General features: G+C 37.1%; 1 protein-coding gene across 4 annotated transcripts; it reads left to right on the top strand.

Moving 5' to 3' along the window:
- The first annotated feature begins 13,937 nt into the window (after positions 1-13,937).
- SLC36A4 (solute carrier family 36 member 4) lies at positions 13,938-65,508 on the top strand. 4 transcript variants are annotated; one of them, XM_058663721.1, is made up of 11 exons: positions 13,938-14,118; positions 29,137-29,260; positions 30,343-30,433; positions 31,561-31,649; positions 32,941-33,036; positions 38,815-38,899; positions 45,410-45,637; positions 47,516-47,614; positions 52,212-52,381; positions 59,121-59,290; positions 65,024-65,508. In XM_058663721.1, the coding sequence occupies exons 2-11, from the start codon at positions 29,139-29,141 to the stop codon at positions 65,329-65,331; spliced, it is 1,458 nt and encodes a 485-aa protein (XP_058519704.1). In that variant the 5' UTR covers positions 13,938-14,118; positions 29,137-29,138; the 3' UTR covers positions 65,332-65,508. The 4 variants fall into 4 exon arrangements, with proteins under 4 accessions (XP_058519704.1, XP_004585235.2, XP_058519705.1 ...); XM_004585178.4 differs by lacking the exon at positions 13,938-14,118 and adding an exon at positions 18,005-18,142; XM_058663722.1 differs by lacking the exon at positions 13,938-14,118 and adding an exon at positions 18,012-18,142 and having other exon boundaries at positions 59,121-59,277; positions 65,024-65,199.
- Positions 65,509-72,089: the final 6,581 nt, after the last annotated feature.

The following is a 72,089-nucleotide window of genomic DNA, read 5'->3' as shown; positions in this document are numbered from 1 at the left end:
TGTGGCAGAAGCATCCCATTAAGTTTACAAAAGTAATTATCTTGCTTGTAATTTGTGGAATAAATGGTTAGTACCTCAACCTTTTTTCCCCCGTTAAACAGCATTGAAATGAGGCGTCTGCATTACTCATTTAATTCTTTCGTCTTTTTTTATACCTACCACAAAATATTAAGTATTTAAATCATTAAAAGGATGGGCTTTTGGATTAGACATTTTAGAGTTTAAGTTTGAATGAGGGATCTTAATGAACTCTTCTGAGTTTCACTTTTTTTTTCTCTGAAAATGAGCTCACTAATAGCACTGATTTCACAGTGGTTGCATGGAGTGCAGCAATCACTCAAAGCATGTTATTGTTTGTTACTATTGCTGTTATTGAAAACATATGTGCACATATACCTCCAGCAGTATCAGGAGAAAATCTTTAGAGACGTTTGTACTAACAGACACGTCCATTCTAAGGCTATCTGAAGTTCACTGCGGTCTTTTCTTTATTAATAACTGCTGTTTATTTCCATTGTTCTAAGAGAGTGAGAAAGAAAGAGAGGATACTCCAACTACTGGCTCCCAAATGGTAGCACAGGCAAAGCAAGACCAGTTTGAAACTGGAAGGCAGAATGTTTGCAACCCAGGGCCCAGAGAACCAGAGGCAGCATCTGCTGTTTTTCAGGACGCTCCTTAGCAGGAAGCTGGCATTGGAGGCAGAGTTAGGACTCAAAGCTTTGTGGTCTTTCCTTCTGGGAGATAGGGTTACCAGTTGTCCCACTTTTCCCAGGCTTGAGAAGTTTCCTTGGATGAGGCGACTTTCAGTGCTAAACACCAAGATAATCAAATCAGGTAGAAATAGGTCACACATTTCAATGGTATTTGGTTCCAATCCTCCTTTTGTTTGTTCAGGCAGACTTTTCCTGAAAACAAAAATAGCACTCAAAGAAAATAGCAGTTCTGTTGTTGGATCAACAGTGTTACTATTAATAAGAATGGTGAGTCACATCTTTTATCTGTAGCTTTCAGATTTCATTGTTACTATTTTTATTGATTGATGGTATAATAAAATGAATAAAGAAAAGAGGGTGTTGCATGAACCCAAACAAGAATAGTTGGTGTGTCTACAAGGATACTTTGTGTTACTAAATAGGGATATTAGATAGGCAGTTAGCAGTGGCCGCCACAACCAGGACATCATTTTACTAATTTTCATTGAGAAATGATTTTCAGAGTTTTTGAGTGCTTATGATCAGTGCCACATCTTTGAAATCTGATCATCGGACTTGCAGAAGCCGGGCTCTTTCATTCAGCCATTCAGAGGAAACTACTGCACAGGCATGTGACTCAAGAGATCCATTCAGCAAACACGTGTTCTTCCTTAAAAGGAACGCTTAACCTTATTAAGAAAGAACGTTGCTGTGAGCACAGAGCACGCACACTAAGAGAAAACTGACTGCTGATTTTGGATTGAGAACGCATTTGATCCACAGGACCTGAAGGATAGGTCAGGTCACTGGCACTCCTGGGAGATGCTGTTCCTCAATTTTGCTTCAGTGACTTCTGTTTAAGCTATACTTATCCAACTCACAGAATCAGTTACTTACCTATGCATTCTTTGGCCAAGAGAATACATCAATTCTTGTTAGACAGGTGTGGCAGGGCTCGTGTCTGGCTTTTCCTCCCAAGTGCTTTCATATATCTCTGCTTGGAATCTTAACCTGTTGGTTTCCTTTCTCCCCCTTTTAACTTTGATCATATTTGGGATAAAATTCCATGAGGCCCCTAAGATGCTATCTGTCCAATAGCTTTGCCCATCACCCAAGCCTATACACCATCAGTTATCTGCTTTATTTCTTGTATCTTAATTTGTTAGTTCACTGGATCTGTTCTCATTCTACAAAGGTAAGTAGGCCTCCTGGCCCTTAAAGGCCTGCCCTCAAACCTGTTATCCTTAGGCCACTGCATCATTTCTCCGTTTCCTTTCATAACCACAGGGCTGGAAGCAGCGTAGTTTTTTTCCTGCTTTTCAGCAGCGTGCAATATGGCTCCCGCAAGTTTCAAAACGCAACAGAACTTGCTTGTTGGAGTAGTGCTAACCTTCAGTGACCTCTTGTGACACCTAGTGCTAGGCCCCAATTGGGATGGCTGCTTGGCTTTTCTGGTGTTGTTCCCCTGCTCTTAGTGATTTTTCCAGGCAGAGAGACACAGGCTCAAGCTGAGACAAATTCCTCTCTCCTGAGAGGTGGAGCTTGGATTAGAGGCTTGGTATAATGTGTAATGTGAGTGGGACTACATCACCCAGAGACAGGACTTGGGGAGGCCTAGGAGGCCCCCCGGCTGCCCTGCCTCTTACTCTTTCTGGACTTTGCTTGTTAATCCTTCTCAGTAACTCTGTGAATTGTCGTAGGTCTCTCCCACAAGTACTGGCCTTAACTTCCTTCACTGAAGCTAGCTGAAGTTAACTTCAATCCTTCACAATGAACAGACAGAGGCAATTCACATTGCACTCCTTGTAACAACAGACACCGAAGAAGCTCTTCCCTGCCGCTCCTGCATCTCTGCTGTCTTTGATTTCTTGAACTCCTTCTCTTGGACCTTGTTTCAATCTCCACTGTTAGTTTTCTTATTTCCCCCACTGCAGAATGGGAAGTGTTCCAAGACTGTATTTATGCAATCTTTTATTTTTTTAACGTGCTCAACTAGTCAACTCAACAAAACACAATTGGAAGGAGCTAACCTCCATAGCGTAAATTCGGGAGACTCTAAATAAACATAGCTAAGCCGAAACACCCAGATATCACATGTGGATTCTGACCCATCCTTATCTGAGATCACTTATCGCTGTCTCAGCTTTGGTATGTTTACAACCTTGCTCACAATTTTTAGCATTCAGATATGACCCCTTTTCTATCTTCCCTATTTTGACCAAGAACAGTAACATCCTCCCAGCATGGGCTTAAATATCAGTCATCTTCCACTCCGTCAGCCTGTGTGATCACAGCACGGGACTCATTAATTCTGATGTGTCACTTACCTCAGCAGAGCATGCCTAGGGTCATCTCCCGTCATGCCTTCTCACAGTTCATTACTGTTTCCGAGTTTTGTTAATTCAGCAGTCAGCCATCTGGCTATACCCTATTCAATCATCTGAAATTCATCTTTCTAAAATTCAGATCTAAGCATAACAGTTTCCAGAGGAGAAACGTTTAATTCACTGGTTCTCAACTGGGATGCTCATTTCAGTTGCCCAGAAATTTTGAAAAAGTGTCATAACCTGGATTGCAATTAAAATTTCTTAAATCAGTTTCTAGGAGTGAGGCATGGGTGGGTGTACTTTGAGTAAGTCGTACCCTCCCTGATCAAGAGATTTTCCTGTGGACATGTGGTTAAGAACCCTGGCTTTATTGGAATCGTAATACGTGCTGAACACTTCTCAGATTCTCCACTCTGATGTTTAAGGCACTGACCTTTGCCTCAGGATTTATCTCCCCTCATTCCTTCCAGACCCCAAGATGTGAGGGAAAATGAATATAGTAGTTACTCTTTCTCAAATGTCTCCTAACATAATGCCTTTCAGTTGTCTGTTCTTATCACTCAAAACAGTCTTTCCTCTGTATTTCTATTTTCTTCAACTTCTACCTGTTCTGCAAGGTCAAACTTATATGAGACTACTTTAGATAAAAATTCTTTTGAAGTACTTATAATACATCTTGAATCATAGGTATTAGTTAATGTTATTAACATGATGATGATAAATAATGCTTTCAACCTCCAGGAAGTCCCTACTCCCTAAGCTAGACTCGTGCTGTTTTTCCTCTGTGTTCCACTGCAAGGTTTCTGTTCCTTCTAGAACAGTTCTCAGAGTCTTTGTGTTACAATTAGTTTTGCACCTGTGTTATCTCTCCTGGTAAAGAGGAATCTTGTTGGTGAATTATATCTTGGTCAGGGACTGCATCAATTTCAAAGCATAGCAGATATTCAACTTAATTTCTACTAGTTTAAGTTGTAAATGTTCTATGCAAACTATCACCCTAGCCACGAACCAGATGTCTGAGGATGTTCCCTGCCTTTTTGCCCGCCTCTTTGGTCTCAGAGCTGAGCAGAGAACTGACTCAGAGCCCTTTAAATGAAGAGTGGATTTACGTGACAAGGCAATTTCCTGTTGGGCAAAGGAGACATTAACGTTTGTTGAGTACATACTGTCTCTGGCACGATGTGGTCTGTTTGCCCTTGGAATAGCTGTGTGTCATGAGGTGGCTTCTGACCTATCTTCTATTCTTTGCTCCTGTTGTTTGCTTAATGTCACATTTATGTCAGCTATTTGCTTAGCACCAGACTTCACGTATTTCCGAGTATTGCAAAGAGGAAGCAGCGTGCTGGGTGACAGCCTCAGACACTGAAATTTTCCTCTGAGTATTCAGGACCAGAGAAGTCATGCAGAGTAGGATTGTGAGTAATGTGATAGCAATTCTAATGGAAAAGAATCAGAATGTCTGGATTATGTGCTGTTACGGTCTACCTGGCGGTTTCTGAAGAAAGATGAAATTCAAAGCATCTATAGCCTTTGCCAAATCTAAACTTCCGGGAAAGGTGAGAATTTTGGCCCATGGAGCTATGTCTGTTTGAACAGCACCAGAAATGTAGCCATACCTTGCTGATGTGAGGGACACACGTGGTTCTTTGGATACTGCTCCCTTGTTGGATGGCAGTTAGGGCTCTGAGAAGGGTGACTGTACACTTTACTATTCACCCTGGGACACTGCAACAGGAGAGGAGATTCAGCCCTTCCCAGTTAAACTGGGACACTAGCTCTCAGAGTGTAAACGCCCCAGTGGAAGGAAGTCAGTACAGTCCCTTATTTCAACTCAATCTGGAGTGTAAAAAGAGAGGCTGTGAATCCTGAAAGTACAAAGATACTCTCAGTGTGCCACATGCATTCTGAGGTAACTCAACAAAATTCAGGAATTGATTAGAAAAATTCCCACACTGTAATGTAATATAAGAAACCTCTCAGTTAAGAGAGCAAAACATGCACTCGGTCTATTGAATAAACTTATCTCGCTCTCTTGCTCTCTCTCATTGTCTTAAAGGCTGCACCGTTCTCATTGTGATTGGTGGGAATGAATCACCCAAACTTAGGGATCATATTGTTTCTTGTGTTTTCTGCACAGGGCAGTCATGCTGTCACACCAGGTTCTCTTCGAATCTCCCACCTCATCTTCAAAGCTCACCAAAAATGAATCCTCTGCTACAGAATTTGAGATTTAAGTTCATCACCAGCAGCTCAAAGGGAAGAATCCCTGTATCATGAAGTTGTTTCGTCCCTCTGATCCTTGGTAAACATAACCTTACATTGTTAGTTATTCTTCCACATGATTTTTCTTGTTTTTCCAAATTGGGAATTCCTGTCATATATTGTTGTCCGTCCTCCACTCATATCTTTTGTCAATGAATACTTACTGGTTTTGAAAATCTACATTTGTGTCTTAAATCATCCTGATTTTTTTCTCAATGGAAGTGTTATTTATTTTAGCAAAATGAACCTGGACTTTACCTTTATTTCTGAAATACTCCCAAAGAAGAAAAAGTAATCATTTGACATTCTTGTCAGATTTCTTGGTGAAATGGGAGGATGAGAGCTAGTACTTTAGCTCAGGAGATGATAGTAGAAGCCTAGAGCATGCACTGGAAATGATAGACTGACTGGAAGCACCAGAGCAGGGTCGGCATTGTAGTTCAGCTTCTCGTTGATGTTGGGCTTTGGAATTCGTGCCTCTAAGTCTTTATTTGTTCATTTGTAAACAACTGATAACCATACCTGTTTTCACGAGGCTGTGGTGAAGAGAAATGAAATAACATATACAAAAGTACTTAACATAATGTCAAAACAATAAGTTTTTTTTTTCTTGATAATTCTCAACCTAAATGGGCAACTAATGTTTTAGGGGATGTCAGTTCCTATAACTTCCAATATTTGGTTTCTTTCAAGATCCACATTTAGATAACCACCATAGAAGATAAGGTCAGCCTTGTCAAACATAAGAGTCTCTCAACATAAGTAATGGATAGCCAAAGAACTGAGCCATTCCTTGGTCAATTTATCCTTTGTTTGACTTAATGTGGCGTATTATTTTTGAGTAATTGACCAATGACCCATTTTATTATAAAATTGATGTTATGTATTGAGAGATCTGGTCAAAGAGCTTAGACATTTTCTTTTTCTTAAGATTTAATTTTTTTTTTATTGGAAAATCAGATTTGCAGAAAGAAGGAAAGACAGAGAGGAAGATCTTCCATCCACTGGTTCATTCCCCAAATAGCTGCAATGGCCGGAGCCAAGCTGATTGGAAGCCAGGAGCCAGTCGCCAGCAGCTTCTTTCAGGTCTCCCACACAGGTGCAGGGTCCCAAGGCTTGGGGTCATCCTCAACTGCCTTCCCAGGCCAGGGAGGTGGAAAGCAAGTGGAGCAGTTTGGACATGAACCAGCGCCCATATGGGGTCCTGGAATATGTCAGGTGAGGACTTCAGCCACTGAGCCATCACACCGGGCCCAGACATTTTTATGAGAGGAAAAAAATTAGACAAAGACCAATTATGTGGTATGATTACAAAACCAGATTGGCAGGAAGAATAGTATGCAAAGAGGGCATCATGTGATTGGCTACCAGCCTGGCCTTAATGCAAGCAGATTGGTGTCATTTTGTTTTGAGGACCTCTTTCCAAGTCTTGAAAGTTTCTGATGGCTTGGACTGGGATGCAACCTTCTAGATGGACCTTATTCCTCCCTAACTTCTTTTTATTATGAAAAAAAGATTGTGAGCTGATATATGTGGTTTTTTTTTTTTTAATCAGGTGCACAGGAGTTCTGTGTCCCTTAGACAGGTTTCTCTAATAAGGTATGGTTCTGTTATTGAGGTGTGTGAGATCTCTTTCAGTCACCCGCCAGTGTTCTAAATAGCAGGAATTCAAGGATTCGTCATGCGTATCCTGCGTCTTGACTGACCTACTTACTGTAAGCCCGTCTTTCACACGCTCCCTTTGAACTGTGATGAAAGTAGGCTATACAATATCTGACAGGTACAGCCTGTCAAATTAAATCCCAAACCAGACCTTGATGTTGAAATCCTGAAAGGGAGAGAACTTATTAAGTTAAATTTACATGCAAGGATCACGAGTTTCTCAGCATCCAAAGAAAAGCTGCACTTTGGCACTCAGCACGACAAAAGTATCATTTGAAGACAATACAGTAAAATAATATATGTGGGCTAATGTTTAGCCAAGACATAATGCTTAAGTGGAAGTGGAAAAGTTTTGAAAGCATTCTTTGTCTCTTAAGCCTTTGGAAACACATTTGAGATTTACTAAAATATGTCCATTTATGTGAAGTATTAAAAGGAATAAATATGTGGGAAAATAGGTATATGCTTTCTAGTATTTGGCATAAATCCCTCTTCAATTGCACTTCAAAGAGTGGTATTTAGAGGACAGTGTTTAATGTGTTCCTGGAATACTGATGTCAGAATTCAGCTGCAACAGTGAACCTCAGTTACCTGATTTTAGTGAACTCCCTAACTTTGAATTAGCTGTAGAATTAAAGGGTAGACAGAATGACTGAATCACGCATCCAACAGTGGCCAGCAGTGTATATCACCCTCATGCCAGCTCATAGCCTTGGGACCTGACGTAGAGTGCTTAAGAACTCATGTCCCAGAATTCCAGTTGGACGTGGCTTTCAGTTGTGGGACCTTCAGGTAGGTTGCTGGTCTATATAAACTTTACTTTTTCCCCTTTTTTCCCCTCAAGCTTTCTTGAAGTATAATTGAAAAGTAAAAGTTGAATCTATTTATAGGATGTTTTGATACATGTGTTCCTTGTGAAATGACTACCATAATCATACAAATTACTATGTATGTGTGCAAAACATCTGAGGTCTACTCTCTTAGCGAATTTGAAGTATACAATATTTTTAATTATAACCACCACACTGTATGTTACATTCCCTGAAGCTTATTCATCTTGCATGAGTGAAACTATGCCTTTTGACCAACCTTTCTTTATGTCCTGTGCCCCTCAACCTCTGCAAACCATCATTCTACTCTGCATGTGTGGATCCAACATTTTAAGATTCCACATTTAGTGCCATGTTTATTTTTTCTGTTTCTGATTTATTTTGTTTAGCATAATAAGCTGATGTCATTTAGTTGTCTGCATTCTCTAGTAGGTCACTGAGATTCTTGAAACTGATTATTTTAACTCACTTGTCAGACACTTCATATAGCTCCATTTTTTAAAAGTTAGTTACTAGTAATTTATTCTTTCTCTGACCATTCATAATCCTAGTATCCTGTGTTAGTGTCTGCACATTTGAAGAAATAGGCACCTTTTTCCAGATTAACATGGGCAAAGAATACTCTTTCCTGGTAGTTTAGCCAGAGATACTGCCTGGCAAGGTCTTTAGGCAGACCTGCTGCTGGAGTACTGGGCCGGTGGATGGGTGTTGTAACACAGCACGGTGAGCTTCCATTGGGATACCAGAAACCATATGGCAGTGCTATTTTGAGTCCTGGCTGCTTTGCTCTGGTTCAGCTATTGTTAATATCCCTGGGAAGCAATGTGCAATAGCTTTAGTACCTGAGCTCTTTCTCTCATGCAGGGAACCCTAATGAATTTCCTACTCTTAGCCTGAGTCTGGTCCATCCTTAGTTGTTGTATCTGTTTGGGACAGTGGATGGAAGATCTTTCCCTCTTTCTTTGCTCTTTGAAATAAATAAATCATAGGAAAACAAAATAAAAGGTACCTTTAGTGATTTCAACCTAGTGTCTGAGTCCATGAAAATAAGGGGCTTTGAGTCTGTTTGCAAGTAGTAGCCTAAAGTCTGGGTCCACAGAGGTTGCTTTGGCATTAAAGTGGGCCTTGACCTTGAGTTTGCAGGGGCAAGCATGACACTGGGACAGGACTATAACCTCTAAGCATGAGGGACAACTGGGTAATGGCATTCACCAGGCAGGCCTAGTGCTGGTGTTCATGGCTGCATTTTGTTCCTCTCTGCTATGCCAACAGTTTTGGGGGTGAGGTGTGGAACATGGAAGGGTCTTCCTACCCTTTCCAATGCATTTGTTCTTCTTTCTGTGCTTTTGTCAGTTGTTATAATCTCTCACCTGCATTCGTTAGCTCTTAAGAAGACATGTTTGTGCATAGTCTTTCTAACTGAGGTTTCTGGGAAAGGTTGTGTGCTGGAAAGTTTTGTTCCCCCACCTTGCTGATATCATGCCAATAAATGTAAGCCTCAGTGTTTTCAACTAAAAATCCTTACAGGATTGTTTTACTAGGTAGAACAAATAGATGCTGAAAAGCACCTAACATGAGGTCTAGCATAATGAAAACCAGATTTTCTTATGGTGTTTATCACTATTGGAGATGAACTAGTAACTATGAGGGGAAGACTCTCCCATCACAATATTTTACATAATATTTACATATTATATTGCAATATATACTTATATATTTATGTTTATCTATAAAAGGTAATAAAGGTGAAGAGAACCAGAGTTCATCCATTCATTTGCTCACTCCTTAAATGTCCATAATAGCCTTAGATGGGCCAGGCTGACCAGGACCCAGGAATTCCCTGGGCAGCAGGGACCAAAATTGTTCATCATCTCCTACCACCAGGGTGTAAAACAGCAGGCACCTGGATTTGTGGCAGAGATGAGGTGTCATTCTAGGTGTTCTGGTGTGTGATACTGAGGTGTTTGATTGGCTTAACATCTGTGCCACAGTGTAAAACTCTTCTTATCTTTTAGATATGGTGATCAGAAGAAAAGTTAGAACAAAACTGGTTAAAGGGACCAAGCTGAACCAAATTGATCTTGCTTTCAAAGCTTTTCCCCGTTGTTAAAACTCAGTACCAAGATGCAGAAAAAATAGAGACTGCAGGGTAAATCCTCCAGGATAAGTTAAAATCAGATATCCCAGACCCAGAAGAGTATGTGCTCAGTAGGATTCACTTCAAACCAACTGGAGGGAAGGGAAAAGGAAAAGAGGGGATTTCAGAAAATTCTGGTTCAAATTGAACAGCATGAACAAAGAGAGAGGGGATGGAGAGTATAGGTGGGGGTACAGAGTGCACATCCTATGTGAAGCAACCTGCGTGTGGCACATACATGCCACATTACTCAGAATACCCTTTTTAGGGGGGAGATGAGTGATCAGAGGTCTGTGTGCTTGACCAAAATGAAGACAAATGTTGCTTCATTAATTGCTATTCTCTTACCTAACTATTATTGGCCTGTAGAGATCAGCATAGCCAACAAAGTCAGTGAGGTGATACTGAAAGCCCATTGCATTCTAAATTTTGTGAACTTTCTGGTACAAGGATACAATTTCCTATTTCTTGAGTAAATTTTCCAGAAATAGTGGAGTAGACAACAACTATTTAGACCTGGTTTAGAATCTTTACTATTTGATTTGAGGCCAATCTTTAGATTTCTATTAGTCTCATTTTCTGTACTTGTGGAACAAACACAGTATTTCAAGATTTTTTTTCAGAGGAGAAAACAGAATTTTGAAATTATGTGTGCTCATAAAGATCTTTCTGGAAAACAGATAATAAGCACACTCATGCAAACTGCCAAGTTAAGGAAATTAAGTAAAGGAAGCATTTACAGATAAGGGTGGGTACAGAAGACTTAATATTCGTGTTCTTCTTAGATTTGTTCGATGAAATCCTGTCCTCTAGTATCACAAAGTTAGAAGGTAGAACCTTTGGGAAGTAATTAATTAACGAGGAAAAAGGCCTGTGAGTGAGATCAGTTCTCTTATGAAAGAGACCCCAGCGGGCCTGGTATAGTAGCCCAGTGGCTAAAGTCCTTGCCCCGCATGCTTCAGGATCCCATATCAGTGCTGGTTCTACTCCCAGCTCCTCCACTTCTGTCCAGCTCCCTGCTTGTGGCCTGGGAAAGCAGCAGAGGATGGCCCAAAACCTTTGGACCCTGTGCCCATGTGGGTAACCTGGAAGAAGCTCCTGGCTCCTGACTTCAAATTGGTTCAGCTCTGGCCATTGCCACCACTTGGGGAGTGAATCAGTGGATGGAGGATTCTCTCTATATTTCCTTCTCTCTGTATATCTGCTTTTCCAATAACAATAAATAAATAAATCTTAAAAAAACAAGAGATACCTCAGAGAGTTTTCTTACCCTCCTTCAACCATGTGAGGACACGGTGTGTTGGCAGACTGTCAAGGACAACAGTACTCTCTCCAGAACCTGACCCTGATGGCACTCCAATCTCAGGCTTCCAGTCTTCATCTTTGTTAAGAAATAAAGACGCTGCTATAAGCATCTAGTTTGGTGCTTTGCTATAGCAAACCAAACTAACGGCAGGTTTTCAGGAAAGCCAGCAAAGGATGCTAGAATACTCTAAGTATAGGCAATGGGGAATGAGAACATTTCTGTCTCTAGTCCTGGACAGGCAACAGGAAGAAGAGGGTTGCCTGATCAAAGCCGTGGTCTTCATTGAAAGATGCAGCCAACCCTAAATGACTCAGTAAGGAGACTTCAGGGGATTTAATTCCTAACCTATTTCCTCTTTTATTCCCAATAACCAAGCCTTAATTGAAACCAGAACTCAAAAGAGAGCCCATTAAAGCATTCTATATATGGTCTTACAGTGCATAGAGTAGGACTGTAATATGGAAGATAACCGGAGAAAGGTATGAGGTACCCAGTATGCTCCCTGACACACAGATAATCTGTCATTATGCTGATAAAGAAAAGAATACACAGACAAGGCTTAAAACTCAAGCTGTGTTTTTAGGGACTGCCAGTGGTGAACTCAAGAACTTTCCTGAGCTGTTCAAAGCTTTATAAACATCCAAATATGTTTTGGTCTACTTCTTGTTAAGAGATCTTTCCGATAACGTTATCTCTTGTGCTCAGTTGTGCATGCTGCGATGACAAGTTTAACAGCATTGCTACCGATTTCTGTGAAGAGCGGCAAAGTGTGCTGGTTGGGGAGATAATGTGAAATCCTAGTGCTCACCAGTTTTTCTGGCTGGACTCCCTTCCTCTCTAGATTGTCACTGTTTTTCTTGGAATCTCTCCTTAGGTTAGCCAGTGAAACAATCACTGCTTCAATTCAGTGCTTTCAGAGAGTTTCACATTGTGTGGAAAAATTTTCCTTTTGCCAATAAACTGGAAAAAAAAACAACACTTGTGGTTTATGATTGATGATACAACTTTATGAATAAGTAATCTTAAAAAGGGAAGCACTTGTTGTTGGATAAATTGCTAATGTTTTAAACCTATATCTTAGATGGCAGTAGTCTTTAAGAAGTTCCCTTTCATTTGAACTATACAATTTCAAAAGGCTTTTCAGAATATCCACACTTTTTCCACCATCTTTATTAGTCTCTAGAATCTGAAAATGCTATGTCCCCAGAGAGATATTTGGCATTAAGTATAAAAATCTGGAAAGAATTATGCAATAAGATCTGTGACTTTAAAAAAGAAAACACTTTATGGTATAAATGACTTTCTTGGATACTTAATAAAAATTACCAGTTGGCAAGAACTTATTTTTTTTTTTTATGTAAACAAGAATGAGAAAAAGAGAGAGACAGAGAGAAAAATGCTCCCATCTGCTCATTTACCCCCCAGATGCTGCAGCATGGGCTGGATAGGCCAGAGGCAGGACTCAGTATGGCTCTCCTGAGGAAGCAGGTCCTCCACTGTGTAAGTCCTCAACTGCCAACCCCGGGGTGTGCATTCACAGGAAGCTGGAATTGGGAGCGAAGCTGGGACGTGAGTCCAGGCACTCTCGCGTGGAAGGCTGGAATTGTGACCAGTGTCTTAACCGGTGACTGCCTCTAAATTTCTTTCTTAAGAAACATCCACTTTGAACTCTTGATAGTTTTGTCTTTACCTTCGTATTTCTAAACTACATGCTTGTCACACCGTTAATTATTCAACTTTAGATATCACTCTTCTTATAACTATGAGAAATGGTACTTTTATGGCTCTCTTCATAAATATATTTTTGCTCAGACTACCCACATTCGCTATTATAGTATGTGTTATCATGACTTTACATGTATGATCCATTGCCAAAGCAAATGGTCTTCTATACTTTCTTTCATCAATATTGTTTATGGAAGTTAGTTTCCCCTCCCTCCTTTTTTCATCTGCTTTGCTTTGTTCACATTTGTGGTTAAATCTCATATTCTCTACAAAGTATTAAAAAAAGTCTGTTTACTTTTGCATACTGTCAAGACTATCAATCATTTTTTACCATTTCCTGGGCCTTCTCTTTTCCTGCCTCAGTTTAGACTGGCTGATCTCTGGCTTCTGTTGGCTTACTGCCATCTTCTGAAGCTTTCTATTAGGATTTTCTCCTGTGATGAATTCCTGGATCTCATGGGATGTACACAATTCAGTTACCATATTTGTCAAAATGTTGCCTAGTCTAGCCTTTCATTAGCTTGAAATCTGGTTAGGTATAAAATTCTAAGTTGGATGATGTGTTTCCTTCAGAAAATGTAGTGCAATGCAATGCTGCATTTGCCTTTTAGTCCTTTTTGTTTTGCTGCTTAGTATTTGCATGTAATTCACATTAAATGTAAATTTAATGTAAATTTCCTCTCTGTTTCCCAGGAGTTAATTTTTTTTTTAATGTGGGAAAGATTTTAAACTCTTCTTATCATTCTCAATGTTCTAAAATTTTTACAGTGGTGTATCTTGGCCTAGCTATGCTTTCATTTGTTTTATTGGGCATTTAGTGAGTGGGTCCTGAAAATTTGAGAACAATTACCCTGACTTATTCGATGGATCCTTTGATTTTATTATTTTTTAAAAATATTTATTTGCTTCTATTTGAAAGGCAGATTTACAGACAGAAGGAAAGACACAGAGAAAGATCTTCCATCCTCTGGTTTACTCCCCAAATGGTTACAACAACTGGAGCCAAGCAAATCTGAAGCAGGAACAAAGAACCTCTTCCGAATTTCCCACGTGGGTGCAGGGACTGAAGGACTTCAGCCATCCTCTGCTGCTTCGCCAGGCCATGATCAAGGAGCTGGATGGGAAGTAGAGCAGCTGGAACACAAACCAACACCCATTTGGGATACTGGCACTGCAGGTGGAGGATTAACCTGATATACCACTGTGTTGACTAATTTTATTATTTTTTACATTCATATCTTTTGGATCTTTTTGTTCTATTTTCTATTCGCTCGCTATTCCTTTTTCATGTTTTATGGATTTTTCTTTAAAAATTTAAACTTCAGTCGCCTATTTCAACTCTTTCAGACACTAAATTTCCAGTGTTTTTTGTTTCTGGTCTGCTAAATCAGTCATTAAGAGTTATATAAAGTAAAGCTACTGATAATAAAGGTAAGCTGCCACTAACAACCCATCAAAAAGGCTTTCAGGACAACAGTGCTAGTCAGCATGTTTCCCAGGTTCATTAACTGAATAATCATTAGGCAGTTATCAGTTGGAAGTGAGTGAGAAGCATACCTCTGCTTGCGCTGAAAGTAGAAGGGCAGAAACAAGCCTTCAGATAGGAAATGAGTACATTGTTGTTTATCAAGAGACCAAGATAGAGTGGACACTTGGGTCTCAGTCTGCTAAGCACTTGGAAACACCTCCCTTTTCCACACACAGAGTCATTTTTAAGGTTCCTGCAGGTCCTACCAGTTTGTGACTTTACCACTCATTTAGGTTATCCAATAGTGAAAATCATATCTGAGATGATTAAATATTAATTTACCCCTGGGAAATTTTACATTTGGAACTGAGGAAAAAAGACCAATATTCTTCTGGTCACTGGAATTTCACGACACAGAACCTGAATTTTTTTTTTTTTTTTGAACCTGAATGTTTTTCGAAAATATTTATCTTGCCAGACAAATGGATAATTCTAATGAAATATTTCATAGTGCTTAAAACCAACATGTCTCAGAACTATTTATCCATTTGTGAAATAAAAAAGTTGTTCATGTTGTTTGAAATGCTCCTTCACCTACAGATGCCCAACCAATTTTTTCTTGAAGTGTCAGTCTAACCATCCGCCGACAGGCCCACTCCCCAGTCTATAGTAGGTGCCTGTTAGCACTGCTGTTTTTCTCTTCAACATTTATAAGTATACAATATTTTATTTACTTCTTTTGCATCTTCCTGCACGATACAATGAACTTTATTCATTCATTGTACAATGGCTTTGCTTTTCTAGCCCCTGCATATAGCACAGGGCCTGAAACACGGAAGGGCTCCTGCAGGAGGTTGTGCTCAGTAACTTTTCCACACCTGTTTACTGAGTGTCTGCAGTGTGCAGAGCCCTGTGTTAGGTCCTGTTGAAATCAAGACAATGAAGATACAGCTTCCTATCGTGCTTCACAGTGTGGCAAAGGTCCAGAGATGGAAATGATAATATCAGGAGAAAAGTGTTAAGGAGTGATAAGGAAGTGTTGTTAACAAAGAAGGAAGCAAATAAGACAGTCTAGACAGTTAAAGACAGGAAATGAAGGAATCACCAGTGCTAAAATAGATTTTTTATAATATCTGTTCTGATACAGCTTTATATAATATTCCTTCTGAATGTAAGAGACTTTTTTATAAAGTTTATCACAAGAAAAAACATAGTTCTTACATATGGCATGGTGGTTACATATATAAAACTATCTATCTCTCTATCTATCCATCCATCTAGTTCCGTTCCACTCAGTTTTTGTCATCCAGTGGAGAGCTTGCAGCACATCCTCTAGGGATGAGGGGAGTCTATGTACATCCTTGTCATTTATAAAATCAGTAGCAATGTCACAGTAAATATGTTCTTAAATAGCAATGCCTAAAACCCACAATTCTCTTGAACAGTGTAATCATCTCTGTGTTACTTGGCTTATCCCACTGTCACACCATAAACACAATGAGCCTGGCTGCTTGCCGAAACTCAGGCCTCTCCCAAGAAACCCAGGCTTGAATTCAAGTCAGGCCCTTTTCCCTTCCATGGTGCCAGACTGGCTTTCTTGGATACTGAGATTAGAGGACAATGGCATTTGATTCCATGTAACACTCAGAAGAATGGTCTTCAGAAATACAGTCCCAAGTGTTCTCCTTGCAAAGGGTGGTTTTAAGAATGGCTTGAGTGAGGGCTTTCACTGTTGTGTGGTTCTGCTTTCCTGCTGGCCAGCACCCCAACTCCCCGTAGGGACCGACTGCAGTGGTTCCAGGGCAGATCTCTCCTCTGTGTCTTTTTTTTTTTTTTTTAAGATTTATTTATTTATTTTTTTATTACAAAGTCAGGCATACAGAGAGGAGGAGAGACAGAGAGGAAGATCTTCTGTCTGATGATTCACTCCCCAAGTGAGCACAACAACTGGAGCTGAGCCGATCCGAAGCCGGGAACCAGGAACCTCTTCCGGGTCTCCCACTCGGGTGCAGGGTCCCAAATCTTTGGGCCGTCCTTGACTGCTTTCCCAGGACACAAGCAGGGAGCTGGATGGGAAGTGGAGCTGCTGGGATTAGAACCGGTGACCATATGGGATCCCGGCGTGTTGAAGGCGAGGACTTTAGCTGCTAGGCCACTGAGCCGGGCCCTCCTCTGTGTCTTGTATTGTCTTCTGCCTCGATTACACTTCAGATATTCACCAGCAACACTTCAAGTAAGACCTCTTTTGGGGACTTGGACGTGTGTGTGAGTGAGGGTTTGTTGTAGTTTTAACATAAAAACAATTTTGGCAAACCATTGTTATCAGTTCATTATCTAGTGAAAGCCTTCAAAGAATTCAAGAGGATGAAAGGTGCAAATACATTCAATATATAATCCTGTGCCCCGCCCACTTTAAAAAAAGATTTATTTTTCTTGGAAAGGCAGATTTACAGAGAGGAGAGACGGAGAAAGATTCTGCTTCTGCTGGTTCACTCCCCAAGTGGCCGCCACAACCGGGGCTGAGCTGATATGAAGCCACGGAGCAGGAGCTTCTTCTGGGTCTCCCACGCGGGTATAGGGTCCCAAGGCTTTGGGCTGTCCTCTATTGCTTTCCCAGGTCATGGGCGGGGAGCTGGACGGGAAGTGGAACAGCCAGGACACGAACCAGTTCCCATATACGCTCCTGGCGAGTGCAAGTGAGGATTTAGATACTGGGCCATCACACTGGGCCCATCCTGTACCCTTTCAAATATTTAAGGCCATACGATGCAGTTAACACCAGTGGTCCTAGGTCTAGCGCCCATCAAAAAAATATAAAAAAAAAAAGCTCTCTTAAGATGATCCCATTGGATGAAACAGACAAATGCAAAAAATATTTGGAGTGAAAGCGACTGCAAAATCACATGTTGCTTTCAATCAGAAGCAGTTTTCATCCAGGGATTCATCAAACTGATTGGCACCCATCTGAGGGCCAGTTTGCATGCTGGTTGAAGTCCTCGCTTGGGCAGCGGACAGTTCTCTGCCCTTCCCTAGTTCGCTGTCTTCGGGAAGAGGGTTTCCTTCAGGTAAACAAGTAGAAACAGGCGTCAGTTACCTCAGAGGGCAGTCACTGAACTGCTTTACAGTGGTGGACAGCTATCCGTGTCTTCGAACCCCAATTTTCATTCAGCTCCCCGGGGTCAGCGTCAACCATCTTGAAAGACCTCTGTGCTGAGTGGGTTCAAGTCTTACTTGAGTGCTTTCTCCAGAAAGGATTACAGGAGAAGGAAGCCTGAGGGTACTCGGTAGTGTCTGCCCTGTGATTCTTCCAGGTTCACTCGCGCTGCATTGCTGTATCTCTCCCCCAGCTGAAGTTCACAAGCATCCCTAAGGCCTGGCTCCCCGCCGGCTCGAGTCTCCTGGTCCCTGGTCGTCTCAGGGGGCGCCCCGGCTCCATCATCCCGCCCCTCCGCGCTCGGTCCTCGCTCGCTCTCCACAGGCCGCGCCCGCGGGGACTCGGGGAGGGAGGCCGTCGCTCGGCCGCGGCCCGTGGGGCCAGGCGGCGCCAGCGCGCATGCTCGGGGCGGCGGGGCCCGGGAGGCGGGCGGCGAGGCTCGGGGCCGGCGGGGCGGAGGCGGCCTGGGCCGGACGCCGGCCACGCAGCGGCGGGAGAGCGCTCGGCGGCGTCCTGGAGACCCCGGAGAGATGGAAGCGGCGGCGGCGCCGGCCGAGGCGGCGGGGCACGAGGAGCTAGGTCGGTGTCGCCTGTGGCCCAGGCCTGAGAGAGAAGCGGGTGCGTGGGGTAGGCGGCGGGACGCTGGCCCTCACCGGGGGTCAGCCCGCGTCGGGGCGGGTGTGTGTGCCGGAGAGAGAGACGGCGACGCGTGAGGTGGTGGGGACGGCGTGCGGGTCCTGCACGGGTGCCGCTGGGAAGCCTTGGAACGCGCACCTCCCCGGGACGCTTGCAGGACGGCGGGGTCCGCGGGCCGGCCCAGGGCTCGGGCGGGGGCAGGGCTGTGTGCCGGGACGTCCGCCGCCGAAGCCCGCGGGCTGGTCCAGGGATGCTGAGCTGCGGCCGCCCGTGGCCCCGGAGGCCGGAGCGGGAGGGACCTGTAGCTCCAGCGCTGGGCCGAGTTGGTCTTCCTGCTTTGCGCTGTGCTGTCTGTCCCTGGGCGACAGGGAATGTTTGTTTTTTCACTGTCTGGAAGAAAACAAATAAAGGTCAGGCTGGGAGAATAATGTCCTCCTGGGTAGGAATTTCACCCCCAAGTGAGTCAAACTGAGCTGTGGAAAGGCACTTTAAAAAGCAGGATGATGCTCCTGTAACCATATGTATTGTATATTGCAGTTGGTTTCTGTTAAATCATAAACAGCCCTTTGTTGAGTGTTTACTGTGTTCAAGCAGTGTGCTTCGTCCTGCGCGTAAGCCCCGTGTCCTTTAATCCTCACAAGGATTTGGTGAGGTAAGGCTAGGGCTGTTGTTTTATGGATGTGGTCATTTGAATTTTATTAGTGTCAGACTCAAGATGTGAATGGAGGTGTAACACTTTTAAGTTAACCAGCAACCTGTGCCAGGATGTGGGAGGTGAGTGTTCTGTTGCTGGCAGGAACAGAATAATGTACTGTTTTACCTTAATTGTACACATCACTTGACACAGCAAACATCGCATTTCTTGAGTACTTCTCAGAAAAAGTCAGGGAACAAGTATGTATATCCAGAGATTGCCGCTACAGTATTTGTATCAGAGAAAAGCTGTTAACTCTCGTTGTCTGATTAAAGGAAATTGGTTAGGCACATGTGATCTACAAGCTAGCCGTTAAAAGGAGTATGCAAAGAGTATATACATTTTGATTAACTGAAAAAAGTTTCGTATCCTTTCATTACTTTAAAAAGTTTCATGGGTGCATTAACTTAATGCATACTCACTGAGCTTCTTGAATACACTTGAGACACATTGTGAACAAAGCAAATAAAAATCCTTGTTGTCTGGAAAGCAGACCTAAACATTAGAGGCAGTAATCATTTAATTATTTGCCTGGAGAAAATTGTTGCAGAAAACAAGAGCAAGCCCAAAGAAATCAGGAATGCGGGGGGGGGGGGGGTGAGAGATCACACATACCTAAGAATGGCCCTCATTGAGCACAGAGGGAACATGAGTCAAATGAGTCTGTGGGGAAAGGCTGTCCCAGGCAGGACAAAACAACTTAGGCAGACAGGAGTAGAAGGCAGAGGAAGGTGCCTACAGCACTGACCAAGACAATGATAAGGCCAGGTTTTGTAGGGTCTTGCAGGTCATGGAAAGACTATGGGTTTTACTCTGAGAGAGTGGGTAGTGAATCCCACCACCTTCCTAACATTTTAATGAGATTTTTCCGGGCCTGTTCATATGTACAATGAGGTTCTTGACTGCTAACACAAGGAGTTCTGTGATTAGGAAACATAGAACCCACTCACTGACATCTAAGTGGTTAGTAAATACTGTATTTTTCTACCTAAGTAATGATATATAGAAGCAAACTCTGTAGAATTTTAAAATGTCAATCTTAAACAAGACATTAGGGCTGATTTTTAATAGCAATTAGTAATTCTGGATATTGTTTGAGCTACAAACTATGCTAAGATGGGCAAAACATGGAAACTAATAGAAGAGACTAATACTTCAAATCCAACATAAGTGCTAGCAGAGTTAAGAATATGTAAGTTAAAATTGAGCAGTAATCCCAGGATAATGAAAATAATAAGATCTAATTTACATTACACATAAAATACCTTATTGATAAATGTCTTCGTGTTTTTTATTCAGTCGCAGTCTGAAAAATGTAATTGCTGTAGACAAAAATAACAGTGTATAAAATAGAACATTATTAGGCAGTGGATTTCAGCCTGCCTGGACATAATCATTTTTGTTTATAAGTGGAATAAAATAGAGGAATAAAAATTGCTAACGTTTCAGTCTTGTAATTGTATATTATACATGTCACAATCTGATATATGTTGTATTATAGTCCATGTGTACACAATAATGGTACACACAAATGGAATATTCTTAGGAATACTTCTGTGCTCTCTCTTATTGCTGAGATGTTCTTCTGGCCTGAATTTTCTAGCCAGAAGTCAACCTCAGTTTCTACTTGTAGTCAGAGTAGAGAAGGATTGGATGAATTTTGCAATGTGTATTAAAATGCTTACGATGTTAATTCCTTTCTACTATTCTGCTTCTGGAAAGCCAATACAAGTAAGAAAGGAATTCTTCCCAAGGATAGTAACTGAAACATAAATGTTGAAAATTTAACAGTAATCTAAATATGGAACAGTCAGGAAATTGCTGCAATAACTGAGGCACATACACTTTACAAAGTGTTATGCAAACATTAAATTATGGTTATGAAGTCTGAGTGAAGCAAAGAAAAGTGTGTCATATACTGAGTATGAAAAAATTGAATAGTCCCGATGTTTTTACAATAGTATTTTAAAAAATTGAATGAAAATAATGGAAAGAAAATATACCAAAATGTGAATATGCTAATGAGAATATAGATTGACAGTGGGGTTAGGAGTGCCTTTTTCATCTTTTTCTTTTTCTGAAAAATGTACAGAAGAGAAAGTAATCAAATGTCATTGCTCTTGTGCTGGCATAATGGAGGAAGTCATTTATGTTGTGTCAAGTGAACTAAAAATAAGTAGAAAGAGCCATTGTAAAAAATAACATGATCCGACTAAGTCTATAAATAATTATATAAAGTTACTGGGACAGTAGGTTATTCATTTTGGGGTGGAGAAATTGACACAGTGGGTAACCTTCCAGAGATCTCCATAGCCTATGAAATAATGCGCAGGCCATAGCTATTTATGTATGTAAGGGAACTTGTATCTTAGCATCTTTCTCCCAGTGATTTCCATCCTGGTAACATTAAAAAAAAAACTTTTGTAAACTAAATAACATGTAGTCATTGTATTGTAGAAATTTAGAATGAAAAATAACATTTTGAAATTAGAAATTTTCCAGCCACTTAGAAATTACTCTTGCAAATTTAGATACACACACAATTGCTGTTATTTGGTTCCATGCTTTGAATACTATTTGTATGCTGATAACTTCAGAATCTGTTTCTTGACCTGAACTTTCACTAATTCTAGACATAAATCTAATTGCCTGAATGACAGCTGCCCTTTGATATGTAATACACATCTCAGAGTTAACATGCCTCAAACTGAACACCTGGGATCCTCGCTGTGCACCTGTTCCTCCTGTGACGTCAGCCGTCTGTATTGGTTACCTATCACCATATAACAATTTCTGGCAGTTGTTGGGAGACCTCAGTTCTGTGTAGTTCTTTTCTTAGGACTACTTGAATATCTTTACAACATAACAACTAACTTTGTCCATAATGAGTGATCCAAATCAGAGAGCAAGGAGGAAGACATAATGCCTTTTATCATTAGTGTTGAAGTCACAAATCATTGCTTCTACCAAATTTTATTCCTTAGAAGTTACTATCCAGCCCACACATACATGTAAGGAAATTATATTCTTCCTCTTGAAGGCTGACGCGTCAAAGAATTTGTAGACATTATATAACTACCCTAATGTCTTGGGTAGATTCCTGTAGATCCTCAGGTCCTTGAAGTCGACATTGTCTCCTAAGGGATAATGTTAGTTCTACTTACAAAATATATCCGGTCTGACCACTTTTCTGTTTTCCTCTGCTGCAACCATAAGGCTCTGAAGGACCTGCACATTTTTTTCTGGAATTACTGGAATACCCTCATGCTTTTGCTTTTAGTCTCTGTTGGTCTGTTTGTCACAGTGCAGCTTCTGAAATCCTTTGAAAACTTAAGTTAGATCATTTCACTTCTGCTCAAAACTAGTGCTCTGCTGTCCAGAACAGAATGGTGATCATTAGCTGTAGTGCTTATGGAACACTTGAAGTGTGGTTTTTCTGCAACACCCATTGGTTCCAGTGCAACTCGGGACTGAAAACAGAACCAACCCAGCAGTTGCAACCACCAGCTGATCGGGGTGATGGACTGTGCCGGGCCCTGTGCTTGCTAGAACATACAAAAAACTAATCTGGGAATACCTCAGAGTATCTTTGGAGATCTCCCCAATCGAACTGCTGGACTCAGAACTCTAACCAAGAAAAGACAGAAGACAGAACGGGACAGTCATTCATCTCAGCTATATGTTGGCAGCAAATTATGGGGCAAACGGAGACTTTATGATGGACCATATCAATCAGTGGACGACCTCATCGAGCGAAACGGGCAGCGATTCACAACTAGAGAACTATTAACACCACTTGGGCACATATCTCGGAGCATGCCCCACATCCGGGACTTGGGGTGGGCGGGAAACCGGGTGGAGCTTCTCCCTCAATGTCCCCCTTTACCTCAGATGCAGGATGGAAACAATATGGACATAATGGCATTGCCCACTTTCCTATCCCCCTGAACCTTTTTTTTCCTTTTTTCTTTTTATTTTCTTTTTCCTTTAACTGTAATTAACTATGTAAAGATTGTCAACAACAATACAATGATAATAAAAAAAAATAATAATGAAATGAAAAAAAAATTAAATAAACACTAAAAAAAAAAAAGAAATACACTGTAGGTAGTAAAAGCTGTATTTTTAAGTTAGAATGGGAAGCAGAATATAAAATATTTTATTTTGTTAACATTAATTCCATGTTGACACGAGAGTATTGTAAACACAGCAAATATCTCAAAATTTCATCACTTTTCCTTTTTAAAAATATGTGCTTACTTGACAGTTTTTGAAGTTGTTGACTGACATTATATGTATATTTTTAGAAGGCGTTGCTGAGTCCATATCGTGATTTAAGGCATTTAGCAGCTATGTGTAGTGCTAGCATTCCATATGGATACCGGTTTGAATCCTGATTGCTCTGCTCCTGATCCAACTCCATGCTAATGCACCTGGGAAAGCAGTGGAAGATGGACCAAGTCCTTGGGCCCTTGCTCCCATGTAGGAAACTTGGATAAAACTCCTGGCTGTGACCTGGATCGGCCCTGGCCATCGTGGCCCTTTGGGGAATGAACAAGCAAATGGAAGATTCCCCCGCCTCCCTCTTCCAGCTGCCTTTCAAATAAATATTTGTTTTTTGTTTGATTGGTTGGTTTAAAGAGGACGTTGTGGTAGTGGCTTTTCGTCCTGAGAACAGTGCACAAAGCTGTATGTAATCGGTTTTCTGTTACTTCTTTAATCTCATCTCCTGCTGCTCTCCCCTTTGCTCACTTCTCTCTTAACTACTGTGGCTTCTTTCCTTTTCCTTAAGCACCCCACAGAGAGCCTCAATAGCCTTTACCTTTTTGTTCCTGCTGCCTGGTCAGATGTCCTCAATGCTCACTATTGTGAGCATAAAGTCATCTTCATTTTTATTTATTTATTTATTTATTTAATATTTGTTTATTTGAAAGGCATTGTGGAGGTGACATCTTCCATCTTCTGATTTACTCCCTAAATGCATAAAACAGCTGGGACTGGGCCAGGCTGAAGCCAGGACCAGAGAACAAAGCTACAGTCTTCCATGTGGGTGTCAAGGACCCCAGTTCTTGAAGCATCATCTGCTACTTCCGAGAGTTTACATTAGCAGGAAGCTGGAGTGGGGAGTGGTGCTTCTCAGATAAGGTATGAGTATCCCGAGAGACATCTGAACTGCTAGACCGTATGCACACCCAGGTGGGCTTTAAAATGCCATTCTCAGTGAGGCTGACTTTGATTAACCTATATAAAATTATGAACTCTCTCAATCCCAGATTTTTTCCTTAAGTTATAATGCTATGTGATTCTTCTCTGTTTCAGTTATTATGATATTTATTATCTCTTTCCCTCACTAGAGTTTGAGCTCCATGAAAATAGGATTAATTTGTTTCAGCAATGGTTGCATCCCCAGTATCTAACAGTGTGCTTGGCACACACTAAATATTGGGGCCTTGTTATATTGACAGTTGTCAGATTGAATAGAGAATGTAGCCTCTTTTGAATGCGTTCTGTCAGATGGCACATGCCTTCCCTGTTGAGGGGCTGTTGACAGCAGATACTGGTGAGAGTGATGACAGTCTCTTAGGAGAGACTCATGAGAAAGACTCCAAACCAAAAAAGTGTGTGAGGGCTGTGCCTCTTGGCATCAGCTCCTGAAGTGTGTTCTGCCTGTGGCACTGATGTGTATAAAAGTCAACAGTTGAGCCAGAAAAAATAATTCCTTTTCATATATATGCTTTTCTGAAACAGATAGGCAGAATGAGTATGGACACCTATTGGTTACCCCAATACCTCACTACTGTTCTTCAGATGTGACAGTGTGAAATAACAAAGGGAGGGATATGATGGCAACAATGGATGCTGCCTTTTTTGAACCTGAAGCAGAAGTCCTTCCTAGGAAAGAAAGAGTGGTTTTTGATGAGGCTGACTTGAAAACTTTTCAAGTTTTGTAGCTGACTCTCCTGCACTGTACTTGCACTTTTTGTTTCAGCCACATTAAACAAAGTTTCCCAAGCAGTTAAGAATCCTCAAGCCTAAAATGCCCCACTCTTTTTCCTGATTACTTGATTCAATTTATATGGAAACCTTACCCATGGATATCTAGGCTTTCATGGTCTATTGTAAGGATTAAACCACTTGTCTATCTGACTATATTGCTTCCCCTAACTTTTGTATGTAACTTTTTTTAATTACTTGATTTAGTTATTCTTGATATTGTATCATTCAAGCTAATATATTCAGTCCTAAAACTTGATTGTTTTTGCTGATTTTTAACAAATATAAGGCTCTTACAAAGTTTGTGGACAATTAAAAGATAAGTTTTTAATATTTTTATGTAAGGAGTCTTCAGAGTTCATGAAAAGTATGTATTTTGAAAGAAAAAGCTGCGTGGATTTAAAAATTGTTTTGTACTAAACCATACATCGTTTAATTCCATTTTCCCATGGACTTTTTAAGTACCCTTGTATATATTTCTTACTGTGTAATGTCTCAGGAATTTAAATGAAAATTGGTGAGAAAGTCTTAGAGACTTTTCAAAGTGCAGTTCAAAGAAAATATGTTTAAGTATGTTGAATTTAGTTGAAGATGTGTTACGTTGCAAGTTCTGCTTTGATGGGCTATATCAATCTTAAATTCCTTTTCTTTTTCTCAAGTAGTTTCACCTTTAAAAAAATTTACTTTTTAAAAGTCTTGTGAGGGTTGGAGTAGCTACCTGGAATAATTAAAGTTTTGCTGAAGTTTAAATGTGATGAATGAAAGAAATGTGAAAAGGTGTTTTCACAATAAATCATATTTAATGTTTCCTAATCTATATAACAGAAAGAAATAATGAATTTTAGGACTAAGAAAAGGTGCAACAGATTACAGAGTTGAATAAAATAAAGTAAATAAGACATTGGTAAAACATTGTTCTCAGCTAACTAGAATAAAATAAAGTAAATAAGACATTTGTAGAACATTGTTCTCATCTAACTAGAACTTGGAAATCTGAGTTCATAGTAAATACTCTATTTAAAAACTGCTTCTGCTAATTACAGGGCTACTATTTACAGATAATTGTAGCTATTTTCAATTTTGCCTAAAAGATATTAAAGATAAATTCTCCAGTGATACATTAAAAGTAATCATTTGAATCCTTTTTTTGAAAGTTTTTCGAAAACATACCTTTTCACTGACTTCCCGTTGTTGCTGTGGACTCTCCAGTGGTGCTCTTCAAATGGCGGGTTTTTCTGTTAAATATTGGCAGTGATAGCTATCTTTATGAGAACAGAAAGTATATTCAGTACAACACAAAAGATACTGTTTGGCTCTTGGCAGAAATTAGGAAGTTGAAATAGATGGCAATTTGGATAAGTGGAATTCATGAAAGAAAATGAAATCCAGTCAGTGAAAGAATACATTTAGGACTGAAAGTAACAACATGTTTCCATTTGAAGATGAAACATGTAACTGGTAAAGGTGATTATTATGGGTTAGATATTAGTAGTGTGACTCCCACCCTGTACTCTCCAGTTTGTGTTTAAGTCTTAACCCCTAGAGCCTTGAAATAAAAAAGGAATTTATTTAAGTCCCCATTTTTGTAGTACTTTGTTATGGCAGCCTCAGCAAGCTAATAGTTACTTCACAGGATAAAATGTCAGTTTACTACCTCTATTGAGTTTGGCTAGCACACAGAAAAAAAGTGCTGCTGAGGGGAAGGTATCCTAATCCGTTGTTGGGAATGTAAGCTAGTGTAAAAACCACCATGGAAATCAGTAGGAAGATTCTTCATGAGAATAGATTTCACGACATGACCCAATCATCCCATATACCCAAATGGAATCTGTATATGAGAGAGTTACTCTAATGCCGTGTTTATGGGACTGAGTTCACAGTAGCATCTGGTTTGGAGCATGTTAATTTCTGTTTTAACAAGTTCTTTCTTTAAGATTTATTTTTGGTGACACATAGATCATTCTGTAGCATGCTATTTTACTTCCTGTTGTAAGTGTTCTATGATGCTGCTGTTGATATTGTTTTATGGCTTTTTATTTAAAGGAATGTGTAGTAACTGTGAAATAGACTATCCTATCCAGATATGAAGAAACAACGCAGCATGTATCTCTACTTGCAAAGCAAGGATGGACTCCCAGTGAACTGTTAGATGTATCTTGACAATAGGATGCTGGACTCTGCCGTTGTTCATACCTGCAGTGTCAGGACACACTTAAATGGCAGAATGATGGACTTAATGGCTGTTCGTGAAGGATTGTACATTGAAATTATGGAGGGGAAGCTACGGAGGTGGAAGTTGAGGGGGGAGGGGATGGACGGGGAGGAGATATCTCCGAGCCTATGGAACTACATCATCATCCTCCTCATCAAAGGATTGTTTGGGGGGAATATGGACAGTGTGGTGGCTCAATAGCTTAATCTTCCACCTGCAAATGCCAGCATCCCCTCTAGGCTCTGTTCATGTCCGGTTGCTCCATTTCTAGTCCAGCTCTCTGCCTGTGGTCTTGGAAGGTAGCAATGAATGGCCAAAGGTGTTAGGACCCTGCACCCACATGGGAAACCCTGAAGAAGCTCCTGGCTTCTGACTTCGGATCCACACAGCTCTAGCCATTGTGACCATTTGGAGAATGAACAGTGAATGGAAGATCTTTCTTTCTGTCTTCTTTTCTGTAAATCTGCCTTTCTAATAAAAGTAAAATAAGTTAAAAGATATTTATTTACTTGTTTTGAAATTCAAAGTTACAGAGAGAGATATTCTATCTGCTGGTTTGCTTTCCAGATGGCCAGTGCTGGACCACATGAAAGTTAGGAGCCTGGAATTTCATCTGTGTCTCCTGTGTGTGTGGCGGCGACCCACACACTTGGGCCACCTTCCTCTTGTTTTCCTAGGCCATTATTAGTAGGGAGTTGAATTGGAGTGGAACAGCTGGAGCATTTGGCACCCATATATGGGATACTAGTGTTGGCAGCAGTTCCATAGCTTATTTGAATGCACACTAAGAGTGCAACTTCTTCTTGCCAAGGAGTGATTTAAAAAGCAGAAAACTGGTGGTAAATGTCTTGATACTGATTGTGGCTATACATCTGAAAAATGAGTAGAGATGTGGTATAAAGAACAGTATGTAAAACATCACATGTAACGCCAAAGTAGAAATGATGTAATTTTAAAATGAGAAAATAGGATCAAAGACAGGAGAAACTAAAATAAGGTAATTCATATGTGTGCAAAGGTATAATGAATGGCTAAGGTAACCAGGAATATAACTGAATTTGATGTGGGGTATGATCATGAGCTGAAGGAAATTTTTAAGACTACTTTCTTGGCACAACTGAACAAGTAGAGTATGGAAAGTACATTGGATAATGTATTACATGGAAACTAACTTGAACTTGTAATTACAATGGAAGTATTTCTTTGACAAATATGCGCTTATGATAGGATTAAGTGGCTTAATATAATGAAACTTATACTCCAGTATCTCATAAAAAGTGATTTATATTTGAGAAAAAGTGTCAAAAAGGAAAAATGACAAAATATTAAATATTAGTAACTATGTAAAAACAGGATTTTTTGTATAATTCTTATGCATTTAAAGTAAGTTTTAAATTATTACAAAGTAAAAAGTTTAAAATTTTTAGTCATTAACAAATAAGTTGCTTAGTTGTTTCAGATCCCTATTATATAGATTTATTAAATATGTTAGGATAAAATAGGTTTCCACTTTAAAATATTCTGTACTTCATATTTTAGCGTTTAACAGTGGTCTTCTCGGCAAATTTAATGATGAGACACAGTTGTGACTGATGTTGTCTTTGTCTCCGAATGCCAAATTATGGTAAAATTTGTTAGATGTAAAAGCAAATTTTGATGTTAAATATTAATAATGAAATGACTTTATGATTCTTAATGTTTTTGAAATGATAATTGCCACTTGCCAGTATGGTGTGAGTTAAAGCTAACTGGAGAGAAAAATAGTTTTTTTTTTTTTTTTTTTTGTATTTTTTCATCCTGAAATTCTGTGATAGTGATGTGAATAAAGCAGAAAAAAATTTTCATTAATCATTTTAAGCTTTTTTTTTTACCATATGCTGCATAATACAAGTAAGTCTAGTTGTTTTTAAATATACTAACACAGTTCTGATATGAATGATCTTACTTAGGATAGAAATAAAGAGTAGCATTCATTTATAGCAGCTTTATTCTAATTATCGATGTGCTAATAAAGTACTGTGTTTTTCTTCTCTAAAGATATGGATGTCATGAGACCCTTGATAAATGAGCAGGATTTTGATGGCACATCAGACGAAGAACATGAACAAGAACTCCTACCTGTTCAGAAGCATTACCAGCTTGATGATCAAGAGGGCATTTCGTAAGATGTGCAGCTTATAAGTTTCCATTTATTTTCTCTGATCATGTAGCGTGTAATTATCTTCTGCAGACGTGGAATTTTACTAGATTCTGCAGAAGATGCAAATGAATGAGATGCAGCCTTTGCCTTGAAGGAGTAGAAGCCCTGGAGCCATGTGTATAGCAAGAACTACAATGACACGCAGATGCTGTGGCTCTTAAAAGAAGAGCGATCTGCGAGTTACAGAAACGTTGGAAAAGCAGCCTCAGATATGGCTGGATTTGGACATTTGGGAGTTAGTAGACACATACTAAGTGAGTCGTATCAGAAACAGTCATAGGAAAGCAGTGGGACTTTCTAAAAAACATCTCTGATATTTTTGTTACTAATTGAGTTTGATTCATTTTTACTGTAACAGTGACTTCATAATGAAGCAAAGTAACATGGAATCTAAGTGATCATAATAGAAGAGTATAAATTGAAGAAAATTTAGACAACCATTTTTGTTTAATACATCTGAATTTTATGCCCTTCCTAATTCCAATTTATTTCTTCTTGGTCAAGAGACTTCCTTCAGTAGTCTCCTAGAAATTATTCTAGGTTAGCAATCATAGGAGCTTTATGATGTCTGAATATTAATTGTTTCTCTTACCTGATTATACATGCATATAGTTTTGACGTCTATATTTTTATTTTATTTAATTTTTTCTTTTAATTAACTCCCACTTATATTGATGATTGCAGATCAGAAATATTTAGTACAGTGTCAATAAATTGTTGAATTTTATCAGCCTAATCTTCAACAGTGTTCTGAAAATTATCAGCAGCAATGTTATGAGAATTTTCTTTATTATTAATTTAGTGTTTGCAAAAATACTTTTCACTTAAATATCTAATCTCCGCAGTAACTCTTTGTATGGCACTTTTGGTAGAAAAATTAGGGTTTGACTAAGTTTTAAGTTTTTCTTCGGTGGAAGAATGGAAAATGCTACTTGGTTCCTCGCCTAGATTAATTTTCAGGTTCCCTGTATACTAACACCATGAATATGATTTTGATAGTTTTAGTTCTAAAGTGACTAAGTTTCAAAACTGTTACTTTTCAGATTTGTTCAAACTCTTATGCATCTTCTTAAAGGAAATATTGGAACTGGCCTTTTAGGACTTCCGTTGGCAATAAAAAATGCAGGCATAGTGGTAAGACTTATCTTTGTAATCTTCAGTTAAGACATAGTAATAAATTTATAGCAAAACTTTTATAGGCTTGCATCTAGCTTGGTCAGAGATAACCCAGGGAAGTTACTTTAGATAATCACTAAAGTATTGGCTATTGTATTGATAAAATTATGTGAGCTATAGTAGTGATATCTAGTGGAAAATAATTTTCTTGAATTTTTAAATTAGTTGTAATATTTGATACATAAATAAAGAAACCCTTCCAGCCCTCACACAATATTTAATTTTTCCTGTATTTTGGTTTATCAGGGATTTGACCAGTAAATTCATAGTAATAAATGTATTTATAGAGAACTTCATTTCTATTTTGAAACCCTACAGTTTTTAGACTCAATGAAATATGAAATTTTCACATTTAAAGAGTCTAATTAAGAAATCAGTAACAGTATTTTTTAAAAATCAAATAAGGCATAGAAAGGCAATTATTTTGCTTATAGAGAATTTTACCATGGTAGAAATAATTTATAAAGCAAAAAAGTTGTATTTAGTTTCTAAAGAGAACAGTTCTGAAAACATCACCTTTCTCAGAGGATGGTTGTTTTATTTACCCTAATTAGAGCACAGGCATTTCTGAATATAAAAATAAACTGGCGATATATGTTTTAATTAATTAATGTTTACACGTTTTTTAAATAATCATTTTGTAAATGCAGTTATGTAACATAGTGAGTGTCCAACAGGTAGTCTGGAAGAAGTGGAGTGCTCTCATACCCTGTTTGATATTGCGTTTTTTAGAAAGCTCTTAAATAATGATGCACCGATACATATGCTTATCATGGTGGCTTGCTAGTAGTTGTAGAGTTGCCATTTTATGTTGTAGTCTGTCCTACTTTATTGCATATATGTATTTTGTATTCTTCAGTATAGGTAGCCACATTGCTAAAATGGCATAATACCTAGTAACCTTAATTATCATTTGAAATTCTTCTTATATCAAGTTTATTAATTTTCCCTTATGCAAATAACTGTCCATTTGTACAAAAAATTTATTCACTATAAATGAGTAATTCAGTGGTTCATTGGTTATAATATCGTTTAAATTTTGTTAAGCTTAAATATTTAAACCTTACAAATTTTTTTTCCCACAGCTTGGACCAATCAGCCTCGTATTTATAGGAATTATTTCTGTTCACTGTATGCACATATTGGTACGTTGCAGTCACTTTCTATGTCAGAGGTAAATGTGGATTTGTTAAGTCTGTTTTTTTTTAAAGCTGTGTATTTATTTTGAGCACCAGATGTTCATATTTCTGCTGTGCTTTGTAACTAGAAGTATTTCCTTTAGCCTGCTATGGAGAGAAATCTCATGAATTTGGAAGGGGTATCATTTCATATGATTTGAATATGGTCAGGATATTAATTTTTCAAAGAGTAGCCTTATTAATTAAGTAGAATTTTCTTTAGTGCAAACAGAAAAATCATTAGATATAAAGGAAAAGGAAGTAGACATGTTACTTTTAGTTATTGTATGATGATCTTGCATGTATTAGTAAATCAGTTTGGGGTCTAATGCCTTGGATATACCTAACTGATATTGTGATTTTACAAGCAGTCAATAAAATAATATTTTTTCTTTATTTTTGTGTCATAAAATTAATTTACTTTAAAAAAATATATTGCCTGTTCTGATAGACCAATATTCTAGGTTTATTCTTTTTCACTGTTATTAAATGCTCTTAAAACATTGGATAATTCGTAACAATGAATACCTGGGACCAGTATTGTGGCAAGCACGTTAAAGTACTTCTGTGATTCTGAACTGTAACACTGGTTTGAGTCCTTGCTGCTCTGCTTCTGATCCAGCTCCCTGCCAGTGTACTTGAAATGGTACTCTCTCTTTCTTTTTCTCCCTCTCTTGTTTCAATCCTTCCTCTTTCCCCTCAACCCTCAGCTTTTCAAATAAATAAATGAGTCTTAAAAACATAATTGTGTACTTGAAAAAGAGGGGAGAGCGAGTGCAAGTGCATGTGCAAGCACAAGGGGTTGGGGAGAGAAAGAGTAAGATGAAGGGAATGGAGAAATAGTCACCTCATGGGCGGTTTCAAAGAATAAATGAGATATTATATGTTAAAATATGAAGCCCTGTACAAATGTATTATTAAACAGTGCTGTTCTCACAATGGAATAGTTTAGATATGAGCAATGTCGTTTATGTTTTTAAGTATTTGAATATGGAAATAAGTGGAACGTAGGTTTAAAGTTGTATGATTTCTGCACATATGTAAAACTTAGCAGTAGATCAGGATAATTATACTTTATCTTGAGAGGATGTGACACAAGAAGGTCTGATGCAAAATGTAAAAATGTTAAGGCGTGTTTCAGGAGTGTGTGGATTTTGAGATCTTAAAATATATCTGTTTATACGTTGCACTGCATTTCTTACTGGTTATTTCGTGTTCTTTTCAAGGGTTGGTTCATGGGCCAACTTAAAATTCTCTTTCCAACGTGTGAATGTCATTAAATTACAGGTTTAAAAAGCCAACATTGGGTTATAGTGACACTGTGAGCTTCGCTATGGAAGTAAGTCCTTGGAATTGTCTTCAGAAGCAGGCAGCATGGGGACGGTAAGCACTTCATATACTGTTTATGTGTTTTTCAAAATTATGTTAATTTTTAATGGTTTAAAAATTTTTTATTTTAATTTTTTTCTGTTTACATAGTTGAAACTTCTTGTGTTTTAAATGAATATTAATTGTATACTTTAGTAGGTTACAGTGAAGCATTTCCAGACATGCATATAATGTATATTGATCAAATCTGGGTAATCAACATTTCCCCTGTTTTGGCATTACTTTATGATGAAAGCCTTAGAGTGTCTTTTTCCCCCCTATTTTCTCATAAAATATATAGTAGGTTATTATGAATCATAGCCATGATACCATGCTTGTAGAACACTGGGGACTTTAATCTTTTGATTTTACTCTGATCTGGTACCCATTATCCAAAATCCTTCTGTTAGCTCTTACTACACCAAGGCTCTACGTATCAGTATTTTGTGTTAATTTTGTAGCTTCCACAAATGAGGACTAATGTGATAACCATCTTCCTGTGTCTGTATTATTTACTTAGCATGATGCCCTGCAGTTCCATTCATTTTTCTGGGATAGAGTTGCTTCATTGTATATTTAGTCTGTTCTTATGGTGAACACCTTGGTTGATTCCATATCTTGGCTATTGTGACTGGTGGTACAATGCACATGGTATAGTGGGTATTTCTCAGCTATGTTGATTTCATATCTTTTGTATATATGCCCAGTAATAGGATTGCTGGGTTATATAGAAATTCCATTTCTATAAGTTACTTATTATGTTGTAGAATGTTTTATTTTATTATGGGAGATTTTCCCAAGTGATTCAGAATTAAAACTTTTCTGTCTGTGTTTATTATCAAAAGTGATAAATCCTTTAAAAAGCATTTCCAAATTGCATGTAATAGTCCAAAAATAATTTCAGACTTGATTTCCATGGATAGGAAGTAAGAGTTTTTGTCCTTGTCCTGTGGCATTGTCTGTGCTTACAAAGCAATAAACTACAGTAAATATGACCATTTTAAAATCCATTCTTTCAGACATAACCAGTAAATACTTATTCTTATGTTCAATCACAATAATTCATCTGAACTAGCCTGAGATATAGAAATATTTATTTTAAATGTACACCTGCAAGCTATTTGCTGTAAAAGAACATTGTGTTTTTTTCCCCATATTTACCTTCTAAGTTAGATGTACCTATTACATTACATTTATGTTTGGTAAACCACATAGTGGAAATAGACTTTTGAAATGTTTTAAGTCAGTTAGAAAAAGTTACTGTGCTTGTCTTTTGTGCTGTTTTAGACTTTGATTGTTCAGCTCTGCACAGGCATGGTCAGGCCTGTATTGCTCAGGGCTCTGCACAGGCATGGTCAGGCCTGTATTGCTCTGCTCTGCACAGGCATGGTCAGGCCTGTATTGCTCAGGGCTCTGCACAGGCATGGTCAGGCCTGTATTGCTCTGCTCTGCACAGGCATGGTCAGGCCTGTATTGCTCAGGGCTCTCTGCACAGGCATGGTCAGGCCTGTATTGCTCAGGGCTCTGCACAGGCATGGTCAGGCCTGTATTGCTCAGGGCTCTGCACAGGTATGGTCAGGCCTGTATTGCTCTGCTCTGCACAGGCATGGTCAGGCCCGTATTGCTCAGGGCTGAATTTGCAGCATCTAACACAGGACTTGACACATTGGGCAACTGAAAAAAAAAAAGTGAGTATTTCCAAATGGGAAAGAATTGAAAGCATTACATTTTGAATATTTCTATTGTCTAGTTCACATGTGCTACTAAAACAAAGCACTAAAGACTGGGTCATTTCTGTATAAATCTGTGAAATCCAGAAGGCTCTCTTGGGTTTGATGTCTGCTAAAAGTTGTGATTTACTTCTAGGGTGGTAAATGGATAGACTCTTCAGTTCAGGAACACGTGCAAATTTGCATCTCAGGAGTAAAAGGCTTTAAGCGTGTTTCAGAGACATTGCAGTTTTGGTTCCAAATCACTTGCTTGAGAAAATACTTTCCCCACATCCTTAGCAGTATTTAATGTTTTTGATTTTGGAGTGGTAACTGTTCTAACAGGAGTGATGTGAAACCTCATTGTGGTTTTTATTTGCATTTCCCTGATGACTAGTTATCTTGATTATTTCATTTTTCTGTTGGCCATTTGTAATTTATCATTTCAAGATTGCCTGTTCGTGTCTTTTGCCCATTTCTGACTAGATTGCTAAAAAGTCCCCTCATCCACTCTTGATAGGAATGTAAACTAGTACAACCATTATGGAAGACAGTATGAGGATTCCTTGGAGATCTGAATATAGATTTACCATATGACACAGTATCTCACTCCTGGAAATTTACCCAAACAAAATCAGCGTATAAGAGTTATTCGTGGGCCCGGTGGCGTGGCCTAGTGGCTAAAGTCCTTGCCTTGAAAGCCCCGGGATCCCATATGGGCGCTGGTTCTAATCCCGGCAGCTCCACTTCCCATCCAGCTCCCTGCTTGTGTCCTGGGAAAGCAGTCGAGGACGGCCCAAGGCTTTGGGACCCTGCACCCGCGTGGGAGACCTGGAAGAGGTTCCTGGTTCCCGGCATCGGATTGGCGCCTACCGGCCTGTTGCGGCTCACTTGGGGAGTGAAACATCGGACTGAAGATCTTCCTCTCTGTCTCTCCTCCTCTCTGTATATCCGGCTTTCCAATAATAATAATAAAATCTTTAAAAAAAAAGAGTTATTAGTACACTCAGATTTGCTTAGCTTACACTAGCTAAGATATGGAATCATTCCAGATGTCCATCAGTTAGTGACTGGGTAAAGAAATTGTGGTATGCATACATTGTGGAATGCTGCTCAGAAAGAAAAGAAATGAAACCCTGTCTTTTGCAACAAGGTGGATACAGCTGGAAATCATTATTCTTAGTGAAATAAACCAGTCTCAAAAAAAAACAGGTATCATATGCTTTATCTGATATGTTGCAGATAATGTAAAATACAAAAATGCATAACAATGACTGGGATATGATTATTTCTTTTAGCCCATGTTTATACTTCAGTGGACATGTAATCTTTGAATATTATGGTTAGTAGTGAATTAAGCTTGTGAATATACAACCGATTAAGATTACATCTTTGCAAAAGCTGATGAAAAGAGGGAAGGAAAAGTTGTCTTGGGGGAACAGGATAATGGGGAAAGTGTGGGTGTCTTGGAAATGTATTTATGGAATGTACAAATTATTTTTTGTTTATTTTAATAAAAAGTTTAAAATAAAAATACTTTCTTAGTGAAGGGTGGTTGGCCCATTCGTTAGGATCAGTTTAGATGTCTGTCCTGTGTGCTGACATTGTGGTGCAGTTGAGTTGAGCCACGCCTTGTGATGCTGCATCCCACACTGGCTGGGATGGGGACTCTGCCCAGTTGGGACTGAGAGCCTGCTAAGTGCACAGAGACCTCCAGCTGGGTTTAGTTCAGGTTGTTGTTTTTTCTTTGTTTTTTTTTTTGTTGTTTTTGTTGTTGTTGTTTTGTTTTCTCTCAGGTAAGAATGTAACTAACTGGGAGTTATAGGTAGAAGTGAAGAGAAAATCATGGTTTAATTAAAACAGAGCGGTAGTATGCACCCAAACATGAGTGCAGACAACCTCGTGAACATTTAGTTCATTTCTACTTTCAAAAAAATCTCCATACAGTTTTCTATAGTGGCTCTGCTATTTTATTCCCCCCCCCCCCGCAAGCATTTGTTAATTTCTCTCTTTCTGATGATAACAGTCATCTGACAGGGTGAGGTAATATTTCATGTGGCTTGGATTTTCATTTTCCAAGTAACTAGTGATTTTGAGCATTTTTTTGTCGTGCATTTGTTGATCATTTGAGTTTCTTTTGAGAACTATCTGTTCAGGTTCTCTTGCTTTTTTAAATTGTACTTTTTGTTGCTGTTTTTGAGTTTCTTATATATTTTAGATAATAATCCTCTGTTGAGTGACTAGCTTGCAAATATTTTGTCCCATTCTATTGATGTTTCTTTACAGTGAAGATTGTTTTATTTACTGTGTACAGCTTCTGAGTTTGATATAATCTTGTTTGTCTAATTTTCCTTTTTTTTACCCCCCTTTTTTAGGATTTTATTCAAAAAAGTCATTGCCTACACTGATGTCATGAAGTATTTCCACTGTGTTTGCTTCTGGCAATTCAGTAGTTTTAGGTCTTACTTATGGGTCTTTAATTCATCTTGAATTAATTTTTGTATATGAGTAAAGACCTAATTTTATTCTTCTGCATATGTATATCTAGTTTTGTTAACAGAAATTTACTGAAAATACTATCCTTTCTGCAATTTTACAATATTGATAAAATTATTCATCATTTTAGTTTGATTTTCTCTCTGAAATAGATAATAACAATACCTACTATATAGGATTATTAAGGGTTAGGTAAAATATTTTTACAGCACCTGGGTAACTGTTAATACAATTGTGTCAAAATATTTTAAATAAAAAATTAAATCAACAAAAATGTTGCAATTTCATTATTTCAGATAAAGTTGTAATATTTAGCTACATGTTCATAAGACATTTATGTTATCACAAATGTACTCTTTCATCTTATTGGCTTTGCATAATCAAAGTCAAATAAAAATAGGACTGGAAAATAGAGCATACCAAGCCATTAAGAAAATGATAACAGCAGCACAAATAGTATGTACAATATGGACTAAAGGGAGAAGAGCAGTATTAGTCATTTGTGATTCAGTGTGACTTTTTTGGGAATTTTAAGGAAATCTGACTTGTTTATGAGGTTTTCAGACTTCCTAATAAGCTGAGTAGGGGAAGGAAGGAAAAAGACCCTAGAGCCCTTGAGTCTTACCTTATAACCCAAGATTGCAAACTACAGCTTTATTTCTGCCCTAGACTAAAGGCAGCTTTCTCTGCCTGTGTTATGAAGAATGGCTTTCTGACAGAGGTGGCTGGAATGATTGTTGGTTGGAACAATAAAATCATAGCCATATTTAAATGTAGTTCATCAGAGTGGAGAATTGAATGATTTCAGGGTATGAAGATAAATTACAAATGAGAACCCTGATAAACCATGGAGAGAAGTAGAGTGCTGACAGTAATGAAGATTAGCAAGAGTGCTTGCAGTGTCAAGGTGGTGGGGCATAGTATAATATGATTTATAACTGCGTACTATAGTAGCAACCAAAATGAAAAAGCTTAGTCTACTTATTAATAACGTATAGGCAAATTTGGATCTTGGTTATTGCCATACCTAAATAATACTATTCTTATTGATGTCTTTGAGGATCTTCCTTCCCTACTCGCACAATTTTCTTTAATGTCTCATTAAAATAAGTGAAGAAAAAAGCTTTTGGAGAGCTCTCTTATGATAAGATTAGGGCCATGCTTCCAATTCTGTACCATTCCGTATTCTTGGTAGTGATCTGGACCATAGAGTACTTGCTTTACTCACAGATGGCATCAAGCCAGGAGGGATAGGAACTGCGCTTGTTGATCTAAAGAAGATTTTTGAGAAATAGGAGAAATGGGCTTAATCAAAAGAAGGGTTGTTTGTAACTTGGTACCTTTAAACTGTCTAATTTCCCAAATAGTGATGGATAAATCTTAGCATTTAGTGGGACATCTTTTGCTCTGTAATAATCTTAACAACATACTAATCATAATTATGAAACCTTAATTAAAACAAATGTTTTACTTCGTATTTAAGGAAATTAAAAACATATGCTTTCATAAAATGTTTTAAAATAGCTAATAAAATCTGTTGATGTTGAGCAGCCTTCGTTGATGTTTGTTTGTGGCTATCTCTTCACAGGAGTGTGGTTGACTTTTTCCTGGTGATAACCCAGTTGGGATTCTGCAGTGTTTACATTGTCTTCTTGGCTGAGAATGTGAAACAAGTGAGTATTTTCTCCACCTAGTAAGTCATTTTATTCTAATGCCTTAAGTATGGCATTATATTTCTTTTGTGGAATATATAATTAGTCTTCTCTTTCTTAAGTTGCATTTCTGGCATTATTTTTATTTTGCCTTGTTGTATTATTACAGGTGATAGTTCAAATCAGAGCATAACATTCTAATTCTTTCTTGAAATTTAGGTCTCAAAATCGTATACATAGATACTTTGGGAGCATATACCTATGTTGGTCATCTATAATTAATATATAACAAATGAAGGAAAAAGTGATCAGCTGTGACCAAAATAAAATGATTATTGCCATTGTCTGCAAAGATACCATATCCTAAAATTTTAGGGGTGGAGAAGGGAAATGTCCCATAGTATGAGGGATTGTTTTAAGAGGAAATGGTGTGTAGCCTTGGTATGATTAAATCTTTGGAACAAATATGCAAAGCATTGAAATAAGAAATCCCCCATCAAAGCAACACCACAGCACTTTTCTTTATAATTGGTTTTGTTATACTGTGGTATCCTCATTCTCTTCTTTAGTTGTTTTTAGTCAATGACAGTTATTATATAGTACAATAAACATTAATACTTCAGTAACCTCATGGAAAGTGATCATTGTAAGACCTTAAACATGTGTTTTAAAATGTTTCTGCCTTAAAAAAATACAGAAAATGTCATTTTTCTATGAGATTTTTGAGGTATACTTACATATGTTAAGATACAAAATATATTTGTCTTGTAGGTGCTATAATGCAAAATAATGATTCATATATGTTTTTAAAAGAATCTGTATTTACTAGACTGTTTGCTAAGTATAAAGTGTGCTTCACTTTACATTTAAACCAATTGGCAAACTTTGAGGGTCAGATTATAGGTATTTTCTTTCTTTTTAAAAGATTTATTTAATGTGTTTATTTGAAAGTCAGAATATGAATGAGAGAGAGATAGAAAAGTTTTTTTTTTTAATACAGAGTTATAAACGGGGAAGGAGAGGGAGAGGGAGAAAGAGAAAGAAGGTCTTCCATTTATTGGCTCACTCCCCAGATGACTACAGTGGGAAACCAAAAGCTTCTTCTGTGTCTGCCATAGGGTTGGCAGGGCCAAGGACTGGGGCCATCTTCTGCTACTTTCCCAGATCCTTTCTCAGCTAGGAGCTGGAGCAGCAGTAGCGCAGCCTGGACTTTAACTGGTACCCATATTCCTGTGGCTTTAACCACTAGACCACAACGCTGCCCCTGGATGATATGCATTTTTCACTTTTTCAGGTCATATGATCTCTGTGCCATGAACAATATGCAAATAAATATATATAATTGAATTTCAGTACAGCATTACTGTACTGAAATTCATGTGTAATTTCTATTTTGCCAACCACTGAGTTAGGCGATTACTGTACACTATTTCTGAGGCATTAACCTAGATTTTTAGTGTTGCAAGAGCTACCAGGCTCTCTCTTTTGGGAGAGTTCTGTTTAAAGAACACAGCTAGTTAGTAATCAGAGTTTAAATTTTCAGATACATCTTTCTTTCAGTGTACTACGCCTCAGTATGTAGAAACATTTGCATCTGGAAAAGTTCTAAATCCATCTTCAAGTCCAACATCTCAGTGAAATGTTCCTCAGCTCTTCACTCCACATCTTTGTTGTCTTCATCTCTTGCCAGAAAATGTTAATGTTTTTCCTTCTTGTGTTTATACTACTTTAAGAGATAACCTTAATCACGGTGTTAAAGTTAATTTGTTTTTATTTTAAAGTTAGAGAAAGGGAGAGACAGACAGACAGACACTGGTTCACACTCAAATGGCTGTAATGTCCAGAGCTGGTCTGATCCAAAGTTGGGAGCAAGGAGCTTCTTGTATGTCTTCCACATGGGTACAAAGGGTCCAGTAACTTTGGTCATCCTTTGCTGCTTTCTAAGGCACATTAGCAGAGAGGTAGATTAGAAATGAAGCAGTTGGGATTCAAACAGGTACCTATATGGGATGCTGGTGCCACTGACTGAAGATTAGTGTGCTATATACCATGATACCAATTCTATTAAGTTAATTTCTGAGTTAGTTTTAACTACTAGACTGCAAGCCCATACAAGAAGGGACCAGTAGGAATATATCTGTTGTGTTCACCATGGTAAGTTAACCTGTAAGAGTGCCTGCCTTAAATGCTTACATAGTTTTTCTTCCCAGCTTCATTTTAATTTTCTTTATCCAATACCCTACTTTCAAATTATTTCTTCTGCCTTTTCTGCCCATGAATAGTTACCATTAATTTCTTAGACCTTTTCAGAAGAAAAATCCGTAGTGTAAATCATTAGTGTCCTTTACATCCAGGTGGTTCCTCAAACATTTGGTAATTATAGAACAAGACCTTAGTGAGAGCAAATAGGGATAGGAGATTTGGAGGGGATGGAAAAGAGTAACAGCAGTTAGAATTTACTGGGGTCTTGTTCATATTTTAATAAAAAGAAAGCACCCATGTTTTTTATTAGTATTATAGATGGCATGCTTTCCCCTATGTTAAGTGTTTAATTGCACAGATTGCCTATTTCTAGGACTCTTTGCCAGTTAGAAGTGTTTACAGTGAAGAACTAATAACATAATATCTTCATCATGATAGAATACAACACAATTGATAATTTTATAGGACTGTGCAAAATGATGCTATTGTACAGTTTGTAATCTCTACTCGGAGAATTACCTACAAGTTGTATTTGAAGTTAGGGACAATAGTAACAAAACCGTATTATTTTATATTTATAAACTATATATTTATAACTCAATCTTTATAACTACCTTGTTTGTAACTACTGTGCTTATTTAATGAATGAGGAAGCAGTCTCATAAACATGAGAAATATGCCATGAGATACGTACAGTTAGGCTGAAACCTAGATTTCTGTCACAGTTGCCATCTAACATTAACGGACAGTCACTGGATAAAGCACTGTCTTACTTTAGTTGTGTGTGTTTGTGACAGAGTAGTAAAGGTAGATCAAATAGATATCTGTGATCTTTTCCTGTGAAATGTTATATGTTGCTTTCAAAGTTGAGTGGAAAAAATCAGTTCATTTGTACATACCCAAAAAATATCAGGAAGAAAAAGTGAGTGTCTGGGAGGCAAGGAGTGTCTATCTTGGAAAGGTGGACATTCTTTTTGAGACACAAAGAGCAACATGGAAAAAGGCATGCAGTCCATCTGGAAAAGAGAACACTGATGCACTTATTACTGTCGTAGAGCAAAGCGAGGGTCGTGAAGCAGTAAAATATAGATTTTCACTGTCTTTACAAGGATGTTCTTTTACATTTGATGACCGTGCACAATAGTAGAATCACTGATTGATTAAATGTTACCAATTGCTGATACTATTGTAATAAGAACTATAGAATTGTTACTGCCTTAATCTAAATGCTGCTGAAAGTTCAGAATTTCATTAACCCACGAATGTTTTCATTACCATATGGATGTATAAACCTTCTCTGTTATTGCCCCGGAGCTATTCTTACACTCATTAAGTTGTTATGTACGGTATGGAAGGAAAGAACTCTAATGCTTGCCATGACTCTGATTCTTACTATCTTACTCTAGAATTCCCCAGAACATTTCACATAAATAAAATAAGGTACATGGGCATGGAGTGTAATGAAGAAAGACTACATCAAGGTGAAACTGTAGTGATACCAGAGGCTGTTGCCTTCAGAGTCAGGAGACAAGTTCCAATTCTTGCTCACTGAATTTCAATTGGGACAGATCTTCCTTTATTCCTGGTCAAAACTCAGTTTCCTTGTTTGTAACATCATAAAAAATCTTCCACCCATTTTTTCATAAATTTATTGTGAAATCCAGCACCAAGTTTGTGAAAGTCTTGGTAAAATGTGAAATTTGTAAAACATACAGGTGTAGAGTATTATGATTTTAATTCTGCGTTTAGCTTTACTAAAGAACATAGTCTGCCCTTGGAATTTTAACTGTTAAGTTACTAGGTCATTAAAAAGTCAATAGATACTTAATTTTAGAAAATTTTGAGCTCTAAATGAAAACAACTGAATTAAGTAATTTTATTTTATAATATTTATTTCAGTGTTTTACATTTTGGTAAACATGTGAGATGATAGAAGTCCTAATAGATAGTCAATTTCTGTCTCTAGAAGGCACCAAAGGACTCAAATGTTTACCTGAATCTTGCTCTAGGTATGTATCTATACTTTTATTTAATTTTTTAATCCAATTTTTATAAACATTTTTTTGCCAAAGAATACTATAATATTATATTTGTTATAATGTTACCCAAAATTTCCAATCATCTAACAATTCAAATAAACTCCTTAAAATTATTTATCTTTGTTAGACCTTAACTTTATCAATATCCAATTTAATTACCAGAAGCACTGTTTTGATAAGAAATCCTTGACTCTAAATGATCTGGTTATTGAATTGATAGTGAAATATGCTCTTAAAAGCCCAGGAATGTGGGCCCGGCGGCGTGGCCTAGAAGCTAAAGTCCTCGCCTTGAAAGCCCCGGGATCCCATATGGGCGCCAGTTCTAATCCCGGCAGCTCCACTTCCCATCCAGCTCCCTGCTTGTGGCCTGGGAAAGCAGTTGAGGATGGCCCAATGCATTGGGACACTGCACCCATGTGGGAGACCTGGAAGAGGTTCCAAGTTCCCGGCTTTGGATCAGCGCTCACCGGCCTGTTGCGGATCACTTGGGGAGTGAATCATCGGATGGAAGATCTTCCTCTCTGTCTCTCCTCCTCTCTGTATATCTGGCTGTAATAAAAATGAATAAATCTTTAAAAAAAAGCCCAGGAATATGAATTATTAATTTTGTATGTATTAGAAACTACAGAAAAGATGAAGTTTTAATGGCTAGTTTTAAGATAGTTATTAGCTATGTATTTCTTAAAAGATGCCTGATATAACTCAAGTACAGTATGAGTTATATATATTGTCTAGTTAAAATAAAATAGACATTTTATGATGTGATTAGGTTTTTAGCCTTTGTATATCTGTGGAACCTAATTTTCTACTTTGTTGAATATTTTAGTTAATTAGTGGTTCATTAAGCCTATCATAAAGTAAATTGAGATCATATTTTTGCAAAAATTAAAAGAATAAAATGAAGGAAGGGGGGCTTGAAAGAGGGAGAAAGGCCTAAAGGAAGTTAGATTCTCTTCTTACAGTTCCATCTGTGAAAGTCATAAAATCTATTCTTTTATATTAATAAATTTATTAAAATGCAAAGCATGTCTGGTAGATATATTCTCTAGAGTCTAAGAATATGTGTACATTTGCTGTGATACTAAACATTTATTAACATGAATTGTAAGTATAAAATTAAAGAAATACTTGAATTACCAATCGTATTAGATGTTTTTTTAAGCTTGTAGTTTCTTGACCTTTCAGCACTTACAAATGCAGGCAAAGCCATGTCAGAGTGGAGTCCAGGTGGCTGGTTGGGCGGGAGCTCCCTGTATGAAGTCAGTGCTTGTTGGTCAGGCTGACATACTGCTGATTACAAGCTGGAGTCTGGAGACCTAGTCCTGTGTTTGAATCTTGCACTTACTGCTTACTGTCTTGATACTATACAAACAGGGTCCTTGTAACCCATTCTAAGGCCCACTTTCCGCAACTATAAATTAAAATCAATAATGATACTGATTTCAGAGGTGTTGCATGTAAAAACATGTGGCTCAGTATTCAACATATAGAACTTACCCAAAAGCTGCTAGCTACTATTACCATAAGATCAATTTCTTGAGAGTACATGTATGCAGAGACTTGATACTATTGTAGGTTCAGAGAGAATACATACAGTGTTTTGGGGCAAACAGACTTTCATTGGTATTTAAACTATAATATGATTCACCTCCTGTAAAATTTTAAGATGGTTCTAAAATAATTGTACTTAAGAATAAGTCAAACTATGCTATTGATTAAATCAAAGACAATTTTAAGCTATATGAGGCCTATAAATCATTGTATGTCTTCTGGAAAATTAAAATTGTGTTATATAGGTACTGAATACATTTTAGGATAAAAATTGCTTTACTTTGTAGAGGTTGATGATTCATATATTTGTTTGAGAGACAGAGACAAGGTTTCCTTTATAACAGTGAAAATACTAGTACAGTATCCAATGGCCATTCTAGAAAAGTATGCTCCTAATTTTGTGATTTCAAAAGCAGATCTTTAAGTATTTGCCATTGGCGTGGCGCTAGATCAGAGGTAGAGCCACCAGGACTCGAACCGGCACCCATATGGGATGCTGATGCTGCAGCTGGTTATGCCAGGATGCTGACCCCATAATCATCCAATTATTTGATATATATGTTTCTAAGAAGCTGAATGTTGAAAATGTAAATACTTGATGTATTATGAAATGTATCATAGGAATTTATCCAAGAATATATAGCTCATATTTTATTTATATTTTTTGATATACATTTTGCTTCATTATAATTAATGGAAAATTTTTCCCTTTGCCTGTCCTCCTGATAATCTTCTGTAGGTTCATGAAGGATTCCTGGAGAGTAAAGTTTTTGTTTCAAATAATACTGAGTCTTCAACTCCATGTGAGAGGAAAAGTGTTGATTTACGGATATATATGCTTTGCTTTCTTCCATTTATAATTCTTTTGGTCTTCATTCGTGAACTAAAGAATCTATTTGTCCTTTCATTCCTTGCCAACGTTTCCATGGCCGTCAGTCTTGTGATAATTTACCAATACGTTGTTAGGGTAAGTATATTGTGTTTTTGACTAACTGCCATGTATTTCGTATATAAATAAAACTTTTAGTTACTTGAATGGTAGAAGTAATAAAGCATATTTCAGTGTCTGGCACAGAGTTGATAATCAGGAACTATTTATTTATTTTGGGGACTATTGTTTAGTTAGGAAAGCTATGACAGAGAGTAAAAAAACAAAACAAAACAAAACCAGGTTATATAAACAGACCTGGTTTTGAATCTTGGAAAACTTGCTTCTGGGCTTTGAGACATTGCTTTAAAATATAGTAATTCATATCCTATTAGAATTAGTTTGAAATTTAGAGTGGTGCTTTTGGGTTTTGCGCTGAACATGAAACCAAGAACAAGTATGTTATTTGTTCTTATAAAATTTGAATTGATCAAAAGAATTGGTTCTGTAAATGAATTATATGCTTTTATTTTACGTAAACTTTTTTTTCTTTAGTGTTGCCACAGTAACCACCAGTGTAGTAACCTGAACTGATTCTAATATATTTGGGGATTCTTAGTGTTCTTAAACAAATTTATTGTAGGATTCAGTTAATATGCAAAACCCTTAAAAGTTTTCACAAAAGTTTCTTCTGAATGTATGCATCTGTTTTCTGTTGAAAGGCTTTATAGCTTTCATCTCCTAAAGGGGTCAGTGCCTCCAAAGATTTGATTTATTTTTTTCTGATGTAATCTATCTTATATCTGGCTTCCAAGATAATTTTTGTAAAATTTTCACTACAAACCCTTATAATGGGTTTATGTTTCATTTATCTATGTCTTTGAATTCCAAAACTAATAATCTCCTCCGTAAATGCCTAAGACAGAGGATTAGATAAGACTTTGAAGGGTTTATGATCCCATAGCTGACAGTGTAATAGTTACTGGAGCAGAAAAGCGGGAGCACTAGGTAGACCAAATGGCATGACATGATGCATGGAGGAGTGAAATAGCATCCTGTTTGCCTTGACTAACAGGTTTGTTTTACTGAACGATGCAAGCACTTAGTATTTTTAACTTAGACCCTATTTTGTTTCTTTGGTCATGTATCGCCATTATGTCACACAGTTCTTCCCATATTTCAGATGTTCTAGACCTTTCTATTCCCTACATTGTCGAATTCCTTTTACACCTAAGTGATTTTGTTCACCTCTTTTCTCGTACTTAATTTCTTTCCCAAATCAGGTAAGCCAGAGGATTTGGGACACTAAGGAAGCAGGATCTAGAGTCAGGATCTTTGAAAGGAATAGACAGAGATCTTGACAAGATGTGTAGTTTGGGAGTTTATTGACATAGTGAAATTTGCAACAATGCAATGAGTCAGGACCAAGTAATCAAAGCAAAAGTTTGGGTCATCGATAGACAATGAAAAAGGTAATGACAACTCTAGGGCAAAAGGATAAATAGTGAGAACAAGAAGAGACTTGTACTAGGGAGAAGCCGACTTAGGAGGCAGAAACTCAAAATCAGGAGCCAGGCATTTTAGCAATGGAAAATAGAGTGAATTTCTGTTGAGCATACACAGTGGTCATTGATAACTGTAGGACTCTAGTTCAAACCATGAATGTGCTTATCTGTTTCCTGTTGGGGGAGAAGACATGCCCAGTGACCATAGCCTGGGACTTGCAGGTAGAAGCAGGTAAACAGGATGATTTCACTCTGATGGAATCTGTAAGCGTGGTGAAAACAGTTGGTTTTGGCAGTGAAATCCTAATGGCTTGGCAACATTTAACATATGATGCTTCAGTTCACTAAAAGAATTATTCACTCTTAAAGCCACATTTGCTGTTGTGAAGCTCAGAAAAAAGAATGATTTTTTGCTTTATATTTAGGTCTCTAAAATGAATGAGAATATAACCTGTTCTTTTTCTTTGTATAGAATATGCCAGATCCCCATAACCTTCCAGTAGTGGCTGGTTGGAAAAAATATCCCCTCTTTTTTGGGACTGCTGTGTTTGCCTTTGAAGGCATAGGGGTGGTAAGTCTTTATTATGATATTTTAAAATATTAAGTCAATATGAAAATTTATATAATCAAACTTTCTTAAAACTACTTATTTTTCTGTTTCAGTTTTCTTAGAATGCGGTTTCTTGTTTGGCCTGATGGAGTTAATTTATGCTTTGGTCTTGCATTAACCAAGAAATTAATCTTAGTTATATCACTTTGATTTTCTAACCCTCTTTATCTGTATTATGTGGAAATTAGACAAGGTGATTTTTAAGTTTTAAATTATGGAAAATTTAAAGCCAGTGAAAAATGTAGAGAATAATGTAACAAATTCCTGTTTAATAATTATCCATCTTCAAAAATGTAACTGATGCCCAATTTTGTTTTATCTGTATCCCACATATTTAAGCACATACCAAACGTATCTTTGAGGCTATATTATTTGAGAGGAATTGCTACTTTTTTCTAAGAGTCAGATATAATTTCTCCATTTAGATTTTTACATATCCTCTTTGAGAAACAGTTTCAGTAAAAAGCAAATGCCAAAAAATAGAAGCATCTTGGTGATCTTAAGATCTTAAATATAACAATTCGCCATGCTTCAGGTTTGTTTAAAGCCTTTAATTTGTAGATTTTGGGAAAATAAAATATTTCTGAGCTCTGTTCCATAGTTTGATAGTCTGATGATTTGGGATGGCAACAAACACACTGTAAGCATGTTTTTATAGGACAAAGTAGATTTAAAAATACTTTCATGTTTTACTTGAGTTTTTGTGCTGTTTGATTTCTCTTTTAAGGAATTTTGATAAACTGTTATAATTTCTGCTAGCTCAGTTAAAACCATTGCAAAACATAACTGGACATTTTCATCTTTGTCTATAAATAGTGAGCTCTAGCATCTAGTTGACTATTGAACATTTCCCATTAAGTGTTGTTTCTCTGACATAACAACATCAACTGTTTCAAAGTGTGACCCATACTTTTAATTCCAAACCAGTTGGATACAGTTTCAAGGCTGAGAAAGAACTTGTAAGGTCAGTCCCATTCATAATAAATGCCAAAAATTTAAACATCTTGGGAAGAAATTTAACCAAGGATATGAGGGATCACTAAGATGAAGATTACCAAACATGAAAGAAAGAAATGGAATAGTCTTCTATGTACATGCATTGTTACAATTAATATCATGAAAATGTCCATGCTGTTAAAAGCAATTTATAGATTCCTTACAATCCCAACCAAAATATCTATTACATTACTCTCATATTCTAGAAAAAAATTGAAACCAGAGATCCTGAATAGCTAAAGCTATATTAAGCAAAAAAGAACCAAAGCTGGAAGCATCACAATACCACACTTCAAAATGTACAAAAATAGACATACAATGAAATAGAATAGAAATTCCAAATCAATTCACACATCTACAGCCAACTAATTGTTGATAGCTGACATCAGTCCAGGAAGAAAGCATAGTCTCTTCAATAAATGGCGTAAAAATGTCAAATAAGATTCTCACCTTACACCTTATATAAAAATCATCTCAAAATGGATCAAGGATCTAAATCTTTAATCTGACACCATCAAATTACTAGAGAAGACATCTGGGAAATACTGCAAGACATAGCTGTAAGCAAAAACTTCTTGGAAAAGACCCAAGAAGCCCAGGCAATTAAAGCAAAACTACATTGGACTCATCAGACTGTAAAGCTGCTGCACCGCATGCACTGCAAAGGAAGCCATTGACAGAATGAGAGAAGACATTTGTGAATTATGCCATGCTGGAGGGTTCATTTGCAGGATCTGTGAAGAACCCAAGAAATCCAACAAGAACAAAGCAAACAATCCAGTTAATAAATGGACGAACAGCATGAACAGGATGAATAGGCAGTTTCAGATGACCAACAGATACACGGAAAGATGCTTATAATCACCAGCCATCATGAAAATGCGAATAAAAACCACATGAGGTTTTACCTCATGCCAGTTGGCCCTGGCTGTCATCTAAACAAACAGACAACCCACTGAATGTTGCAAGAATGTTGGGGAAAGGTACTTTAATTCACTGTTGGTGTGTACATAAACTGGTGGAAAGATTAGTGAGGACGGTGTAGAGATTCCGCAGAGATGTGAAAATGGATCTGCCATATGACCCAGCCATCCCGCTCCTGCTAATTTATCCAAATGAAGTCTAATGAATGTAACAGAGAATTTTTATACACCCATGTTTATTACAGATCATACAGACCAGTTCACAATAGCTAAGACATAAAATCAACCTAGATGTCCATCAGTTAATGACTGGAAAGAAAATGTGGTATGTGTACATTATACAGTAGTACTCAGCCATAAAAAATAATGAAATTCTGCTATTTGCAGAATGAATGCTGCTGGAAACCCCAAGAGACAAATGTCATGTTTTCCCTTTTCTGTGGTAACTAATACACAGAATCAAAAACTGTTACCCAAATGAGCATAATGGACATTTTGAAGTTATTGCTTACAGCCTTTGTATTCTTAAGGAACAATGGGTGTTTTTTTTTCTGCTTAGTATTTGTTGAATTATTTACCTAATGGGGTGTTAATTCTATGATTGTGTTGTGAATTTAAAGTATGCATTTGCAAAATTCTTTAAATAAAAAGGAGAGGGTGGGTGGGGAACATGGGCAGGAGGGAGGAAAGTATCTTTATGCTCCTAAATCTGTATTGTGAAATAAGTGAAATTTGTTATACACACACGTATATACATATGCACATATATTTACATATAAATTTTTAAAACTCAAAGCCAATTTTACCAGTTTTGTTTATTCAGCATTTGGTTCTTGGTTCTAATCAGTATTTAAGGCATACTGATTCCTCTTTCATATTTCTCAAATCTTTGTCATAAAGTGGATAATCCCTAAAACACACGTTAGGCTAGATGACACAGAAGAAAGAACATTAATTTCCCTCCTTTTTTTTTATCTTATGAAATCTGTGGGGCTCATCTTTAGCTCTAGTCCAGCATTTCAGAACTGTATGAGCATCAGAACATGCAGACCATTCTTCGATCTCTTTTCCTTGATTAACAGTCAATGGGAACTCAAAAAAAGAAAGCTTAGGCAAAAAGTTAGTTGTCATCTCAGTTTTCATGAAGATTGTGTGAGGTGCTACACCCTAAGATTTAGAGCAACATCCAGGATATTCAAAGCATTCAGTAAATACTTGCTGTTGTTATTTCAAAGTGTAGTCAAGCTTTATGGCCAGAACCTCTGGGTATTAGGTAAAATACGTGATCTTTTAAATTAACCCTTAATTTAAAAGCTCTCTTAAAGACATAATTATAATTATTGATTAGTCTCGCTAAAATCAACAGACAGTACATGCAGGTCTTTGTTTTTAGAAACACAGATATGTCCATTCATGTAGGTTAGAACACGTGCTTATGTTTCCTAGTAGAATCAGTCGCTTCTACATCAAGATCATGATTTTGAAATACCATTCTCCAGTCTAAAAACAAAGTTCTCTGGGAAAGAATGAACAATTCCAGGATTAAAAGTGAGGATTCAATATTAGTCCAAAGTATTTTTTAGAGCCAGAAAGTAAAGAAGTGCTCAACACAAGGCTAGAAGTATTCTAAAGGGACATAAAAGCAAACTTGAGAGAATGCAGTGGGCCAAGCTGGAACAGTAGGAGTAACAAAAAAGGAATAAGCATTATGTTGTAACTCGATGTACCAATCTTGAGTCTGTACTAATACAAGTAATTGCCTATTTAAATAAATACATGAGAAATAATCCCAGATAGTTTATATCAATTCTTCCTTCTCTAGGAGTTCTCACTTGAGTCCCTGGAGTGTGGGCTGGTTTTAGAGATCTGCTTTCAGCAAAGAGAACATAGGAAAAACAATAACAGAGAAATCTGGCCAGCTTCCTTAGCCATTTGATCAAAATAAATGTCACCAATGATAAGTTATGTTGATAACATGTATGTAGAAAGGACACTTCATTTCTGTAGTGTCTTTCTCTCAAATACATAATCCAGACTAGTTATGAGGAAAGCATTGGTCATACCAAAGTAGAGGGGCATTGCACAAAGTATCTAACCAGTGCTCCTGAAAAAAAGCTGTCAAAAGAATGAACATTGAGCAGTTGTGATAGGCAGAAAAGACTAAGAAAGCCTAGTGACAAGGTGCTATGTGGTGTCCTGGTTGGGGCCCTGGAACAGAGTGGGAAAATGAGTATAATCCAGATGAAGTTTGAACTTTAGTAAATGGTAATGTGCTAATGTTGGTTCTTGTAACAAAGGTACCATGATAATGTAAGATGTTAACATCAGGGGAAGCTGGGAGCTCTGTTTCTTTTGTATCTTTTCTGTAAATGTAGAAGATTCCAAATTAAAAACACTATTTTAAAAACCTGACAGGCTTCTCTGCCAAGAGAATGATCTGAAGTCTTTTTATTTCAATTTAAAAATATGTAGGGAAAAAAATACATAGTACACAAAAAGTACTTCAGCAACAGACGTTATTTTAAAGAACAGAATATTTGAATATACTTTCTAAAATACTAGCTTCTATGTATAAGACACTATGTTATTTTAAATTACATCATGTTGTTTTTCAAAAATTAATTTCATTCTCTTCTTAGGTTCTTCCACTGGAAAATCAAATGAAAGAATCCAAACGGTTTCCCCAGGCATTGAATATTGGCATGGGAATTGTGACAGCCTTGTATGTCACATTAGCTACTCTAGGATATATGTGTTTCCGTGATGAAATCAGAGGCAGCATAACTTTAAATCTTCCCCAGGATGTATGGTAGGTGGACATGCGTTTGTTAATCTTTGCCTACATATTTTGTAGCTATCATTTACTAATATTTGGTGATAAAGTTACATTATTGGATTTGTGGTTTAAATTTTCAAAAATTTTGTTATGATTTCTTTTTTTGTATAATCTATTTTGGTAGTTCTCATGAAGATATCTATGAATTAATAGATGCTTCTAGTTTTTCTTTTATAAAGAGTTTCCTAAAGTATTATAAAATTTGAGTCTTCCCTAAGAGTGAAGAGGATTCTTTTAACATGAATGCACTTCCTAAGAAAGAATACCTGTCCTTGCAACCAAAACTCCAGCACTCTGGGTCCTGATACCATGATATACCCACTCAGTTGCTTTCCTCACTGGTTGACTCAGCTCTGTGTGGTGTGTGTTTTAGATCCTGTCAGAACAGAGTCAGAACATATTATAAATAATAAAAATAATACATCTTAGTATCTTCTCTAGTATTAGGACCATATTCTATTAAAAGAAACAATATATGTATGATTTTTGTTTCTTCTAGAAGTTATCTTGAGAAATTTTTAACAGATATTAGCAGTGATTAGCATGTAGGCTTACTGCCTAATTTAAGAAATGAAAGTTATATCTCTTGGTTTCAATAAGTACAAAGAATGAATGATGTATGTTTGACTTAAATAGTGTCACACTGTCCTTTGGCTACTTGAATAGAAGTCTGTGGAACCTCAAATATCCCATCAGGTTAGTGAAAATTAACAGTAGCAGAAATGCTATCTGTAGATTGGCTTACTGATGAAAGCTTGTCTATCATTTAATAATCATATGAGTCTGGACATTTGTTAGAATAAGAAATATTGTTAGAAGTGTTTGTAAAAAGCCATTTAAACCCGAGGGAATGTACTTAGGATAGTACCTAGGTTGTAAGAGGCATACGTGTGGATTGTTTGTCTTTTTAAAAAATATTTTTAATGTAGCTGACAGTTTATAAATATTTCAAGAGGAAAATATTTCAAATGTTATATATTTCAAGACTGCAAAGAATGTATTTTAGTATTTATTTTTTTGTATTCAATAGTATTTATTTCAAAATACATGATTATTACTTGTTTTATTAACCTCATTTTTGATTATATAATTTTCTTCAAATGTGCTGCTCTTTTTCTTTTTGTAATTTGGAATGAGAAGCTTACTGGTCTAGAAGCTTAAACAGGTTAGTTTAAGACAATCAAGGCTAAAAAGTATGGTAACATAGCTCATTTTCTCAAATATTATAAAGTGTCTGGAAAATACAATGATATTTCTCTTAGAATAAGGTTTAGAATTTATATTAAAATAGTAATTTTAGAAATAAATCAGACATTTAATGTTAATTATAAAATATGAGTAGGAACAATTTCAAAATTCTTCCCTGCTCTTATTTATGAAAACATTTAAGGCAGACTCTTTCTGGAGATGGCAATGAGATGAAAGTATGACTGTGTTCAGGTTGAAGTGTTCCTAGTCCCAGAAGATTTAGAATACGGTGAAGGTTCCATTCCCGAGAATCATAGAAATGTTCTTTGCATTCCAAAGCTCAAACTTAGGGGGGATGTTGTCCCTTCAGTAGCTCTAAGAAACCACAATTTGTTTTACCCTGCAAGCCCTAATAGCCGTGGCTTTCTAGTTAGAATGGAGCTAGCTGTGATTTGATTAAAAAGTGGCTGTGAGATTACAGTGTCTATTTGAGAAAATCTGAATAGACGCTGCCTTTCATTTAGAGGAAACTTTGTAATAGCTATCCCCCCAAATAACAAAAATCTGGGAAAAAGAAACCGGAAGGCATGACAGGGAATGAGAGTTACCTATTGTTTTAAAGTTATAGTCTGTGAAATGAGAGGTTTTGTGTAAAATAATCATGGGGTTGTATTTTAAGTTTCTTTCTTAGTATGTTGGATGAGTTTCTCTTTCTCTTGCTGTGTTTCCCTTGAAAGAGGCCTTGGGAGTTAACCTGTGATATAACTATTGGCTATATATGAAAACCAATGGCTATTTCAAGAGCATCCCAGGCATCTTGTGTTTGAGCTGGAAGAATTTATAAAAAGCCTTTGAAGCTAACTTGGCTTGGAGTCCTAGAGTTTTTAAGGGTCATTCCTTAAGAAAGGTTAAGTTGGAGGAGGCCACAGGATGAAGCAAGTGTGGATTAGAGAACTTCTGAGTTATTAATTATTAACCTCAGTCCTCCTGAGAAGTTCTTTAAAAAGCATAATGGCCTTCAATATATTTCATTTGGCTTTTGAAGTAAAGTGTGTAGTTTAAAGGGCATGATGAAGTAAAGGACAGTTCTGAACTGGAATGTCAGCACCCTGTAGCCAGGTATCTTTTAGATTTGCAACGTACCTCTGTTGTCTTGAATACAGCTTATGCTTAGGGCACAATTAATACTTGCTTCCTTCTAGGTTTAAAAAACATTTCCTTTGTTGCCTGATTATACAACCAAAACACCATTTTTAATTCTAGTTGAACGAGGTTTTAGCCATTTTTTTTTTTGCCAAAGTAACCCCAATAGCAGTTGAGAGACAAATGCATTTCCTTGGGCGACTCAGACAGTTTCCCAAATGGCCCATCCTTCACCTAGCATCAATTTGTGTTATACTAACAGTGTAACGTTTGCATTCTAGTTAATACTATCTGTGTTGCTTTTTATATAAAAAGAATTCTACCCCAGGAAACTTTCAGCAAAATTTATGTTTCAGGAAGAGCCTCCACAATTAACATTGGGAGCTTCTAGTGCTCAGCCACACTGTAGGAGAGAATATACACTCTCAGATATTTCCATATTCTGACAGCTTCAGTGCAGTTACAAGGAGAATGGCAGAGAAGAAATAAACAGAAAATTGGATTTCAAAAATGCATGATGGCAGCAACAACATCATACAATGATATCTGTTTTAATCAGGACCACTGATGGCAGCCTTTCTTCTTTTTTTTAAAGATTAGTTTATTTTTATTAGGAAAGCAGATATACAGAAGGAAAGAGATACAGACCAAAAGATCTGTAGCTGGTTCGTTCCCCAAGTGGCCACAGCAGCCGGAGATGAGCCAATCTGATCTGAAGCCAGGAACCAGGAGCCTCTTCTGGGTCTCCCACACAAACGCAGGATCCCAAGGCTTTGGGCCATCCTCTACTGCCTTCCCGGGCCATAAGCAGAGAGCTGGATGGGAAATATAGCAGCCTAGGTAGGAACCAGTGTCCATATGGGATCTTGGTTCATGCAAGGCAAGGATTTAACCACTATGCTATCCTGCTGGGTCTTGCCTTTTCTTAATACTTTATATAGATTCTCTTCTTTCACACAAGTACATTTATGCTTTAACATATTACTAGGTGTTACTTTAAGTTACAAAATCTCCTTACCAACAAGGAAGTGTTTTTTGTTGTTGTTGTTGTTTTTGTTTTGTTTTTAAAAAAATTTTTCATGATGCAGTTATACTGTTTCTACCCTTCCCCACCCCCGCCGCCCCTGCCACCACCACTAGAAAGTTTTAAGTAGGAAAAGTTTTCATTAGCTAGATTTATCTAAATTCTAAAATACAAATAGGAATGTGGACTTAGTTAGAAGCAGCGATGTTACATTTTGTCTTTTGAGTTTATGTTCAGGAGAGAGTGCCACATGCAGTACCTTCTATGGGATTGTGTCAAATTATGTTTGTCTTCAAATCTGTTCTAGTAATAATTTATAGAATTCAAAACAGAAGATAAAGGTTTTAGCTTATGTTATTGTTGCATAGTTTGAGGATGAGAAGCCTCAAAGGTAACCATGTCAATGATTGCATAGCAAGTTCTTGACAGGACTTTGAATGGCAAATAGTTTTTGTTTTTATTCTGTCTTACTGAGTCTTCTTGGATGGTAGTATATCCATAATAATAACAAACATCCTTTTTGTTGTTTAATTTTTAAATTTTTTGTTTCTCTTTTACTGTTCAAAAGCAAAAGTTCTATTCTGTTCTCCTTTTCCTATCACAGTTACTGTTCCTGTTTACTTGATTACTGTTAACTTGATTTCAGTCAGCTACTTTTTAACAATCTGTGGCCATTTGGGAGTAAACCAGCGAATGGAATATCTCTCTTTCTGTCTCTTATTCTATGTGTCTTTGCCTTTCAAATAAAAATAAGTCAAGCTTTTTAAAAAAGAAATAAATATGAGAAATGTAAGGAAACTGAAGGAAGGAGGTTCAGTGCCCCAGGAATCCAAGCAGGAGAGTGAATTATCCATAGAGTTTTTCCATGGGCAGCTTCTGTAATCAGCTTGAGAAAGGAGAGGCAGACAACAACTTATTTCCCCAAGTTAACTGTGTAAGATATCTATACCTGAGTGTAAAAGTCAGGTATTGGTTTGTTAGCCAATGTGAAGGAAAAAGAAGATCCTTCTTACTTTTGCAATGTGTTTTCAAACTAACAGTTTCTTTTTCTTTTCTTTTTCTAAAGACTTACTTATTTGAAAAGCAGAGTTACAGAGAGGGAACAGAGTGAGAGTGCTTCTATCTGCTGTTTACTCCCTGAATGGCTGCTCTGGGCAGGCTAGTCTTCCATGTGGGTACTTGGGCCTAGATACTGGGGCCATCTGCTGCCGCTTTCACAGATGGATTAGCAGGGACTTGGATTGCACAGTGGGGTCCTGGCATTGCAGGTTGTGACTACCCACTGTACCACCTCACTGGGCACCAAAACTGTTATCACTGGAACGTTGTTTGCCCTTATAGTATCATTCCAGTGTGTTATTTAAATAATACATTTCCATTTGCCAAGTTACTAAGTATCTTTGCTACCAGTAGTAGACTTTGTTGTCAAGCATGAATCATTTTTGTCTTTTAATGTTATTAATATTGTCTCATTGGATATAGTTCCTAAGAATTGTATACCCATATTCATTTTTGAGCATTGTTGTTGATTTAACTAAGATTTGACAAGTATAAGCAATCTGCTAAGGTGCTTTGGAGGGTTATACAGAGAAAGGTAAAACAGGGTTGAATTTAGGAGCTTTGTCAGAGAGGTGATTCAGAATTTTTAAAATATACATTAAACATTGTGTCAATGTTTTTTAATGTTCTTATTTATTCTAAAATTCCTCTTTTAAAAATTGTTTTATTCTTCAGAGAGAGTGAGAAAGATGGAGATTACAAGGTGTTTGTTTTTCCTTTCAGCATTGTGTTTCTAAAATATGGTACATGAAGGATTCTTATTATGGACTGTTTGCTTAGGATCAAAAGACAGCAAGACCATTGGAAAGTAGGAGAAGTAGTTTAGAGTGGCTGAAAATATATACCAAGCATAAGTAAGTAGACTTTTGAAACAGAAAAGAAGTTAAAGTAAAAAAAGTTGAGTTTAAACTGGTTATAGTACCCTATTCCAATGTGGGAGGGAGTGTAGACTAGTGTAGCCACTACGGAAGTCAGTATGAAGAGTTTCCAGACAACTGATAATTGATCTACTCTATGACCCAAATATCCTACTGGGAATATGTATAAAAGTAATAAAATATGCATATGAGAAAGTGATCTGCAACCCTGTATTTTTAGCAGCACAGTCTACAATAGCAAAGATATGGAAACAACCCAGATCCCCATCCAAAAAGGAATGGATAAAGAAATGGTGGTACAGACCCAGCATGGTAACCTTGTGGCTAATTCCTCACCTTAATGTGCCAGGATCCCATATGGATGCTGGTTTGTTTTCAGGCTGTCCCACTTCCCATCCAGTCCATGCTTGTGGCCTTGGAAAGCAGTTGAGAATGGCCCAAAGTCTTGGGCCCCTACATCTGTGTGGGAGACCTGGAAGAAGCTCCTGACTGCTGGCTTCAGATTAGCTTAGCTCCAGCATTGTGGTCACCTGGGGAGTCAATCAGCGGTGGAAGATCTTTCTATATCTCCTTCTCTCTGTAAATCTGGCTTTCCAATAAAAATAAACACATCTTTAGGGAAAAAAAAACCTATGGTACATCTACTCACTGGAACACTACTCAACCATTAAACTGATGAAATTCTACTATTTACAACAAAATGGTCCCTACTAGAGACCATTATTTTCCATGAAATAAGCCAATCCTAAAAGGATGAAGATAGGATATATGTTCTCTCGGATGTAAAACAACATCCATGCAAAATGCAAAACAAATGTGTGTTTATATATAGGAACATGTTTATACATATATTCATGTAGAGGTAGTATATAATGGAGACTAGCATACTGGAATATATAATGGAGACTAGCATACTGGGAAGTAAAGATACATTACAGTATATATATCTCTACTGAATAAAAAGAGGACTCCAAATGAAACTGTTAAATGTAACCTGAAAACATGATACCAGGTTTTCTAGCATTGTCTATACCTAAAATGCCATGATACACTTAAATAACAGAATTTGTGACTATTGTTGAAGCACTATACTGCTATAATAATAATAAGGGGGAAAATGATGTCTGGGGACAATCGGAAGGAGGGGTGGGAGTGAAGAGGGGAGAATCCCTATATGTATATAACAGTTTTATGGAAGATAATAAAAAGGAGCAAAACAAACAAAAAAAGAATTGAGCTTTTAAAAAGAAAGAAATGATGTTAGTGGAGATCACGTTACTATTTTGATGAATAAACATTTTTAGTTATTAGTATTATGACTTCAGTATGTTTTCTAGATTTCTGTTCATCTGAACATTAACATAAAAAGGAAAGCTAAATGCACACTAAGAATGACTAAATATTGAATTTTTTTCAACAGGTTGTATCAGTCAGTGAAAATTCTGTATTCCTTCGGCATTTTTGTGACATATTCAATTCAGTTCTATGTACCAGCAGAGATAATTATCCCTGGAATCATATCCAAATTTCATGTTAAATGGAAACAGATATGTGATTTTGGGATAAGAGCCTTCTTGGTTAGTATTACTTGTAAGTATCACTACAAATTAATAATTCTTTTACTGTTGAATTTCTTAAAGTGCAAATGACTTTAAATAGTTTTAAAAAATAGTTTTATTTACTTCCCTTGAATCCCTTTTTGCTTAAAATTATGTTTTCTGTACATAAGAACAGCATAAACAGATTCTGTGACATTTAAAAGAACTATTAAAATGTTTGAAAATGATTTTAATGGCAGTTAAAATCAGAAAGTTCTTGCATTTTATTTCCCTTTTAGTTTTTCTTAGTACTTTTTTTGAAATGTTTTTGCTAACTTTTGCATGTTTCACAGTTTAATTCTTCATGACTATCTGTAGACACGTGTCATTTTGTTTTGAGTTTGTCTTTAATGATTCTAATGGCTTGTTTTTATTTGAAAGGCAGTATGTAGTTTCTTATTTCTTAATAACATGTCACATTTAAGATATGTGCCAGTGGCATTATGGAAATTTGACTTTGGTGAAGTGGAAAGAATATGAGTTTAGTCCATATTCTGAAGACTAATGAAGCCTTTATTTGGAAAAAATTTTTTTAAACTACTTTGATGTTATTTTTATTAATATTTTGATGACTGGACAGTGTATAAGTCATTTCAGTAAAAGTTGTTTTATCCGTAATCATAAAAAATGTTCTGAAAAAGTGTTCTGTTTGAAAACCAGTTACTAAAATTCGATTGAGGAAGTTGAGAACCATGCTAACAATGATCAGTCTTTTCCAACTTGGTCCGTTTCTGCACACTGATTGGCAGTATTCTTTTGGAACCACGTATGTTGAAGCACAGACCACTCAGCTGCCGTTGGAAATGTATTCTCAGAAGTCGGGCTTTTTCTCATCCGAGTTCGTAGGACAGAGAACTGCATGTTTTTCTTTGCTGCTGCTTTCCTTTAGTTAAAAATAGGTAAAGAACTTGACCATATATAGAAATTATAGTAATTATAGCACTGTGCTTTGGTTGAAGAGAGCAGGAACTGTGTGGTACTGCTTCTTACCTCATTGTACATTCAAACTTGGCTGAAACTTTGGTATGCCCTCCTGAATTGAACTGAAAGTCTACTGATAGTTATGGCAGGACTGTTTTTAATTCTGTCCTGCAAAGCTCTGGAAAAGATTTGGGGTCAATCTGTTCCCTGAAGAATGTGTGTGGACAGTTGAGAGGGCCATGTTCTGTTCTTAGAGCAGGCTGTACTGCATGAACAGTCGAATGGCAACTCCTGGGTTTGCATTGACAATAGAGTGTTCAGTGTTCCTTAATCCTTCTGAATCCTGAGTGCAAGTTTGTTATATTCTAAAGTAGTGAGCCTTTCATCTTCTATTATGTTGCTCATATCTGAATACTATTGCTTGAAGCATATCCAAATGTCTTGTGAGTGGAACTCAAATGGTTGAAAAGATGAGAGTTATTCTCTTTCAAATGTTCCTGTAGCTTAAGTGATTATATTGGCATCTGACACATGACAGATGTGTGTAGATAGAAACTGGCCGAATATCACCATGGACGTTAATACCTTATATTTTATGTGCAAACCTGTACTGTGAGCTGGCAAATTTTGAGTTATTATAACACCAAGACAAATGTTTCAATTCCATTTATGCTTGGATCTATAAAATATGTTAAATACTACTTATTTCAGTTATTTCCAAATTGAGGATTTTCTACTTTTTCTCATTTGAATAATCACAAACTTTTAGAAGTTTATAGTAGACAAAAGAAACCAAACTAAAATTCTTCCTTCTTTTGAATTAGTTACCCTTACAATGGGAAAATGCCATTCTGTATCACAGTGTTCTTGGATCACTAGGTGTGTGGAGTGTGCCATTAACTTTGCATAATTATATTAATATGTAAAGTTGATTTTGATGATATAATACCAGCTTTGCTGTCTTTGCCCTGTTATATCTGCGTTAATGTTCATATGTAACCAATGGAAGTAAAATAGGTTTTTAATTTTCATATCAGAGGAACTTTATGGTTCAAGATATGGCCTTTTTCTTTATAATTTTGGAAAATACTGAATCAACTTAATTAGCACTTTATGGATCTACTCATAATGCCTATCTAAATGATATAGGACTATCTTTAAAATAATCATATAATGAATTTTTATAATGAATAAGCTGTCATTACCTTAAACTGTTCTCTTATTGGTTTTTATATTTTGAATTTGACTGAAGTATATAATTCCCCTCCCTTTTTTTTCTCTACTAAAGCCAGTGCTAAGTAATATATTTCAAGCAATGTTTATTATCTATTACCTCTTGATATACATTGAAAGTATGGTTTTATCTAATTGAAATTAGACTCCATAATTATGAAATATTAATAAGGGCACATTATGTTATAGTGGATAAAGCTGCTACCTACAATGCCGGCATCCCGTATGAATCCATCTCACTTGTGTCCCACCTGCTTCCCTTCCAATCCAGATTGCTGAAGCCTGGGATAAGCAGTGGAAAAAAGCCCAAGTGTTTGAGCCCTTGCCACCGTAATGGGAGATGCAGACAGAGCTCTGGTGGCTGGTTTCAGACTGTCCTGGCACTGGCAGCAGCCATCTGGGGAGTGATTTAGCAGTTGGACCCTCTCTAGCCCTGACGTTTACAATGAATACATATTAAGAAATAGAAAAAAGATTTGACAGATGAAATTTACTGCAAATTCTAAAATTTTGATTTTGATCCATGTAATTCTCCATTTTATCAATGGCTAGGTATGTTATTGAAAAAAAATAAGGGAAAATGGATTCCAAATAGAAAATATCTTCAGGTGGAGGGTTGCAGTCATATTTGACCTTACCTTTGTATCACTGTCTACTATAATCATGTAGAAAAATGGCTCCGTGAAATGAAAAGTCCTAATTATGTTTGAGGATATGCTTTTTAGTTCCCTGGAAATGAATGTTTAAAGGATCTGCTAAGCAGGGAATTGGCTTTATGAAAATTTCTACTATTAGAATTGCTGATTCTTTGTCAATTCTTTATTTAACTAAAGAGTTATTTCAGTACTTTAATGAAACTATATTTATAATTTCAAAGAATGTTTAGGGGATTGGTTTTCATAATAATTGAAACAGAAAGTTATAAATAATAACTCTTTCTCTGTGAAACACATGGGGAGAACTTAGTTATACTGAATTAGTTCTGCATCCTTTTGGAAAATGTTAGCAGCCAAAGAAAGAATAGGAAAAAAAGAAGCAACGAGTAGGAAGAGTAAAAAGCTCATAGTATATGGATAGAGAAAAAAACCTGGAAAACCAAAAATGAACTAGTCTTCAAACAACTAAATTACAAAGAGGGCATTGTACGTACATATATAGAAATATATGTGTGAAAAACAAATACAGAATTAAGACAAAGCTAACAGAGTATGAGAAAAATGATAGCCATGGGAGTGCAGTTAAGGAAGGCCAAAAAGTGTGTAATTGGAATCCCGAAAGACAGTGAGAAGAAACTGTGATGTCCTTGGTGGCAATGATGATGCAGCTGTCATACTTGCATAGGAGCAAATCCAACTGTTGCTTCTGTGGCCTTGCTAAACCCTTGAAAAATCACTGAAAACATTATCTTAAAGATAATTTGAAGGACTGTTGACCTTTGCCAGCCTTTTGTTGGTAAGATCAAGATAAGATCAAAAAGCAAACTAAAACTTGCAGAAAACCCATCAAAGGTTTTGTAGGAAATCCAACGGATATAGCAGGGTGCCTTTTTTTTTTTTAAAGTAACTTTTCATTTTGAAGGAATTTGAACGAAAAGTTGTGAGAAAAGCTGATACTCAAATTTCTCTGATGTTAAAAGCTCACACAAATAAAACACACTTGTTAAACCAGAAATTAACATGGATGTAATGCTCTGTCCAGTCTGTATCCCTTATTATAATGTTACTAGTTTTTCCATTAATATCATTGTCAAGTCCTGGAAACGGTTTGAAGTCTCAGTTGAATTTAGTTGTTGTGTCTCTGCTTAGTCTCTCCTAGTCTGGACAGTCCTTGTCTTTCATGATCCTAATGCTTTAAAATGCCAGTAATTGGGCCCGGCGCCATGGCCTACCAGCTAAAGTCCTCACTTTGAACGTGTTGGGATCCCATATGGGCGCCGGTTCTAATCCCGGCAGCTCCACTTCCCATCCAGCTCCCTGCTTGTAGCCTGGGAAAGCAGTCTTGGGACTCTGTACCCGTGCAGGAGACCTGGGGGAGGTTCCCGGCTCCTGGCTCCGGACTGACGCAGCACCGGCTGTTGCACTCACTTGGGGACTGATATATCAAACGGAAGATCTTCCTCTCTGTCTCTCCTCCTCTCTGTATATCTGAGTTTGTAAGAAAAATAAATAAATTTTTAAAAACAAATAAATCTTCTCCTTAAAAAAAGGTTTGACTTTGAATCAAGAGTGAGATCATCAAACAAATGTAAATTGTACACAGTTGTACACAATTACTAGCATTTCTTTTTTTTTTAAAGATTTATTTATTTTTTTATTACAAAGTCAGATATACAGAGAGGAAGAGACAGAGAGGAAGAACTTCCATCCGATGACTCACTCCCCAAGTGAGCGCAACAGCCGGTGCTGCGCTGATCTGAAGCCGGGAACCTGGAACCTCCCCCAGGTCTCCCACGCAGATGCAGGGTCCCAAGGCTTTGGGCCGTCCTCAACTGCTTTCCCAGGCCACAAGCAGGGAGCTGGATGGGAAGTGGAGCTGTTGGGATTAGAACCGGCGCCCATATGGGATCCTGGTGCCTTCAAGGCAAAGATTTAGCCGTTATGCTACTGCGCTGGGCGCAAGAAAATTTATTTTTGATAATACAGACACAGATTGGGAAGGAGAAGGCAGTATAGAGGGCTCTTCCATCTAATCTGCTTCCTACATGACATCAATAGCCAGGGCAGGACAGGAGTGAACCAGGAGCCAGGGCCTTCATCTGGCTCTCTCATGTGGGTCCAAGGGCACACACTGTTGGGCCAGTCTCCTCTGCTTTACAGATGCATTCTCAGAGAGCTGGATTGTAAGTGTAGGCTTCCATATGGAATTAAGATGCTGCAGCTGTCAGCTTAAACCATTGTAGACTCCCAAGATTAAGCATTGTTAGCACGCATCTCTCACGAGTGATGCCATGTACCTAGTACATTTTATCATGGTGTCAGTAGCCTTATTGGTGATGATAACTTTGCTCACCTGATTAGGTGATCTCTGACGTATTTCTCCATTGTAAAGTACTGCTTCTCCCTAGCAAGTTATCTTAGGGATACTTGAATCTATGCAAGATAGCCTGATTTTCAGTTTTTTCCCCATTAATCTTAGTGTTCTTTGGGGATTATATGAAGTTTGATTGGTAGTGAGTCTCTGGTTCCATTATTCTATTTTAGTTACTTGGAATTCTGTAAGGAACTGCTGTCTTCTGTCTGTACCACCTCATGTTTTGTGTATTGTAAAATGAACTTTACGGCAGGCAGAGTAATGCAAATGCTTTGGAAATAAACTATCCAGGTTTATTTGCCCAGAATTGTATAGTAAAAGAGTGAGAGTTGTTTATGTATGAAATTCTGGTCAAAAGTGAAAATTCAAGAAATGTCACCTATGGTTTCAGTTTCTTTGTTTATTTTAGCTCTGAACAGAATATGAGTGATTTTCTCATAAGCAAAGATTTAGTAGTCCAGCTTCGGTTAGTTTTAATTTACTAAATTTCCCACATTTAATGTTCATGTAAGTGTCAAAACTATGCATGTTTGTTTTTTAGGTGCTGGAGCAATCCTTATTCCTCGTTTAGACATTGTGATTTCCTTCGTTGGAGCTGTCAGCAGCAGCACGTTGGCCCTCATCCTACCACCTTTGGTTGAAATTCTTACCTTTTCCAAGGACCACTACAACATATGGATGATCCTGAAAAATATTTCGATAGCATTTACTGGAGTTATTGGCTTCTTATTAGGTACATATGTAACTGTAGAAGAAATTATTTATCCTACTCCCAAAGCTATAGCTGGCACTCCGCAACAATCCTCTCTAAATTTTAATTCAACATGTTTAGTTTCTGGTTTAAAATAGGAGAAGCAGAAAATTTGATCTTTTGTTTTAGTGTCAATTCAGAAAGCAGTTGACATAAAAATCAATGAAATGCATTTTCATTGTCATTGTCACATACATAAAGTAATATCAAACTATTTCCTCTTGCAACAGTGTTATATTTTGGCAATAGATGACAATCTTTACGATAGTAGTAATTTTTTTGCTTTGATTGTTTTTTATTAATTCTTCATTTTATGACACAGTTTAATTGGCATTGGGGTTTCCTTTTCCTCCCCACCCCACCCATTGTTCTCCTCTCCAGTCTTCCAATAGGTCAATAGAAGTAAATTGTAATAGATCCTTTGTTGTAAGTATTAGCAATAATTTTTTAAAACCTTGTCTTAAAAATTAAAACTATTAAAATATAAAAGATTAAGGAACAAAAATACTTCTGTTGTTCCTTCTCTCAGTAAGAAATACTGCAACCAAGATTTCTCTTTTTAACCTCCATGCTTATACTATTTTGCCTCTCAGTTGAGGAAAGAACAGAGTTTTAATACCAAGAGAATAATGACATGCATGCAAAAATCTCTCTCCAGGCCCTTTCAGCAAATGTCAAAACAAACTTCATGTAAATGTGAAAAAAAAAAACCCTTGATTATGTTTTACTAGAGACAGATACTTATGGAAACAATTTCTATTAACCATGTGAGCATCACAAAGTCCAAAAAAATCCAGCATCATTTTCAGACTACACAGTTATGGTCATTGATCCTCATAGCTGTAATCAAGAGGCACTGTGCAAGAGTCTGGTTTAAGCAGTTTGAATCATATTTTCAAGGGAGTCTAAAGATTATTGGTACAGCTGCATTGTATCTCACTGAGCAAATGTCTGCCCAGAAAGGTGAAGTAAGTTGATGAAGAACACCAAGCCTTCAGAGAGGAGAATCTTCTGATTTAAACTAGGGTTTTTAAAAAATTTGACATCATGGCCAAGAGAAAGAGTAACTTCTGTTCAGTTTAACTTTAATGTTGGGCCTATTTAATTACCTTTTGATACTTTGGAGAGTGGGCGGGTGATATATGAATAGTATATATGATCTGAATAGAAAGTTGGAGAAGTGTAAGAAGCCTGAGCTGTGGTTGTTTAAACCGTAACAAGGGAAAGAAACATGTTCTTTTAAACTGGAAAAAGGACCACTTGCTGGCATCACTGTTGAATGGCAGAACGTATCCAATAGCCGTTTGTTTTGTGTGCTTTGCTTATTGTTTCTTCCGTTTCCTTAGTTTTGTAGGCATTACTTTCCTTAATAGCAGAAAATAGGTATCTGACAAAAGATGGATGAATGGACTTTTGTTCCCTGTGGCTTTCCTTATCACAGCCTTTTATTGATCTGCATGGGCAGAATGAAAGAACCTTAAAAGATCTGTGCTTGGGAAAAATCAAAACAGTAATAATTGCTAGATGTTGAGGCACTCCGGGCTTATTTCAATAACTCCATATTCTTCAGCCCCTATCATTAACCAAGTTAGGGTCTCAGCTGAGGAGGAAGAAGAAATTGTCAAGTTTTAAACATTGTCTCGTGATTTTTCAAAAAATTCATACTTTAGCACATGGACTTTTTTTTTTAATTAATTACATTGCATTATGTGACAGTTTCATAGGCTCTGGGTTTCCCCCAACCCCTCCCCCTGCCCTTCCTCCATGGTGGATTCCTCCACCTTGTTGCACTATTACAGTTCAAATTGAATCAAGATTCTTTCTTTACAAACATATATCAAGTACAGAGTCCAGCATCTTATTGTCCGGATAAGTTGAACAGTTTCTTGGTGAGACCATTTCTGGTCTGAAGGTAGAACTGGCAGGCACATGGACTTTTAAAATTAACTTGGTGATACTCTAATGTGTAATATATTTAAATATTTTATTCAAATCACTGCAGTTTCAATACTCTATTTTTAAAATTTCAATGTTAACTTAGTTCAAGTATTTTTGCTTATAACATTAACTGGTCATTAATTACTATCCTGGAGATATAAATCTGTAAGAATCAAAAGTTTTTGTTATATGTGCATTAGATCTTACCATATTGTTTGTGATACTTTTGTACCAAATCTGTTACATTGAGAGTTTCATTTTACCAAAAGCATGTGGCTGAAGTTATAGAAAAAATTGCACTCAGTGGAATGAATATAATCTTGAATATGATAATAAATTAGGTGTTTAAGAATTTTATAATGGTATAAAGTGAAATTAAAATCATTATTTAATAGAAGTGTTGGGTTTATGTCAGCTGTGTTCAGATTACATTTGAATCTGTATATGTGGTCTTCTTTTTATATATTGTTTTATTTGCCTTGTGAAATTTTGCATTGTTGGTCGTAGTTACAAGTAATTTTTCAGTTCAGCAGAAGAAAATCATGAACATCTGTCAACCAGGCTTTATGTTAAGCAATAAGAATGCTGAGTAAGCATCTAATATTGAAATTACTGAATTATCAGTACCTAAATAAAAGAAAATGTTGAAATGCAGAAATTCTTACTTCTTAAGACACATGCAAAGTGCACATGCACTTAATTATAGACTTTTTATTGAATGTTTTATTTGCAAAATAACCAGTGGATTTTTTCTTTGAAGATTGCTTTAGTTTTAGTAAGTCATAATATTAGGAGACTTTTGAATAAGATACTTTGATTATTCCAGTTGATTGCGCCTATCAGATCTGATCCCTTTTAGTTCATCACACTATGGCCAAAATAACTCCAGTGTTTGTCAATCACCACAGCCACATTCTCTCTGAATGTTAGTTTGTGAGTCTTTTCTGCTTAATGAGCGTGGAAGGAAAGCTGTTTGCCTCTGATGGGCCCAGGTAAGTCAGTTATCACTCTTCCCTAACTCTTCCCTAACCCCCAGAAGAATTTCTTTAGAATCTGAATTAGCTTACCAAAACACTGGTTGTTTGACAGATTTAGTGAGGGATGGGGGTAGATTTCTTTTTTTTTTTTAAGATTTTATTATTATTGGAAAGCCGGATATACAGAGAGGAGGAGAGACAGAGAGGAAGATCTTCCATTTGATGTTTCACTCCCCAAGTGAGCCGCAACGGGCCGATGCGCGCCAAACCGATGCCAGGAACCAGGAACCTCTTCCGGGTCTCCCGCGCGGGTGCAGGGTCCCAAAGCTTTGGGCTGTCCTCAACTGCTTTCCCAGGCCACAAGCAGGGAACTGGATGGGAAGTGGAGCTTCCGGGATTAGAACCTGCGCCCATATGGGATCCCGGGGCTTTTAAGGCGAGGACTTTCAGCTGCTAGGCCATGGCGCCGGGCCCTGGGGGTAGATTTCTTTCCCCACCTGGCCATATTTCTTCACAAAGAAGTAAGAGCCAAAACTTTTTTGTATTTCAAGACCAGTGTTGTTGTTTTTTATCAAACGAAAACAAGTACAGCATTGGCAAATGCCGTTTTATGTCTTCATCCACTGAATTGCCCTTTATTAAAACTTGCTTTCCCTTGATTTTTTTTTTTTGTTTGTTTGTGTTTTACAATCATTTTATGACAGTGCACATGTTGTAAATTTCCTGGCAGGGTCTAATTTCCTTCACTACTCTCATAATAGTTACAAAAGTTATTTAAATGCAAAGTACCATAAAATACTAATTTAAATAATAAAGTAGTGCCACAGTGCCATTTCTAGCTGTGTCAAAAAAATCATCATTTTACATTTTCAGATGATGATCTATATGTTTACTGATTTGTTTTATTCCTTATCTGATAATATGCATTAAGCTACTGGTAGTATATAAGTAAGTTTATTTCCATTAGATTTATTCTGTATCTTTTCTTTTTTAAATAAAGAAAAAAGTGAGGATGAGACCTAATTTGGGTTAATACCATCAGTAAACAAATGCAGCTTTAACACCTGTGATGTCAGTCACTACAGGTAAGCTGTGTTTGTGATATTTTGATATAAAAATTATAGCGATGCTTTCTAACATCTGGGTAGCTGTACTGGTTAATTATTTTCTGACATTTTGGTTGCTCTTGTTTATGCCATTTGCATTCAATGGATTCAATAGTTTTCTGCTAGAATAAACCTGGTTATAAATATCACTTTATTGCCCTACTATAGATGAAATGATGAATGTGCCTTTTCAAATTTCCTATTAAAATATCTAGATACTGTTTGCATTCATGCATGCACACATAGAGACAGACATGTAATGTCAGGAATCTATTTGAATTAGATACATATAATATGAGGCCATTTAAATTGGATCAAGAGAGAAATGTTAAAAATAACACTGTGAAACATTGTATTCAAGTTTCCTGGATAACAAATAGTTAAGTACGTGTCTATACCCTGAATAAATTAAGCTGTATATTTTTATCTTTTCCAAAATGATATTTCTGGTTTAAATAAACACTAAACATCATTACACTTTATTTTTCTTTATAACTATAAAAATTTGTTTTAAAATACTGTAACTGTCCTGAATTTTCAACAAATGATTCTGCTCGCAGTTGCCTTATAAAATAACTCATCTTTTTAAAAGTTCAATTCATTGACAAATATCATGAACAAATGGCACTAGTACAGCATTCTAATAATAAAATTTCAGTCATTCCTTTTGACTAATTCTTTTTCATGTTAGGAGGAGTTGTTATGTATCTCTAAGATTTAAGAACAGAAGTTCATTAAAAGTGAAAAGATACAATCAAAAACACGACCTGAACTTCCTGCCGAGTTAATGTCCGATGAGCATTCTGCATGATTCATCCAGGCTGTATCACAGATAGGTACCAATACTTTTGCTTTTATTATAAAGCTATAGCAAAGTTTTTGTAAAGCATCCTTCCAACTTCATATCAAAACTATAAATATTTTGTATCTGTATCAGCAGTCCTGCTGTTAAGACTTTGAGATAAGAACATATCATAGTTCATTTAAAAGGCTAAGTTTAAAGAAACATCTGAAGCATTGGATTACCCAAATTGTGTAACAATAAAGAGGTGATAAATTATTGTGTCTTCACAATAATTTGGTACAGTAGAGGTTATGTAAATTATACCGAAGTATTTCAAATACTAATAATTTGAGAAAGGAAAAATGAAAAATATTAATTGTAACCAAAACTATGCTTTTGGGTTAAAATAGTGGGATATACAGAAACTTGGAGTCATTGTCATGAGTGTTTTCAAGTGGTTGGTTAAAAGGATTGTGAGAGAAACGAAGAGAGATGGTTTGGGGAAGGGACCAGGAAATTTATAAGGCCTTATTAGTAATAGGTGTTTCTGGCAACCAATAGAAGGCCTAAAAAGACGATATATCTATATCTCTATATATCTATAAAGGTGATATATATATATGTTGATATATATATATATATATTTATTTATATATATATATATATATATTTACCATTTACCAAATATAAGGGGCCTCCAAAAAGTTCAGAAATAATGCGCCAAAATGGCACCTGTGCCGTAAGTCCATAAACTTTCTGAAGTTCTCCTGCAGTACAAGTACAGCTAGGACTAGGAAGATGGAAATGTACATACAATGACAAGCTCTGTGGAATACCTGGAGGGGAAAAATTATACTTTGTGAAGTCTATTTTGTGCTTTATTCCTTTTTAAAAATTTATTTATTTTTATTTGAAAAGATTTTTACAGAGAAGGAGGGACAAAGAGGTCTCTATCTACTAGTTTACTTCAAAATGGCCACAACAGAGCTGAGTCAATCTCAAGCTGAAAGTCCGGGGCTGTTTCTGGCTCTCCCACATGGATGTAGTGGTCCTAGACCTTAGACCATCCTCCATGGTTTTCTTATCCACAAGTAGAGACCTGGATTGGAAGTGGAGAATCTAGGACACAAACCCATGCCCATATGGGATGCCAGCACTGCAGATGGAGGACCAGCTTGATATGCCACGACTGGCCTCATTGTGCCTTATTTCCAAATAAAAGGTTAGGATAGTGGTTCCTAACAGAATGCTTACAAACATTTGTGTATAATTATGGAGTTCATATTTCAAGGAGCCAAACTGAAGAGGAAGAGTTTCCTGGGAGTCACATCATTTTTTGAAGAAAAAATTTCTCTTAAAGTTTCCTTGTTAATGTGTGTTTGATGGCTTGAAATGTATAGAGGGAATTGAGTCTTTAGTTTTTCAGGTGCTTTCAAACATGGCATCACTTGTGCCAAATGGTATAACACTCAAACTAAAACTAATATATTAACCTTGTTGAGGAATTAGAAAGTAATTTTCTTGTCCTCCATTTTGGATCTTGATCTGTGTTAAAAGGTCAAGGACTGGACACAGAACATCACTATGCCGGGTGAGGAGGAAAGGTCAGCTGGGTTTATGTCAAGATTGAGCAGGTCTAGAGTAGAATAGGAAACTAGGCAGATGAAGAAACACAATGCAGAGATGAGCAGCTCACTACCTGATTTATATATCTTTGTAGCTCTGGTACCTGCACCTTACTGTTCTCCACAAAAGCAATGAAGAGGTACTTGATAGTTGTGTAAGTGTGTCTTCTATACCTTTCCTTAATGTTTTCTAATTTTCACCAAAGCAATTTTTTCACATCCTTGGTTAAATTTATCTCAAGGTAGTTAAATTTGGGGATGGTGGAATAGACTAGTAACACCCCAAAACTAATCCACGCATCTACAACCAACTAACCTGTTACAAGTAAGCTAAAACATCGATTCCTGGAGAAAAAAAATCTGTTTAACAACAAAGTACTACTCAGCCATATAAAAAAGGAATCCTGTCTTTTGGAATGAATTAGA

The sequence above is a fragment of the Ochotona princeps genome, chromosome 4, assembly GCF_030435755.1.
Source record: "Ochotona princeps isolate mOchPri1 chromosome 4, mOchPri1.hap1, whole genome shotgun sequence".
NCBI classification, from domain to species: Eukaryota; Metazoa; Chordata; class Mammalia; order Lagomorpha; family Ochotonidae; genus Ochotona; species Ochotona princeps.
The sequence above is the reverse complement of the archived record's forward strand: the minus strand, read 5'-3'. Positions and strand labels throughout refer to the sequence as shown.

Coding starts and splice junctions, on each gene's coding strand:
- SLC36A4 (XM_004585178.4), top strand. CDS start 18,094: ATGGAAGCGGCGGCGGCGCCGGCCGAGGCGGCGGGGCACGAGGAGCTA. Junction 31,650..32,940: donor AGTCACTTTCTATGTCAGAG/GTAAATGTGGAT, acceptor ATTAAATTACAG/GTTTAAAAAGCCAACATTGG. Junction 52,382..59,120: donor AATCTTCCCCAGGATGTATG/GTAGGTGGACAT, acceptor TTTTTTCAACAG/GTTGTATCAGTCAGTGAAAA.